The sequence below is a fragment of the Sorghum bicolor genome, chromosome 5, assembly GCF_000003195.3.
Source record: "Sorghum bicolor cultivar BTx623 chromosome 5, Sorghum_bicolor_NCBIv3, whole genome shotgun sequence".
NCBI classification, from domain to species: domain Eukaryota; kingdom Viridiplantae; phylum Streptophyta; class Magnoliopsida; order Poales; family Poaceae; genus Sorghum; species Sorghum bicolor.
The window spans coordinates 41,415,503-41,487,591 of record NC_012874.2 but is presented as its reverse complement, the minus strand read 5'-3'; the positions used below and the strand labels follow the sequence as shown (position 1 = coordinate 41,487,591).

Sequence of the window (72,089 nt, the reverse complement as noted above, 5' to 3'; positions counted from 1 at the left end):
GCAGGAAATGGCAGCGTTCCTGAGGTCAAAATGTCCATCACGTATCACTTTGAAGGCCTCTGATTCTGAGCTTTTGATTTCATAACGAGGACACATCACACAACATCTTCCTTCAGATAATAGAATTGATCTAGTTTATATGAGCTTAGATTTAAGTAACATGCTTCTTTTTTAGAATAAAATGGATCTGCCTTCAAATTTTGGCAATGGTTTGTGTTTGTCTAGTAACCAACGAGGTTACATAGGCATGGTCGATGGTTAATTATAATCAGGCCCTATTAAATCCTTACGAAATTAGAATCATGTTTCTATGTAGGCGCAACCAATGCATAGCCGTAAGTAAAATAAGAAACCGCCAGCACCTTATTAAAGCTTATGCTTTCAATAGCTAGCTGTGAATACGCTGTTCTAATTCAAACTGTTGAATGCTTCTTGATTTATATAGTTGGGCGTACTTTGGTGGGAAGCCTTGGAAATAGTTTGTTTGGAGCCGCCAACTCTTCTGTTGAGGCAGTAACAAGACCTTCTCATTGTGATGCTATCAGTCAGGTAAGCTGTTCTTTCTGTGCAGAACATTATTATGTTGACATTAAACATGCATACTTGTTGTTTTGAATAAGCTGCTGTAAGAAAAAAAAAATGTTTCAAAGCCTTATGATAGCTACACTGATATTCTCAATGTGAGTATTGAACAATTGTCTGTCTTCCATTTTCCCCATATACATCCAACATGTCATTGATCTTGCTTGTACAACTGAAATAGTTGAAAAATATGTTATTGATACCTGAGCCTTTTTAGAGTAGCCTTAATGCGTTGCTATCAGCCATGGCAATAAGACTATAACTAAACCCTATGAGAGTATACATTACAGTGTGCCTATTCTAGTACATTGCAGCTCATGCAAGTGACCTCAACCATGTTTTTTTTTGTGGTTCTAGCTACTCAAATTACTTGTTGGTATTGTAAATCATAAGATTTTGAACTCTAATTATGTTGTAAACTGCTTAATAACTGATTGCTTCTATGGATCCTTTAAAATTACCTTAAGCATATTAGTAAGTCCATGGTTTGCTTCCATGCTTGCAGGTCCTGGAGCAACTGAGTAGCCAATCACTATTGACTGCTCTATAGAGCAACTTGAGCCTTTGAATTAATTTATGTTGTGCGTTGCTGTGTTGCCGTTGTTATGAGTTGTTGTTGTCACTGTTACGCTATTATGTCGCTGCTATTGTGTCGCTACTGTTATGCAAATTAATACAATAGTTACTTGAATTGTAAGACTACTAGAGTGAAATTATTGTGATGTCTTACTGTGCTCGAGCAACAGATTCTTGATTTGTAAGACTGATGAATTGGAGATAATATTATGTGATGTATAGGCTGATTTCTGTGATGTATAGGTTGTATTGGCTGAATTCTGTGATGTATGGGTTGTGTTGTGATTTGTATGCATTGGGCTGAATTTTGTGGACTTATATAGGACAAAAAATTAAAAGGCCTGAATTTAGTGGGCTGAAAATAGATGGGCTGAAATTGTAGTGCTGAAAATTTGAATGAGCTGCAATTAATAAAATGGATATGGGCTAGGAAAAAGAAAAATAATAATAAAGGGCTCAACAATTTCAGCCCCTAAAAAGAGTTTGTGTGGCCCATGAAGTGCCTAGTTGCTATATGGGCTTCAATAGGCCAAAATTGATGTTATGACATTTATTTTTATGTGCCATGTCATCGCCATGTTAGCTTTTGAAAGGATCTAAACAATGCCTAGAGGGGGTGGTGAATAGGCGTATATAAAAATTCTACACAAAACTCAAAGTCACTTGTCAGCAACTGTCGGAAGTCCTGACAGTTTGGGTCAGAACTTCCGACGTTGTCAGAAGTTCCAACGCAAACTGTCAGCAGTTCCGACACCTACGGGAAATGAACTACAAGTGCTTAAATGAACTTTGTGAGATCCACAACTTACAACACCACTCTCTAGTGGTTAGAAGAGGATGTTGAGAACCTTCCTTGACACCAAGAGTCCCCCAAACCGTAGATCGAGACCAAACCCTAAAAGGAGGTTGAAGCACAAGCAAATACAAGTAATACAAGTAGATCTTAAGACAAACTACCACAAGAGACACAAGGATTTAACCCGAGGTTCGGCAACCCCACTTAGGAGTTCCTACGTCCTCGTTGTTGAGGTGACCACCAAGGTCGGAGTCTCTTTCACCTCCTTGCCTCCCTCAAAGTAACAACAAAGGTCACTTGAGCTTTCCACTAAGAAAAACCGGGTAATACAAACTTTCCAAGGCTCTTCCACAAGATGGAAGCTCTTGGACGATGCCTAGCCGGCTAGGGTTCCAAGAACCCAAGAGTAATAAACTCAAAACCTGCCGGCTTGACGAAGAGATCAAGTGCTCAAGCTTCTCAAGACGTTGCTCTCACTTAACCACTCTCCAATCACTCCAAATCTAAGGTGAATCGAAGTTGGGAGCAAAGAGGAGGAGGAGAGGGGAGTCTTGAATGCTTGGGAGCTGTTTAGTCTGAGGGATGGTCGCAATGAAAGAGTGGGTCACGGTTAGAAACACAGAGAGAGCTATTTATACTACTGGGAGAAAAGTCTGCTCAGATCTACGTCGGAAGTTCTGACATAGTGTCGGGACTTCCGACACTCACGGGGAAAAACTGTTCAACAGACAAACTGAGTCAGCGCAGAAACGGCAACGTCGGAAGTTCCGACAAGTGTCGGGACTTCCGACGCGTCAGCACTGCTGACGCTGGTCGGGACTGCTGACGCTCGTGCGAGGGAGCAGCCAGCCAAAGTTCTGGCGTCGGGACTTCCGACGCTTGTCGGGACTTTCGACATGTGCGCGCGCAGAACTCAACGTCGGGACTTCCGACGTTCACAGTTCTCGCGCAGCACGTCGAGAGTTCCGACCCGCGTCGGGACTTCCGACACCAGAAGTCACAGAAGTTAAACCTAAGTGCAAGAGAGGTGCTAGAGTGTCTCTAAAAAGTTTTAGTTGAAAGACTTGAGCACTCTATCTTCGTCAACCCAACAACTTTTGAATCTCTCTTGATAGTACGGCATACCTATCCCCAAAATTAAAGAAAAACAATTAAGCTCTAGATTGATTCCAACGCCTTTCTCACGAACGAAGATTGGGGGATACCATTTCATCTTAAGTCGAACCTTTGCATCTTTCATGAGACTAGTAGCTGTAGCAAATCTCAAATACAACGCATTAGTCCCTAAATTGGATGTCATCAATACACCAAAACCCACATAGGGGGCAAATGCACTTTCAATCTCCCCCTTTTTGGTGCTTGATGACAACCAAGTTTAGGCTTACAAATGAAAGTCAAAAAGCTTTTGAAGTCCAAAATTTACAGCGAGCTCCCCCTTGATGTATGCATGAATTTGAATTTCAATGGTGATTGTCATCACGTAAGAAACATACATCAAAGGACAAGCTCCCCCTAAATTTTGCACTCCGTGGGGTGCAACAAGTGTGAACAAGAGTACAGCCGTGAAAGAGTATGCAATATGACAGTTTATATTCACACAACAAAGTGGAGAGAAAAGGATGGCCAATAAACCAAGATAGACCTTGAGTGCATGGCCATCACAAAAACTCAATCAACAAACAAACAAAAGAGACAAGGACAAGTAAACAAAGTAGATAGATAAAAGATTAACAACTTGTCCTACAATCATCCAACTCACACATCATATAATAAGATGTCCATCACATAGTGCCACCACGAGACATAGATAATCCAAACTAAGAGGTTTTTAAGTCTACCAACCACGACATCTAGCTTATTACATGAAAGATCAAAGCCTAACACTCCCCCGTTGTCAACAAGTGCTAAAAGGGGTAGGCCGCGCTAGAGAAGAAACGACTACTCAATGTCAAAGTCCTCATCGTCACCGTCATCATCATCATCGTCGTCGTCATCATCATCATCTTGTTCTTCTTCATGGTACTCCTCATCCTCAGGGGCAGCCACACCTTTGCCATGAGGGCGAGAAGTGGCCTCATCCTGATAAGCTTGACAAGCCTCATCATAAAGAGCAAGAGGATCACTGGGAGGCACAAACGGAGGAGGGGGCGAAGAGACAACACCACCCTGCTGCTCAAGACGATAGAGCCTCTCCTGAATATCATGCTGCCTCTGAGCACTAGCACAACACTGTCCAAACATATAAGTCATCAGAAACTTGAACTTGCTGGGCTTCTTGCCTTTGCCAGAGGAGGTGAGAGGCTGAGAACTGGTGGAGCGGGAGACAGCAGGAGGCGAAGGAGCAGCACGCCGGGAACGAGCAGAGGAAGGACCACCACGGCGAGGAGGAGGATCTGCACCACGAGCCTTCAAAGCCCTAGCTGCTTGGATGGAGACCCGATTGGCCAATCTCAGCACCTTGTGATTAGAGCCATCAGTAGGAAAGCGAATGCCTGAGACCTGCTGAATGACATGCATGATGTAAGGAGCATATGGAAGGTTCTTGACCGGATCCTCAGAAGCATCATGGATCCTGTTCCAGATGTACCGGCTGACCGAGAACTTTTGGAACTCATCTCCAAAACGAGCTAGGACCTTTTGAGAATCATCCCTAAGAAAAGTGGAGTCTCCTTCCTTGGGGTACAAAACCTGCCTGAGAATGTTGTTGAGCACATAGTAATAGGGCTTCAGATAAACTGTTTGTCCATCAGCAGGAAAACCCTCCAAATACATAAACTGGTACTCAGACATAGCCACATCCTCATAATCAGTAATCTCCGCTGCACGGCGATCATGCCCATTGAAACCAAGCAGACGAGCAAAGGTGACAAAATCAACCTTGTAGTGACGACCCTCAGTGGTCCAGTGAATAACATCAGTGTCACTCTCGCTGTCAGTCTCATGAAAGTATGAAGCATAAAACTGCATAATCACCTCATTGTTCCAATGCCTGTGAAGCTCCATCAGCCCAGAGAGACCCATGTTGCGCAAGTCTTCCACCATTTGCCGAATCTCTTGATCTTTGAAGGTGCAGGTAAGGGAGTACTCAATGATATACTTCATTTGAATAACCGGAGGCTTCCCTTTCTTGAGAGACTTGCGGTAAAGAATGGAATCATAATAGTAGAAATGAAAGTAGTGCCAAAAGCAATACTCAAGGCGGAGATCCTTCTCATCTTCAGCATAAAGGTTGCGGCTCCGGAAGGACCTGATGTCGCGGACGTTGTGGCGGAAATCAATCGGACGAGGAGGAGCCCAACCACCCATGTTGGGAGCAATCTCGGGGCAGCGCACGACGGGGGCCGTAGAGTCGAAGGGGACAAGCGCGGAGACGGGACACTCCGGCCCATCATACGGGGAGCACACTTGAGCGGAAATAGTCCGCCCAGCACGCTCAAGCTCCTCTTCTGCAGGGTCGACCTCGGTGTCACGCCCGGTGGGATCAGGAGCCCGGTGCGAGGACTGAGGGGGCGCTGCCACCGGAGCCGATGGGCCTTGCCCAGAGGCACGGGCAGTGGCGGCGGCAATGGCACGACGAGAGCCACCAGCACCAGCCCGAGGGAGAACAGCCTTGGTGCGGGGGGCAGCGGAGCGGTCCTGGTTGGTCTTGGACCTCTTCTCAACATGGCGAGAGGGGCTTCCACGAGTCATCGCTGCGAGACAAGATACGGGCAACTAAGGCGCTAGACAACAAGAAGGAGAGAAAGAAAAAAAACACGCGATGGAGCAAAGGAGCTCAGGGTCGGAAGTCCCGGCGCGAGCCGGGAGTCCCGACAGTCGGAACTCCCGACTTCGGTCGGAACTACCGACGTAAGAAATCACAGAGACTCCAAAACGACGCACAGGAGGGAGGAAGAGGAGAAAAGAGAGCACCTAAGGAGAGGGGGAGAGAAGCGCGACGGAGAGACGATGGAACGCGCCCACCACACACGCGCGCACACTGCGACGGAGAGGACGCGCGGCGTCGGGGAAGGGGTGCACCACCGCGACGGGGAAGGGGGGGCGCACCATGGCGAACCACAACGGGGGGAAGGGCGCACCGCGACCTTGCGCACCGCGACCACGCAGACGGTGGATCTGGATCGGATCGGGGAAGGAGGAGGCGCGGGGGGGAGAGAAACTGACTGCGGGGGGCGGGGGAGAAGAAAAGACTGCGGGGGGGAAAGAAGTGACTGCGCGGTCAACGGGTAAAGGGGGGTCAAGCCAGAGTCAAAACAAGTCTGCCGCACACGCTAGATCTACGTCGGGACTTCCGGCCCACGTCGGAACTTCCGACGCTGGCCGGGACTCCTGACGCCAGCCAGAACTCCCGGCTGAGGGCTCAGCCCGCAACGACGTCGGAACTCCCGACGCATGTCGGGACTTCCGACACAGGTAGACCCAAAAACTTCAGAATTTTAACTCTCTGTGCAATGTGGGGCATAAATATGATAGACACACATGATTTCAAGGATGACTAGCTGACAAACAAACATTACATACCTATAATCATCCATGAAACCTTTATCAAATTAGATTTTGAAAGTCGCCATACAAGCTTTGCAAACACTTTTCTCCTACCTAGATCAATCAAATTATGTGCAAGACATCAAGTTAGGTTACGAGAATCAATGATATTTAGCTCACTCCTCAAAGCACAAAATCTTGACTCATCTAGGGACTTTGTGAAGATATCGGCTAGTTGTTTATCGGTGCTCACATGATGAAGTGCGATATCTCCTTTGACTTCGTGGTCTCTCAAAAAGTGATGCCGGATGTCTATGTGCTTTGTTCGAGAGTGGTTTATAGGGTTGTTTGCCAACTTAATGGCACTCTCGTCATCACACAAAAGGGGAATCTTGGTTAGCTCACAACCGAAGTCTTTGAGGGTTTGCTTCATCCAAAGTAGTTGGGCACAGCATGCACCGGCCGCCACATACTCGGCCTCAGCGGTGGACAAAGCAACGGAGTTCTGCTTCTTAGAGCTCCAAGACACCAAAGACCTACCAATAAATTGGCAAGTCCCGGTGGTACTCTTTCGACTTACTTTGCAACCGGCATAATCCGAATCGGAATAGCCAAGTAACTCGAAAGTGGAGCCCTTGGGATACCACAAGCCAAGATTAGGAGTGTGCACTAAATACCGAAAGATTCTCTTAACAGCCATTAGATGACATTCTTTTGGACTAGCTTAAAATCTTGCACACATGCACACACTAAGCATAATATCGGGCCTAGATGCACAAAGGTAAAGGAGGGATCCAATCATGGAGCGATATACCTTTTGATCGACGTCCTTTCCTCCTTGATCAAGGTCAAGATGCCCACTTGTTGGCATCGGTGTTTTGATGGGTTTGGCTTTGTCCATGTCGAACTTCTTTAGCATATCGTAGGTGTACTTTGTTTGACTTATGAACGTGCCATCTTTGAGTTGCTTGATTTGAAATCCAAGAAAGAACTTCAACTCACCCATCATAGACATCTCAAACCTGTTCTTCATAATCCTACTAAATTCCTCACAAAAATCTTCATTAGTACTACCAAATATTATGTCATCGACATATATTTGGCACACAAAAATATCATTATTGACTTTGCGAGTAAACAAGGTAGCATCGGCCTTTCCTATCTCAAACCCTTGTTTGAGTAGGAAGTCCTTTAAGCAATCATACCAAGCTCTAGGGGCTTGTTTCAGCCCATAGAGTGCTTTGTCGAGCTTGTAGACGTGATTTGGAAACATGGGATCTTCAAAGCCCGGTGGTTGCTCAACATACACCAACTCGGATAGGGGGCCATTGAGAAATGCACTCTTCACGTCCATTTGATATAGCTTGAAATCATGATGGGCGGCATAGGCTAGTAGAATACGAATGGATTCTAGCCTTGCCACAGGTGCGTAGGTCTCCCCAAAATCCAAGCCTTCTATTTGAGTAAAACCTTGAGCCACCAATCTTGCATTGTTCCTTGTCACCACGCCATGCTCATCTTGCTTGTTGCGGAAGACCCATTTGGTTCCAATCACGTTTTGATTGGGCCTTTCCACCAAGGACCAGACTTCATTCCGTGTGAAGTTGTTCAACTCTTCTTGCATGGCCATCATCCAATCTTCATCATCAAGTGCTTCTTCCACCCTACGAGGTTCCAAAGGAGAAACAAACGAGTAATATTCACAAAAACTTGCTAAACGAGAACGTGTCGTTACCCCTCGTCGAATGCTTCCCAAAATGTTATCAACGGGTTGATCCCGCTGAATTGATTGATGTACTCTAGGATGTGGAACTTGAGTTGATCTTTGAATGGGGCCATCATCTTCTTCATCATCATAGCCATGATCTATTGGAAGACCAAGACTATGATCTTGTGGATGATTGTCTTCACTTGTGTGGTCAAGATTAAGATGAGGTTGAGCTTGCACATTGTTGCCACAATCTTCATTGATTCTTGATGCGGAAGCCTCACCATGCTCATTGGATGAGCCATGATGAATGGTGGAATCATGATCAACATGCACTGCACTTTCTTCATCGTCATCTTCAATGGGCTTTATTTCACCAATTGCTAGCTTCTGAATAGCTTCTTGTGCAGCTGCTTCATTACCTACAATCTCAACATTGACTTGCTCCTTTTGAGAGCCGTCGGTTTCATCAAAGGTCACGTTTACCGCAATTTCAATCAAACCGGAGGTTTTATTGAAAACACGATATCCATGTTCGTTAGTACCATAACCAAGCATTAAACCTTCATCAACCTTTGGTGCAAACTTTGAGCTTTTGGACTTTTTGTTAAGTATGAAACACTTGGATCCAAAAACTCTAAAGTAGTGCACCTTGGGCTTTTTATGGGTTAGAAGTTCATAGGCGGTCTTTTCTCTTTTCTTGTGAAGATACAAGCGGTTTATAGCATGACACGCCGTGTGGACCGCTTCCGCCCAAAAGTTTACCGGAGTCTTGTATTCATCCAACATTGCTCTTGCGGCTTCTATGAGTGTCCGGTTCTTTCTCTCCACAACACCATTTTGTTGAGGAGTGTACGGAACCGAAAACTCATGCTTGATTCCTTCTTCATCAAGGTACTCTTCGATGTTGGTGTTCTTGAACTCCGTCCCATTGTCACTTCTAACTTTCTTGATCTTGACATCAAACTCATTTTGGGCTCTTCTTGCAAACTTCTTGAAAATCCCTTGGACTTCACTTTTATCACGCAAAAAGAAAACCCAAGTGTAACGTGAATAATCATCAACAATCACAAAACCATATTTGTTACCACCAATGCTTATATAAGCCACGGGTCCAAATATGTCCATGTGTAGCAGCTCCAAGGGCCTTTCGGTTGTCACGATGTTCTTTGCGGGATGCTTAGCACCTACTTGCTTTCCCGATTGGCATGCACTGCAAATCCTATCTTTCTCAAAAGAGACATTTGTTAGTCTAAGGATGTGTTCGCCTTTTTGAAGTTTGGCCAAGTTCCTCATCCCAACATGGGCAAGTCGGCGATGCCATAACCACCCCATGCTAGATTTTGCCATTAAACAAGTCTCGGGCTTTACTCTATTTGATGTGAAATCAACTAGATAGAGTTTCCCTTTTAGGTGACCTATAAATGCAATAGAGGAATCCTCCCTTCTATAGACTTCCACACCCTTATCCGTAAAGAGACAATTGTAACCCATTTCACAAAGTTGCGAGACGGACAACAAATTGTAACTCAACGAATTTACAAGTAAAACATTGGAAATGGAGTTATCATTTGAGATAGCAATTTTACCCAAACCAAGTACTTCTCCTTTTCCATTGTCACCAAATACAATGTTTCCACTTTGTTCACCACTAGGTTGGAATGATGTGAACATATCCTTCTCTCCGGTCATATGATTGGTGCATCCACTGTCCAACACCCAACTTGTTCCACCGGAGGAGTATTCCTACAAAGACAAATCAAACTTGTGTTTTAGGTACCCAAATAGATTTGGGTCCTAGGGGGTTAGTCACATAAAGTTTTGGCACCCAAACACTCCTCAATATTTCCTTCCTCTTGTGGGCACCAACATACTTTACCACAATCTTGCCATCTTTGCCCCAACAACACATATAGTCACTAGCATAGCACCGTGGAAGTGGTGCTTGTGGCTTGGGAGCTTCGGATGACTTTATCTTGCTTTCCTTGTTGCTTGTAGGTTGAATCAACGGAAGATAAACCTTGTTGTTTGCCTTGCAGATAAGCTCATCAAGGGCAACACCCTTGTTGAACTTTACACAAGGCACTCCGTTCACAATGTTTCTTCCATTGACCTTTCCATCATACCTATTAAAACCAAGTCCTTCCTTGATGGATGGGTGCCTAAATGCCTTGTATATAGTCCTTTTAGATTGCTCTTGGCATTTACACCCCTTCTTAATTTCCATCTTCAACCTATTGATTTCCTTGTCCTTTTTCTCTAGCTCAACAAGGTTAGTGGCATATGCATTTACATCAAATTTGTAGCATCTTTTACAACCGTTGCTAGTGGAGACATTAGAGTCTTTGGTTGCCTTAGGAGAAGTCGAAGTGCTAGCCCAAAGAGTGTTATAGTTTAACTCAAGAATTCGGTATTTTTCCTTAAAGCTTGTGAGGCTTTCTTGAGCTATACTATTCTCATTTTTAAGGCTAGCTACTTGATCATCAACCGAGGAATGTTCCTTAGTCAATTTCCCAATTGAGTCATTGGCTAAAGACAATTCAACGGTCAACTTTTCAACCTTCGTCTTTTCCTCGGCGATAGATGCTTCAAGTGCTAGGTTCTTTTCCTTCTCTTGCACAATTATATCACCTTGCATCTCTAAGCATCTATCCCTCTTCTCTAATTTCTTCATTAGACTTTTTATTTTAGTGAAGGCCTTATGACCAAATTTCTTTATCAAGGATGCCTCAAGTTGTTCTATGTTTTCATCATGACTATCATATTCATCACTAGAGGTTTCGGATGAGGTAGTTACCTTCTCCCCCTTAGCCATAAGGCAAGTTGGAGTGTAGTAGTCATCGTCGATGAGGTTGGCGAAGAGGCTTGGTTTGGAGTCCAAGTTGGGGAAGAGCTTTGGTGGTGAAGCCTTTGGGAGGTTCATGAGTGATGATGAGGATTTGTGGATGGCAATATTTGCAGCTCCTTTCTTCTTCTTCTTCTCTTCATCACTTGAGTCACTATCATTGGATATCCATTCTTCACCAAGATGAGCTTCACCCTTTTTCTTTCCTTTGTACTTCTTGTCATTATTCTTGTTGTACTTGTTCTTGTCTTTCATATTTGGGCACTCAGCTATGAAGTGACCGGTCTGTCCACATCCATAGCAAAACCTCTTCTTCTTTTGATGACCCTTCTTCTTCATAAACTTTCTGAGATTTCTAATGATAAAAGCAACTTCTTGATCAGAATCTTCGTCACCACTTGATGAATCATCCTTCACTTTCTTCTTTTCTTGACATGACTTGTGGTGTTCATGGCCTTGCTCTACCTTTAGAGCTACATTCTTGTTGTATCCCATTGCACTAGGATTTTGACTATGTGCATTGATTGCATCTTGATCAAGGCACTCATGATGGTTGAGCTTGGCTAGAACTTCTTGAGGTGTCATGCAATCATAGTCGGGCCTTTCCATAATCACTGATGCTAGCATGTTGTTCTTTGCCCTATAGGTTCTCAAGATCTTCCTAGCAACCTTGTTTTCATCCCATTCAGTGCTTCCAATAGATCTTATCCGGTTGACCAAAGACATCATCCTATCAAACATAGCCTGAGTGGATTCACCTTCTAGGAAAACAAATCTTTCCAACTCACCATGAAGTAACTCCATGTTACCCTTTCTCACACTCTTGTCACCTTCAAATGCTGTCTTCAACACTTCCCAACTATCCTTGGCAACTTCTCTTCCATTCACTTTGTTGAATTCATCTGGAGCCAAACTTGAAACTAAAATAGCTACAGCTTGTGCATTTTGACAAAAGGTGTGAGCTTCCTCCAGAGTGATCTCTCTATCTTCAGTGGGAAATGTTACACCAACATCTACCACTTCCCAAAGATTTGCGGCAATGAGATGCATCTTCATTTTGTAGGCCCAATCGGGATATCTAGTTCCATCAAAGTGAGGAGGTTTCCCTAGGTTGATAGATGGAGCATGATGTGAAGCCTTGATAAGCTGTGAATAATCAAAGTTCATGTTGGAGTAGACTCCTTTTGGGTGACCTTCTTCTTTACCTCCAACTTCACTTTCATTATCATTGTCTTTGTGTCCACTAGGTCCCTCATCAGATTTCCTACTACCTATTGCATCATCAACTTTCTTGCTCAGCTCTTCTTTTAACTTTGTCATCTCATCCTGTATTTTCTTCATTTCATCTTGAAAAAGCTTTGATTGAGCTGCCAACAGTTCTTTGGCTATTTCCTTAGCCAATTCTTGTGTCTTTTCGGTTTCCGACATTGTTTCTTCTCACACGGTAAAGTGCTAAAAGAAGACCTTGATCTGATACCAATTGAAAGGATCTAAACAATGCCTAGAGGGGGTGGTGAATAGGCGTATATAAAAATTCTACACAAAACTCAAAGTCACTTGTCAGCAACTATCGGAAGTCCCGACAGTTTGGGTCAGAACTTCCGACGTTGTCAGAAGTTCCCACGCAAACTGTCAGCAGTTTCGACACCTACGGGAAATGAACTACAAGTGCTTAAATGAACTTTGTGAGATCCACAACTTACAACACCACTCTCTAGTGGTTAGAAGAGGATGTTGAGAACCTTCCTTGACACCAAGAGTCCCCCAAACCGTAGATCGAGACCAAACCCTAAAAGGAGGTTGAAGCACAAGCAAATACAAGTAATACAAGTAGATCTTAAGACAAACAACCACAAGAGACACAAGGATTTAACCCGAGGTTCGGCAACCCCACTTAGGAGTTCCTACGTCCTCGTTGTTGAGGTGACCACCAAGGTCGGAGTCTCTTTCACCTCCTTGCCTCCCTCAAAGTAACCACAAAGGTCACTTGAGCTTTCCACTAAGAAAAACCAGGTAATACAAACTTTCCAAGGCTCTTCCACAAGATGGAAGCTCTTGGACGACGCCTAGCCGGCTAGGGTTCCAAGAACCCAAGAGTAATAAACTCAAAACCTGCCGGCTTGACGAAGAGATCAAGTGCTCAAGCTTCTCAAGATGTTGCTCTCACTTAACCACTCTCCAATCACTCCAAATCTAAGGTGAATCGAAGTTGGGAGCAAAGAGGAGGAGGAGAGGGGAGTCTTGAATGCTTGGGAGCTGTTTAGTCTGAGGGATGGTCGCAATGAAAGAGTGGGTCACGGTTAGAAACACAGAGAGAGCTATTTATACTACTGGAAGAAAAGTCTGCTCAGATCTACGTCGGAAGTTCCGACATAGTGTCGGGACTTTCGACACTCACGGGGAAAAACTGTTCAACAGACAAACTGAGTCAGCGCAGAAACGGCAACGTCGGAAGTTCCGACAAGCGTCGGGACTTCCGACGCGTCAACACTGCTGACGCTGGTCGGGACTGCTGACGCTCGTGCGAGGGAGCAGCCAGCCAAATTCCGACGCTTGTCAGGACTTCCGACATGTGCGCGCGCAGAACTCAACGTCGGGACTTCCGACGTTCACAGTTCTCGCGCAGAACGTCGGGAGTTCCGACCCGCGTCGGGACTTCCGACACCAGAAGTCACAGAAGTTAAACCTAAGTGCAAGAGAGGTGCTAGAGTGTCTCTAAAAAGTTTTAGTTGAAAGACTTGAGCACTCTATCTTCGCCAAACCAAGAACTTTTGAATCCCTCTTGATAGTACGGCATACCTATCCCCAAAATTAAAGAAAAACAATTAAGCTCTAGATTGATTCCAACGCCTTTCTCACGAACGAAGATTGGGGGATACCATTTCATCTTAAGTCGAACCTTTGCATCTTTCATGAGACTAGTAGCTGTAGCAAATCTCAAATACAGCGCATTAGTCCCTAAATTGGATGTCATCAATACACCAAAACCCACATAGGGGGCAAATGCACTTTCACTTTTCATCTTACGTGGCATTTTGCCATGTGACGAGGTCTCAGATATTATGACAAATAATCAATGTCATACCTTATGACAAAGAATATACAGATGTTACATGATCCGTTGACATATAGTTTTTGGTCAACTAATTGTCACAACTCTTATGTTGTGACATTATTTTCATATGTAATGACACAAATAGAAAGTCAAAAAATTACAGGATTCTTGTAGTGAACACTGACGTGTAGGGTAATCTATTTGAGAGGAATGACTGCTTCGATGGGTACTATCCCATAGAACGGTACCCCTATTGGAGTGATCATCTTAGAGAAATCCAACCCCATCTTCCATAGTGTGTCAGAAAAAATGATGTTTAGCCTAGCTCCTCCTTTGATTAGGACCTTGATGATAGTCATGCTGGTGATAGTAGGATTTAGTACGAGTGGATATAGTCCAGCATTGCTGACGCTTGTCCACTGATCTTCTCTTGAAAATTGTATTGGATACTATGACCAATTGAGGTATTTGGGAGTAGCCAGTTATACCGTCGTGACGGACCTAAGAGCTTGCTTGTCTTGATGTCTGCTCTTGGTTCTCTCTTCCCATCATATTTCGAGTGGTTGGATGGTTTGAACTTGTGGAGTAGTCGACTTGAGAAACAGGGGAATGTATTAGGTGTCGTTGTACTCCTACACCTAGATTCTGCTCCTCCCTCTCAACTATTATCAATTTGGCGAGAGCATGAGTAGTATCGAGGTGGTACAGGGCTCTGTAGTTTGCTCTTGTTTTCTCTTGGTGGTTCAAGTTGATTGCTCTGGCTCTGTTTTGTTTGGCTTCTTATATTGCTACTTCCCACTGGACCTAACCTCCCAAATGTAGATTTGTGTAGGTTTTGATCGTCTCTCCTTCATGAACTTGTACTAGAAGGTTGTTCGTCCTTTGCCCATTGATTAGCTGCTCAGATGGCTTTCTTTGAGGTGTTCTTGTTCTTCGTCGGGGTGAGAGACATCTTCAAGTTGTTCTAGGAATTCCTAAATCCTTGTTCTCCTAGTCACATGCCTATCCTCCTCCTCACGTTCTACTTTTTTTCATATACTCCTAGCTTAGACTTGAACTTGGCTCATTCTTCTTTACGGTGCCTTGCTCGATGTACACGTCCTTGCTTCTACTTGTTCTTCTTCTCTTTGTTCCGTCTTTGATCCTTAGCTTCGCTTTCGTGGCCCTAGATCTCTAGGGATATATTTGATTTTGATTCATTCGATGATCTAATGTCTAGTGCTTTCGAAAAAACCAAAGGCGAACGGGGTTAATGGATCATGAGTACTTCATGGGTGTGCAAGGATCTAGCTCTGATTTTCTCTAAGTTGTTTACTTGTTTTCTATGGCTTCTTCTAAATTGTATAATGGGTCCCCTTGGAAGGAATGATTATTGTCATGTCGACTAACTGAGCGTTGCTATCTTCAGAAATAGAACATGACCAGTGAATGATGTAGTCCTATGATGTCACTGTCAACACAAGTTCCTCCTGTGCTCCCGTTAGCCGCACCATTTGTACTGAATCGGCTAGAACTCGAAGCAGTGCTTGATAGGAGGTAGCTGTGTTGGGGAACCTGGAAGAGAAAGTACTCAACTTCGTATGAGGATCCTTGAAAAGTCTTGAGCTGAGTCCTTGGAATGTTGAGGCCACATTCCGGAGCCCTAGTGGAGAAGAACTCGGAATCACGAGTATCGAAAACTTCTCGGCGAGTAGATTTGTCGTGGTCGAGCCGTTGTGTGCTTCATGGGTTCCTGAATCTTCAAGGAGACAACTTTGGAGCTTGCCATTACCATTCGCTTTGTAGATTCAGGATCTGAAGATGAAGATTGAACCCACAGGGAAGATCATGTTGTCAAGGTCCATTGAGCTCTCGGTTGCAAAATTGCCAAAAGCCCCTACCTGGTGTGCTAGTTGTCAATGTTTTATCACTAATAGCCTACCACGGGGTACCCTAGACAGTTGTTCGGGCTTCGGCGTATACTGAAACTCGATAATTAATGCAAGAGACAATCGATTTATCCTGGTTCGGGCCCTCGAGTTGAATCTCGAGTAAAAGCCTTTACGTCTAGTTGGCATTAGCCTTTGTGTTATATTGATCGTATGGTGTTGTGTTACTCATCTCTCTTACAAGGGGTGCCCTTAGCCTCTTTTTAAATCAGTAGAAATGGTTGAGAAGTGATTTGTTATCCTAGATGGATTCATAGATAGAGTTTTGTTTCTAATACACAAGGTACCTTCTATAAGAATCTAGCTAGTCCAGCCTTATTCTACTCGGAGTCGGAGATACGTTTCGATTCGCTTCCTTTTGGAAATGTGGACCAGGCCAAGGCCCACCTTCTGGTAACCTACCGACGAGGGAACCCTGGGTCCCATATCGACTAAGTCATTATCTGATTTGGTCTAACTAGTGTCAATTATCAATCCACTCACTATCTATATCTATTTGGAAATTTATATGTGTTTGATAAAAAGAGATAATTATTAGTAGATAGTTTTTTAGCAAAATTAGATAACTACTATGCGCAGGGTCCAAACAAGGTCAAAATTTTGATATAGAGAGCGAGGTTACATACAACGTTTGGTATCGGCAGTGACCTAAGAGCAACTCCAACAATTTGTTAAAACTCACTTGGCAAATCTGTAGTTTTGCCAAGTGTCAAAACTAAATGCCAAGTGAAAAAAGAAGCCTTCTCCAACAGCTTGCTATTTGAACTTGGCAAAAGAACTTAGCATCCTAGGATTTTTGCCAAAATCACAAAATTGAGCCTCCAACAAATTCGTAAAACTAGTTGGCAAATTGAGATACACGTGATGCCAATCGATGGAGGACTTGGCATATTTGCCAAAGAAAGGAGAAATTTTGCCAAGCTCATGAAATTGTCAACTAGTTTTGCTAACTTGTTGGAGGCTACTTTTTATGATTTTACCAAAAATCTTAGGATGCCAAGTACTTTTAGCAAACGGTTGGAGTTACTCTAAGGGCTTGTTTGGCACAGCTCAACTTCACTAGTAAAGCTGTTTTTTAGAAAATAGCTTTATGAGTGACTTTCTAGATGAAGCTGAGCTGTTTTGAAAAAAGTGTTTGGCAAAATAGTTTCACCAACTACTTCATGCATAGTTGAGAGAGAGAAATGAGAGAGAAGCTGCAATAAGCTACTTTTTTTCCAGCTTCATCCAACTTATATCTTTGTGAGAGGAGGGAAAAAACAGCTTCACCGTGAAGCTGTTTTGGAAATAAGTATTTGGAAAAAAAAAACAGCTCACAACAGCTTCCTGCGCTAAGAAAAATCTCTAGTCTTTGATATAGAATATGTTTAGGTTTTATATTATAAAGGTCTTTTCTCTCACTCGGATTGGGAAAGATGCTCTAATTACCCTTCTCACTACACCTCCGACCAGGTCTCCGTCACCTCCATTTACAGCGAGTACCAATCACCGCCGCGGCGCCTGAGAACGCATCCCAGTCCAGCCTTCCATGTGCGGCAGGGCCCGGTGCACCCTCAGCCCGGCCCAGGTTGCCAGGGCTTTCGGCTTCCCCACCACCTCCGCCAACGCGGACGGTGGTGGAGATGGCCCCGCTGTGCCGGCGCTCCATCTTGACCGGTAGGACATACCTTTTGGGTACACGGGTTCACGTTCGTGTGCGTTCAGCTTTCGCTGCTCTTGGGTGTGTGGGGCGCAGGTTCCGGCCGTCGTACAACGTGTTGCCTGGGGCGTACCTGCCTGTGGGCGCCGTGCGGTCACGACCAGGCTGCGGCGACAGAGAACGGGGTGCGGATGGGGAGGGGCCGGTGATCCAGTGTATGAAGTGGGGGCTGGTGCCCAGTTTCACCAACAAGACCGAGAAACCCGACCATTTCAGGATGGTATGTGGATTGGCTGCTGTCTCCTGTATTTGCTGCTTCTGTTCTTGTTCTTACACCTGAGCATTACTTTATCAAAGCTTCGGCGCATAGATAGCAAACTGTAGACTATAAATTGTTTGCAGTGGGATTATGTTACCCCAACAATTCTAGCTTGGCATTCTAATGTAATTTTTTTTCTTCTTGATCTTAACATTAGTGATTTAGTGTTGTGCTGCTAGTATTTTTTTTTTGATTTTTCACCGGGGATTACTCCCAACTGAATATATTCAAAAAGGGCCCAAAAAGACAGATTTACAGAGGTTTTGAGGAGGAAAAACAACAACAACAACAGCACCGAGCGCCCTAGCGCTAGGGCGAAAAGTGGTAGAGCCACACATAAACAAGGAAACAATAGCAGGACGCGGAGACTACTAATCAGGACATGAGCTCTTCGATGATGCCTCTAGGGGGTGAATGACGCCATAACGTAATCATCGTCATGCAAGCCGGAGCTTGACAAGGATTTCTCCCGAGCCATGTGCCGATGAGAAGTAGTTGCAAGGCTCTTCAGTGACGACTTCAGGAAGGAGAATCTCGTACCTGGCTCAAAAAGTTTGAGCTGAGCTTTCGCCTAGAGCCGTTGCAAAGCCTCCAAAGACCCACCCGCGACTGAGGTGATAGCCGGCCGCCGCCACACCATGCGGAGCCTTTCGGACTCGCCCGCGATGGTGGTAGGAGCGCACTGGCAAACGTCGACCGCCTCCGCTCAACGCGGAGCCATTCCGGACTCGCCCGCGACGAGGGGAGACGCGCAAAAGCGTTCCCGCCTGAGCAGAGGGGGGTTGTCGGCCGCCGCCACACCGCGCGGAGCCGCACCCGGACTCGCCCGCGGCGGTGGGAGGCGCGCGCCAACAAAGATCCCCAAACGTACCGGTCGCCGCCACACCGCGCTGAGGCACACCAGGACTCGCCCACGACGGAGGGAGGCGCGCACCGGCAAGCAACTGTCCGGACGAGGGGAGGAGCCGGTCACCGCCACACCGCACGGAGCCATTGCCGGACTCGCCCGTGAGATGGGAGGCGCGCACCGGCACCACCAGCACGCTATCACCCATGAAGTTGCCGATGTCGATGCCGTCGCGTTGACCAAACTGCATTTTGCCTTCCCGAGGAGAAGGCGGGAAGGCGCTCACGAACACGGAGCCCCGCCGCCAGCAAGCCCGCGGTCAAACCTCGCAAACGTGCCGCAGTTGGCCCCTGCACGCAAACGCAAAGGACACACTGCCCCACTGCCGGCACGCCTGCGGCCGAACCGCGTGCCCCTCGACGCTGCAGGACCACCCAGAAGGAGTCAGAGTAGGCCATAGTCCGCCACCTCGCTGATGACCAAAGAGCAGCAGATAGATCGAGGCCATAGCCAAGGCATCGGGGAACCAGCCACTCGCGGCGGCCTTGCGGCCCGTCGGCGTCGAGGTACTTGACGGCGACGTGCAGCGGCTCGATCTCCCCGGGCCGAAGCCGCTCGTCGAGGAAGCCCTTGTAGACGGGTCCGAACCCGCCCTCGCCGATGAAGTTGCTGCTGGAGAGTCCCCGCGTGGCGGCGCTGAGCTCCGCCTGCGTGAAGGCGTGCAGGCCCGACGTGGTCAGCGCCCGCGACAGGACGTCCAGCGACAGCGACCGCAGCCGCGCTGGAGAGGGAGGGACGACAAAATCCGGGCGCGGGACAGCCGGATCCAGCCAGGTTGCGCCGCCGCCATGACCATCGTGCGCGGCGGCTGCCACACGTCATGGCCACCGAGCGCTCCCAACCTTTGCCTGCTCATGGGGACGATAGATCCGGGCGTGGGGGAGCCGGATCCGCCCACACCCACACCGGAGAAACGCCGCCGGCCAACTTCTTTGAGTCGGCGTCGGAGCACCGCAGAGGCTTCGCGAGAAGAAGGGAAGGGATGCAGAGGGCCGAGCCGCCGCCGTCCTTGCCTTCCGTCGGAAGCCCGGCGTCGAGCTCCGGCGGTGGCCTGACCGAGACCGCGTGGGGGTGGAGCCTGCGGCGGCGGCAGATGGAGCCGCCCGGTCGCCCTCGAGGGAGAGCGACGCGGGCGTCTGGGTCCGCTATTTACTAATCGCTGCTAGTAGTTGGTTGGCTAGGTTCTATAGTTTCGAAAGATCATTGCAACCTTGAATCTACTTATCCCTGTGAATTGCCATACCCCCTTTTAGTTTCCTCTGCTTTAATGAATATCTTAATCTCACTCTTTTTCCAAATGTTCACTTTCAAGACAGGCCTCTTGGCTATTGACTGCAGGCAAGTAAATGGTGGGAAACACTGTGATATGGTACTATTTGACCTACGCTGATCAGTCCCTCCACATGTGACCTCATCGCCTTTGCAGCTGCAATGTTGCAGTTGTGTAAGCAATGAAGTGATTTTAACGGTTGGAGATGGTGGTAGATTTGGGATGAAGAAGGCTAGGAAAGAGTATCCATCCAAGTTGGATTAGAAATTAGAAAGCAAAAGAGAACAATATGGCAAAAAAATAAAAATAAAAATGCGGAAGTGGCAAATAGGTTGATTTTTTTTGCAGTATGTAGACAAAAAATTTAACATGACAAACAAAATGTAGGAGCACTGATTCGTGCTGAATTACATGTCCATATTTGTAATATCTGTGTGACTGAGATGTGTTATGATGCTTTATTTATATTTCATGAATCTATTTTTTTTAATTCAGGAATTGGTCCTTTTTTTAGCATTAGTTAAGTTATGGTTTTCTTTTTCATGCAGTTCAATGCCAGATCAGAGTCCCTAAAAGAAAAGGTTTCATTCCGTCGACTAATTCAAAAGAATAGGTGCCTTGCTGCAGTAGAAGGGTATGGAATTATGGTTGATTTTGAGTTTTGCTAGTTCTATTTATGCCATGCCAGATCTTCAGTCTTCTGTGTGTAGATAAAATACTGTGTACACACTGCAAGGGAGTGAGGAAATGGAATGGGGACATTGTTGGACACAAATCACAGGATTTGGGGCTAGTTTTTCTATTTCATTAGCCTTACCACAACTATGGCAGGTTGGGGATACATATAGGGTAGCTTGCTTGGTGCTTAAGAAAGGATTACAGCATATTCTAGAGATGCTAAAGTAGATGCTATAAAGATAAGGTGCTGACACAGCAGCCACCAACTACTCTAGATAAGTATCCTAGGTAGATAAGCACTAGACTTATGCTTTCAGACATAGGCTATAGACTTTGGTGGCATAACTTCATAGTTCATACGGTACAAAGACAGTTAACTATTCTTGTTGACTCCAAAGCAGTACAGGGTCTAGAATAGCAACGGGTACTGACTTAATTTAACTCTAGCCTGGGACCTAAAAATATTATTTCAAAAGTTTGGGAATTGGGATGTAGATCTAGATTACACACCAAGACAAGTTTGAGGACCTAAAAATGAGTTTTAAGGGTTTGGGGACCTGACATCCCGGGACAAGTTCGGGGACCCCTGTGCATTTTACTCTTTCAATAGTATAACACCCATTTTGTTTTTGCATATCCCTCTTGCCTACATGGAAAATATAATTCTTGTCATACGATGTGCTATTGTTTATACATTATACTTTGAACCCTCCAATTGTAAATGGATAACAGTTTACTTTGCCCCGTGTATGATTTGTTGCAGTTTGCAATTGGATATTCAGTAACTTCCTAGAAAGAAGAAATAGTCTGTTCAGTACATTTCTTTAACTGATCAGGAGTTGGATTTTGTTATGGATTTAGGTTTTATGAGTGGAAAAAATATGGATCAAAAAAACAGCCATACTACATACATTTTCAAGATCATAGGCCTCTTGTCTTTGCAGCCTTGTATGATATGTGGACAAATTCAGAAGGTTAGGATGCTTACTGATTGCAATAGTTATATTCTTACTTTTTTACAAAACACATTTATTTACTAAATTACAAATCCAACTTTTTTGGGGGAATTTAAAGGCTGAGTGTTTTGGGTGATTTAGTCAATATGTTCTTTTATTCTGCATGTATAACACTTGTCAAGGATGGATTTGATACTAGCATTTTTGAATATCAAGTTTATTGTTTTTGACAGAGCAGATCATGCCTATACGCATCCAATTTTATTCAGTTATTGTTGTGCCGTCAATCATAGGAGCTGTGGTTCTTGAACATGAGGAATTGTGGCTCTCAATATCTTGTTATGTTCTTGATTGATACTTTGTGCTTTTTTTAACCAACTTAGGTTTGATATTTTCTTGTAGTTCTCTGATCTGTCTTTATACCTGTAACTGCTTAATCATTTACAAAGGGGCAAGCATGATTTTGTGCTGTTTCAAAAGTATTGAAGCTTTGGATAAGTATTGCATGTAAAATTGTGCCTACCTTTTCTTGAACAAAGCAGTTCACACTTACAGATTTTATGATTGAGATTAACACACTGTCCAAGACGACTCGAGCAACACAGCGATGACTGTAATGCTCAGCCCAAACCTGTCGAGGGAAGATGGCAGTGCAATGGGCCAAAAGAAGAGGGCAGTGCTAAATGGGAAAACACAATGTGTTCCGAGCACTGCACTACTGGACATATGTTGGACCAGCATACATAGATGTGATGCAGGATGGACACGCAGAGGCACCCATTTTCAAGATATATGCTACCAAGTAGAGCATCATATTCATTCTATTTCCCGTTAAGATTTAGTTTATATCTTGAAAACTGTATATCCTCTTAATGAAAAATGCGTGAAGTCGTGTTCGTGAAAACAATTCTTGAAAACTGTAATAATTTATCAGTCTCTTCACAAATTATTTCAAATGTGGTCCAGTAAGTGCTTGCAGAATATGATGCTCTACTTGGTAGCATACTGCATACACATGCCTAACTTTTTTATTTGACCATACTGTTCAAAGAAGCTTGTTCATGCCAAGTTTGAAACAATCAAATTATGTTACTCTCCCTGATACTGATAATCCAGCATTACCTAATATTTACCTCAGGAGAGATCAACCATACATTCACTATTTTGACTACACGTGCCTCAACTTCTCTAAATTGGCTTCATGGTTAGTGATCTGCTCTTATCTCCAGTGTTTCTGAACATCTTCAAAATTATTTATGACTGCTCGTGCTTTAGCCATATTCAACTTGATGCACATGTTTTCTTTTTCCTTTTCATTTTATTAAGTTATCCTCTTGTATACAGTTCTTCACTGCAGCATTTAGCGGAATAGTGGATTATAATTTGTAAATGCTTTAATCCTGCTAGTTCCATGCTCCTGTTTGAAAAATATTGTTTGGCACATGGAAAGAGACTTCAGCTTTCAGTTAAATCTCATGACAGTAGTGATGGATAAGTCTTTGTACTGTGGTCTTTGTGGGGGCTGCAGCACATGGTCCTTGTGACCTTGCTGCATGGTGGTCTTTGCTGCCCATCTAGGACAGCATCTTGGACTAGCTTTAGGACAGCATCTTAGGACAACATCTTAGGACAACAGTTAGACTAGGACAGCATCTTAGACTAGCATCTAGGACTAGCATCTTGGCATATGCTTGGCTGAATAGCAGTCTATAAATATGTACCCCCAACCCCTCAGGTTGGTATGGCATTGTGTGAGAAATAAACCAGAAAATTGTCCCAACTCCAAGTGTCATCCTCTCCCTTGATGAGAGTTAGAATTCTGCTACTACCAAGATTAAGAGTTCAGCGACTAACAAGTAGCATGTTTCATGATTAGCGATGTGGCTTCTTTATGGCTGTACAAATTGCATTATTTATGGCAAGTCAAACACTCATGCATACTCTTCAAGATAACAGGAAAATGGGTAGGTACCTTGTCAATAACAATCACGCTAAATGTAAATGCTCAAAGTATGCATTAAGAATCCTAATTTCTTTTGTTCACTAACATTTATTTATACTATATGTTAGAATTAGTATGCACCACCCTTGTTGGACTGGCTGTTGGCCTACTCTGGCCCATGTACTCTACTATATATATGTGTGTAATCCCTCTGTAATCACATAGTTCTATTAACCTAATACAGCTGGCCTGCGACCTTCATGGTATCAGACACCTAATCGTGTCCTGTGCGACCCTGTTCTCCTTCCGCTTCCGCCTCCCTCGGCTGTTGCGCGGCGCCCGACCCCTCAGGCTGCGCCCAACTCCCTCGCGCCGTGAGCCTCCGCCCACCTCTCCTCGCGACGCGTGCCTCCGCCCACCTCCTTGCAGTGCCGCGCACCTCCTCGCCGCACCGCGCGTCTCCTCGTGCCCCCCATGGCTTCCTCCTCCACTGACGCTGCTACCTCCGCAACCAAGCTGCGTGACGACGCTCTCGCTGCGGCCCAGGCCCTGGATGAGGAAGCCGCCTCCGTCCACGCTGATAATGTCGGCCGCCGCCAACAGCTTCAGGAGGAAATTGATCTCCTCAAAACCGCCGCCGCCGCCCAGGAGTGCGTCCGCGCTGCTACCGCCACGCTCGCTCAGGAGCGTGCGTTGGCCGACGCCCAGGAGCTGCAGGCTGGGGCCCTCCGCGATCGCATTCGGGCCGAGGCCCTCCGGGACGACGATGTCCACTCTGCCTACTCCGAAATAGAGGTCGTCGCTCATCTGCACCGTCAGGCTGCCGCTGTGCAGAACGTCCGCAACCTGGTGCCCATCGTCCTCGACCTCCAGTCCTCCAACTACTCCAAGTGGCGTGAATACCTCCTCCTCACCCTCGGCCGATACGCCTTGAAGGACCATGTCCTCAGCGCCACCCCTCAACTCGACGACTCAGCCTGGGTGCGCATGGATTATGTGGTCCTCTCATGACTGTTCAACAGCGTCTCTTCGGACCTCCTGGACATCATTCATGAGCATGGCGGCACCACGGCATGGGCTGCCTGGCTCGGGATCGAACAACAGTTCTTGAACAACCGTGAGTCCCAGGCTCTGCTCCTAGATGCCGAGTTTCGTACCCTCTCAAGGGGCATTCTTTGTTGATGAGTACTGCCGCAAGATGAAGAGCAAAGCTGACGCCCTTGCTGACCTTGGCGAACCTGTTAATGACCGCACCCTTGTGCTGAATGTCTTGTGGGGCCTCAATGAGCGTTTCCAATTCATGGCTCAGCTTGTCACTCGCCAGCGGCCGTTTCCTCACTTCGGCGACGTCCACACTGATCTCCGCTTGGCTGAACTCAACATGGCCTCGCCCCCGACGCCTCCTTCCGCCCTCATCGCCTCTTCGACCAGCAAGACGACCGCCCCTTCGACAACACCTGCTCCTGCCCGCCCTTCCCCAGGCCATCCCTTCCATCGGGGCACTCCTGGTGGTGGTCGTGGCCGACGCCGTCGCGGTGGGCGAGGCCAGGGTGCCCTACAGGTTCCCAGTGGCCGTCCCTCAATCCCTGGAATGGCTCCATCCAAATGTGGCCTGGTGGTCCTCGCACTCCTCTACCGCGTCCTGGTCTTCTTCAACATCACCAGCAGGCGCACATGGCCGGTCAGCATCACCAGCTGGCACTCATGACCGGTCTTCCTCCTACCATGGCGTCGCTCCCTCTACAACACAATGTCCCACCTACAACAGGCCCTGGCATGCAGGCTCCTCCTGCCTGGGCCACTTGGGATCCGCAGTCCCTCGCCAACGCCTTCAGCACGGTGACACTCCCCTCTGGGCAACTCGGATTGGGTTGTTGACTCTGGACCACCTCCCATATCGCCTCTAGTCCTGGTATGGTCACCTCCTCCTCTATTTTTCCGTCCTCCATTGTTGTTGGCAACGGTGCTACTCTTCCTGTAGTTGGCACCGGTTACTCGACCCTCCCGGGTCCCTTTCGCCTCAACAATGTTGTGATCGCTCCTGCTATTATGAAAAATCTCCTTTCGGTTCGACAATTCACTACTGACAACCATGTCTAAATTGAATTTGACCCTGTTGGTATTTCTGTGAAGGATCTTCGCACTAGGGCTACCCTCCTACGATGTAACAGCTCGGGACCTCTCTACACCCTGCAGCTTCCTTCAACACCTACTGGACCTTATGCTCTCATCGCCACCCCTTCCTCGATCGACTGGCATCGCCGTCTCGGCCACCCCAGCAAGGACACTCTACAAAGCCTCGCCCGGTCTTCTTCCATCATCTGCAGCACCCCCGGCGATGATCCTTTGTGTCATGCATGTCAACTCGGTCGACATGTCCGTTTACCTTTTTCTTCTTCTTTGTCCAGGGCTTCTAAACCCTTTGATTTAGTTCACTGTGATCTGTGGACCTCTCCTGTACCGAGTGTATCCGGCTTTAAATATTATCTAGTAATTCTTGATGATTACTCTCATTTTCTCTGGACTTTTCCCCTTCGTCTCATGTCTGAAACGTTTTCATCCCTGTCTAATTTTTCGCCTACATTCTCACTAAGTTCGGTTGCACTATTAAAGCAGTCCAATGTGATAATGGTCATGAGTTCGGTAACTCCACTTCCCGCGCTTTCTTTCTTGCCAAAGGTGTCATTCTATGGATGTCTTGCCCCTACACCTCGCAGCAAAATGGCAAGGCTGAACGCATTCTACGCACCACCAACAACGTCATTCGCACTCTTCTTTTCCAAGCATCCATGCCTCCCTGTTACTGGGCTGACGCCCTTGCCACTGCCACTCTTCTCCTCAACCGTCTCCCCACCAAGACCCTACACATGTCCACTCCTCATTTTGCTCTCTATGGCACTCTTCGCTCCTACCATGAGCTTCGGGTCTTCGGCTGCACCTGCTATCCCAACCTTACTGCTACTGCATCACACAAACTCGCCCCACGGTCCACTCTGTGCGCCTTCCTTGGCCTCTCTAGCGATCACAAAGGCTATAGGTGTCTTGATCTCACCACTAATCGTGTCATCATCCCTCGTCATGTCGTGTTTGACGAATCCTCCTTCCCCTTTTCCCACCAATGCCCATCACCCTCCTCTGATGAACTTGATTTTCTAACTAATAATGAGCCTCTTTCAGCTCCCTCTTTTCCTGCAGGTACCCCCACTCACCAGCACCTTACTCCCTGTACTGGTTCTGTAACACCAGTACGCTCTCCGCCCGGCTTCCAGGCCCTCCAGGCGCCCCTGGTGCCTCAGGAGGACTTCCAGATCGCCCCCCTGGAGATGCCCCTAGCACCCCGGGCGCGCCCTCGGATGCCCCACGTGCTGCCTCGTGTGCCCCAAGTGCCTCTGGTGTCGGTGCCCCAGGCGCCCCAAGTAATGGTGCCCCAGGTGCTGGTACCCCAAGCGCCTCATGTGCAGGAGCCTGCCATACATCCGGCTCCAGCGCCCCTGGTACCCCAGGCACTGGCGCCCTCATTTTAGAAGCAGCCGATCGTCCACGTCTACTCACGACGTGCTCCTCCACTGGCAACGCCTTCCTCACCAACCCCGACAGCACCTGCTCGACGCTCTGGCATCATTCCTTCCCCGCCACGCTTCGTGAAAGATGATCGTCCACCGATTGTCAACGACCATGGTATGATGACCCGGGGAAAATCTGGATTCCAGCAACCTCGCCTTGGCCTTCATGCCGAGGCCCTCTCCCCAATTCCACAGTCTTGTCGCGACGCCCTCACCAATCCTCATTGGCGCCAGGCCATGGAAGAAGAATATGCTGCACTCTTGGACAATCACACCTGGGACCTTGTTCCCCGGCCTAGCACAGCAAATGTGGTCACCGGAAAGTGGATTTTCAAGCATAAGTTTCACACCGACGGGTCTTTGGACAAATACAAGGCTCGATGGGTTCTGCGTGGTTTTACCCAACGTCCCGGTGTTGATTATGATCAAACATTCAGCCCTGTAGTCAAACCAGCAACCATCCGTACAGCTCTCACCTTGGCTCACTCTCGACACTCGCCGATCCATCAGCTTGATGTCAAGAACGCTTTCTTCCATGGGACTCTGTCTGAGACTGTCTATTGCTCTCAGCCCACAGGTTTTGCCAATACTACTCATCCTGATCATGTGTGCAGGCTCAACAAGTCTCTGTATGGACTCAAACAGGTGCCACGGGAATGGCACAGCCGGTTTGCCTCTCATTTGCTTTCCTTGGGGTTCACTGAAGCACGGTCCGATAAATCCTTGTTCATTTTCCACCGAGGCACTGAAACAGTCTACTTGCTTCTCTATGTCGATGACATCGTTCTGACAGCTTCCTCACAGCAGCTCCTCCACCGTGTTATTGAGGCCCTGAAAAAGGAATTTGCTATGAAAGTTCTTGGCCCTCTTTATCACTTCCTTGGCATGACTGTTGAGCAGCAAGGCGACTCCCTTTTTCTCTCTCAACGTCAGTACACTCTGGACATCATGGCCCAACATGGCATGAGCTATTGTAAGCCCTGCTCCACTTCGGTTGACACTTGTGCCAAGGTCTCTGCCTCTGATGGCCCCTCTATTGCTGATCCTGCAGCATACCGCAGTCTGGCAGGGCTCTCCAGTACTTGACCTTCACCGGGCCGGACATCGCGTATGCTGTCCAACAAGTCTGCCTCTACATGCATGACCCTCGGGAAATTCATCTTGTTGTTGCCAAAAGGATCCTCCGCTACCTCAAGGGCACATTGGAGTATGGTCTTGTCATTCCAAGATCATCCTCGTCTCAGCTCATTGTGTACACCGACGCTGACTGGGTTGGCTGCCCAGACACCCGCCGCTCCACCTCTGGCTATGCGGTTTTTCTCAGGCGGCAGCCTCGTCTCCTGGTCCTCCAAGCGGCAGCCCACCGTCTCCCGCTCTAGTGCTGAGGCCGAGTATCATGCTGTTGCCAACGGCGTTGCTGAAGCTACTTGGCTACGTCAACTTCTTCAGGAACTTCATCACCCCATTACCTCTGCCTGCCTTGTCTACTGCGACAATGTCAGCGCCGTCCACCTCTCCACCAACCCTGTACAACACCAGCGCACCGAACGCGTCGCCATTGGGGCTGTTCGTGTACTCCATGTACCCACTGCGTCCCAGTTCGCTGATGTCTTCACCAAGGGACTTCCTTCATGGCCTGCGACCTTCACTATATTATCTGTTCTACACATTTTTCATTCTTATGAACTGTGCTAATACTGTGTGTCATGAATGCATTATTCTCTTTTCTTTTTAGTGAGCATTTTTGCAGCATGGGTTGTAGTACAATAGTAGCTGTTTTGATAACTTGAATTTGTATTGAAAATACAATTGTCTATGGCTTGTCATAAGTTGGTATAATATTATATTTTTACAGGTAATGCTTTTGTGCAACTGGCTGATGCAGCAAGTCTACCTTCATGTTTATATTTGAATTGGGTAGCAAGTAACTGAGTGTGATATTTTCTGGCAGATAGAATGCCTGTTATCTTAGGCAGTAAGGACTCTGTTAATGCTTGGTTAAATGATGCTTCTGTAAAACTTGAAGAAATTACTGCACCCTATGAAGGAGCTGATCTGGTAAGTCATATGCATAGCATCATCTGATAGGCAGCAGCTCTCTGTGCCTTGTCGAACGGAGGTTGTAGCGGTGAGAGATCAGTGGGCGAGGCTTGAACGTCATGCGGCGGCGAGGCGCCGTGGTCGCGTGAGAGAGGAGACGAGGGGCGACGGCTAGGGTTTCTGGGGAAAAACTCCCGGCTCCCTAAAGGAAGCCGAGTATAATAATACTCTTGCTTAATTCTGTCCAATACGATTACAACTCATGCCAAGAAAGTCACCTTGTCGTTGTACTGCCATGCCAAGAAAGTAGTGAAGGGGGCCAAGATCTTTCATGGCGAATTCCTTCATCAGAGCATCAATAATCCGGCGAAGAAGCTGCTGGGAAGAAGCAGTGAGAACAATGTCGTCCACGTAGAGTAGCAGATAGACAGTCTCTGGACCACGGTGGTAGACGAAGAGAGAGGTGTCTGATCTAGCTTCAGTGAAACCCAGGGAGAGCAGAAATGTTGCAAAGCGGCTGTACCATGCACGTGGGGCTTGCTTCAAGCCATAAAGTGATTTGTTGAGTCTGCAAACATGCCGAGGGAAAGCAGAGTTGGTGAACCCTGTTGGCTGGGAGCAGTACACAGTTTCTGAGAGAGTCCCATGGAGAAAAGCATTCTTGACATCAAGTTGATGAATCGGCCAATCCCGGGAATGAGCTATGGTGAGGACTGTGCATACAGTGGCCGGCTTGACAACGGGGCTGAAAGTTTCATCGTAGTCGATACTGGGACGTTGAGTGAAGCCGCGAAGGACCCAACGAGCCTTTTAACAGTCCAGAGAGCCATCAGCATGAAATTTATGTTTGAAAATCCATTTTCCGGTGACCACGTTGGCCTTGGCTGGGCGAGGAACGAGGTCCTAAGTTGCATTATCCATGAGAGCAGTATATTCATCTTCCATGACGCGACGCCAGTGAGGATCAGCAAGGGCGTCGCGGCAGGACCGGAGAATTGGAGACAGAGCCTCAGTATGCAGAATTCTTGGCTGAATATATCCAGACTTCCCACGAGTCATCATGCCATGGTTGTTGTCAACCGGTGCAATGGGTACAGTACTAACCGGAGGAGCATTTTTGACAAACCGAGGGGGGGAAGGGAGGATGCTGGAGCGACGAGGAGGAGCAGCGGGCGGTGATGATGGTGGTGGAGGGGCTGCAGCTGGTGGAGGACGCCGAGTGTATACTTGGGTGATCGGTGGCTTCTGGAAAGTTGTTGCCATAGGAGCTGCAGCAGGATGAGGACGCCGAGTGTACACTTGGGTGACCGGCGGCTTCTGAGAAGCTGCTGTCATGGGCAGCACAGGGGGAGCAGTGGATGGTGGGTCAGCGTCCAGTGGCAACACGGAGGGTGCTGAGGGTGCCGGGGCTGCATCCTGAGACAGCACCGGTGCTGAAGGTGTTGCTGTAGGTGCGTGGAAGCCTGGTGGAGGGCGCCGGATCGCTGGCCCGGCTAGAATGGGGGGTCAAAGTGGAACCGGAGCGTCGTCAGGTAACTCCGGTGCAGCCTGCAGTGGAAACTGAGCAGGGGCACCGGGGGTTGACATGGGTGTACATGCAGAAGAAGAAGGAGCTAGCAGGAGCTCGTCGTTAGTTAAAAAATCAAGTTTGTGGGGGGCTGTGGTCTGGTGTCGAGAAAAGGGAAAAGTCGTCTCATCAAAGATGACATGATGAGAGATGATGACACGATTAGAGGAAAGATCGAGACACCGGTAGCCTTTATGATTGAAGGAGTACCTGAGGAAGGTACATAGAGTGGAGCGGGGAGCAAGTTTGTGAGGTGTGGTGGCAGTGAGGTTGGGATAGCAGGTGCACCCAAACACTGGAAGATTATGGTAAGAGGGTAGTTTACCATGGAGAGCAAAGAAGGGAGTAGACATGTTGATAGTTTTGGTGGGGAGTCGGTTAAGGACATAGGTAGCAATGGAGAGGGCGTCCGCCCAGTAGGAGGGGGGCATGGACGCCTGAAAGAGGAGTGTGCGTATAATATTATTGGTGGTGCGGAGAATGCGTTCAGCCTTGCCATTTTGCTGCGAGGTGTAGGGACATGACATGCGAAGAGAGACACCGTGGGTGAGGAAGAAGTTGCGAGAGACAAAATTGTCAAATTCGCGACCGTTGTCACACTGAATAGATTTTATGGGGCACCCGAACTGAGTGCGCACATAAGCAAAGAAGTTAGAAATGGTGGCAAACGTGTCAGACTTAAGACGCAGTGGAAAGGTCCATAGAAAATGAGTGAAATCATCGAGAATTACTAAGTAATATTTGAAACCGGATACACTGGGAACAGGTGATGTCCATAGATCACAATGTAATAAATCAAAAGGTTTGGAGGCCCTGGACAAGGAGCTAGAAAATGGAAGGCGCACGTGGCGACCGAGCTGACAGGCATGACATAGGTGATCATCTGTAGGTTGATGGCAGGCAATCGACGAAGAGTGAGCAAGATGCTGGAGAGTCTCCTTGCCGGGGTGGCCAAGACGTCGGTGCCAGGTGGATGATGAAGGGGTGGCAATCAGAACGCAGGGAGCAGTAGGCGTCGATGGAAGCTGCAGGGTGTAGAGTGGCCCGGAGCTGTTACATCGAAGGAGGACGTTCCTGGTACGAAGGTCCTTCACAGAGATTCCAGAAGGGTCAAACTCAATAGAAACATGATTGTCAGTAGTGAATTGGCGTACTGATAAAAGGTTTTTAATAATGCCTGGAGCAAGAAGAACATTATTAAAACGATAGGGACCGGGAATGGTCGAGTATCCGGTGCCAACAACAGGAAGTGTGGCACCGTTACCGACCACGATGGAAGAGGGAAAAGAGGAGAATGTGGGGGTAACAATACTGGGGTTGGAGGCGATGTGGGACGAGGCGCCGGAGTCGAATACCCAGTCGTTGCTGCTTGGCGGAGTGAGAGAAACGGTGCTGAAAGTTTGGGCAAGAGATCGAGGGTCCCAGGGGGCCCAAGTCGGAGGCTGCGTCGGAGCAGGGAGCAGAGCCGGGGAGTTGGAGCCCAGGGCGAGGTAGCCTGGGGAAGGCGTGGCAGCCATCATGGCGTGCTGCTGCTGATGTTGAGGAACGCCGGCACGAGTTGGGGGAGGACGAGGGCCGCCAGCCGTGGGTTGAGGCCACATGTGAATTGACCCAGACCACGGGTTGTAGAGGGACGGCCACTGCTGGCCGCCTGTGGTGCCCTGATTGCGTCCGCCGTGGCGACGCCGGCCACGGCCAGCGCCCGAGTCACTCTGGACCAGAGGATGGCGTGCTGGGCAGCTTTGGAGGGGCAGGGCTGGGTGCTGGAGCAGCAGGGGGCGACTTGCTGGACGAAGAGGCGAGGAAGGCAGTAGGAGTCCCCGAGGACTGACCCATGTTGAGGTCGGCGAGACGAAGATCAGCACGAACATCAGCAAACGAAGGGAATGGCTTTTGTCGCGTGATGAGCTGTACCATAAATTGGAACCGTTCATTGAGACCCCGCAGTACGTTGAGTACCAGGGTGCGATCGCTGACTGGTTCACCAAGGTCAGCGAGGGAATCAGCCATGCCCTTCATCTTGCGGCAGTAGTCATCAACAGAAAGATCGCCCTGGTTGAGGTTGCGAAATTCCGCATCGAGGAGCAGCGCTCGGGACTCACGGTTCCCTAGGAACTGCTGTTCAATGCCGAGCCAGGCCGCCCGAGCAGAGACGCCATCGTGAGCGTGAATGATGTCGAGGAGCTCGGTGGAGATGGTGTTGAAAATCCAGGAGACCATGACGCAGTCCATGCGGTTCTAGTCCGGGTCAGAGGAGCAGGACTCATCACTGAGGACATGATCCTTCAGGGAGTACCGTCTGAGGGCGAGGAGATGGTAGCCGCGACACTTGGAGTAGTGGAAGGACTTGAGGTCGAGGACGATGGGGATCAAGTTTTTGATGTTTTGAACCGCGCAGGCCTGGCTGTGTAGGTGGGCGACGGCGGCGGCCTCAGAGGAGATGGAATCGGCGTCGCCATCTTCAGGTTCGTCATCGCGGGCGCCTTCCAGGCGCAGTCGCTCGCGGATGGCGGCTGCCTGCACCTGCTCCTTGGACAGGGTGGCGGCGGCGGCGCGAACGCGCTCTTGGGCGTCGGCGGCGGACTGGAGGAGAGCCGCCTCTGCTTGGAGTTGTTCGACGCGGGCGTCATTGGCCGCGCGAGCAGCGGCGGCTTCCGCCTCGAGGCGCTTGGCGGCGGAGATGGCGTCGTCGCGCAGCTGGGCAGCGGTGGCGGCGGTGAGGGCAGCCTGCGCGGAAGCGCTGGCGCTGGAGTCGCCGTTGGTGGCCATAGGCGCGACTGCCGAGAGGAAAAGCAGAGGAAGCGGAAGCAGAGGAGGGGGAGAGGTCGGTCACAGGACCCGACCTAGGCATGTGATACCATGAAGGCAGAATGCCAACAGGTTTAGATTGAAATTAATTGAGTGTTTACACAGAGGATTACAATATATAGAGGCCCAAGGGGCCAGAACACATAGCCACATAGGGTGGCGCATAGCTAAGTAAAGTAGCAGTAAATGACTAGCACAATAACCAAAGAGATGCTAGCACTGGATACTAGAGTAGTCTAACAAGTATCATCATCATATTGAATAATGGGATACTGGGCTGTTTCCTAAGAGAGGATTGGGAGCTCGAACAACCCATCTTGATGACCCCTATTGATGATACATTGTAGAAGATCAGCATCTAACACAAATAGTAGTGGGGAGAGGGGATCTCCTTGTCTAACACCTCGCTTGCATTGAAAATGCTTTCCAGGTAGTCCATTGAGAAGAATAGAGGTGAAACCAGAATCTAGGATTCTTTGGGAAGAATCACACCATTTATCATCAAATCCAAGCTGCCTCGTCATTTGCATAATGGCATTATGTTCTACAGTGTCAAAAGCTTTTGTGAAGTTAGAGTGATTTCCTTTTTGGACTGTTGGCACTAATGTATATACTCATACGTCCAAGCTAGACAATACTGAATTGTCCTGGACTTGATGAACCTGTTGGAACCATCTGGGCCAAGAGCTTTATTAGCAGGCATTTGTTTGATGACTATCAATGTCGTCAATGGAGAAGGGCCTTGCCAAATTCTCCAAATTATCCCTAACTTGAACAAATTGGCTCAAGTTATAGAGCTTTATTAGTCGCTAATCATTTGTACATTCATAATCTCCTTTATAATGCTAGTTTTCTCTAAAGCATAACATCTTCTGATAAAATGCTCATTCAATAATTTGACAATTTGTTCTATTACCCTGGGAAAGCTACATTTTTAAGCATTATGTAAACTTATCTTTCTTTACATCTATTCGCGGTATATCATGCTAGTAGCACGTTTATGTTTATGTTAAAAACTCTAGTATTATAACTATTGATTCATCTTTTTGTAGGTTTGGTATCCAGTGACATTCGCAATAGGTAAAACATCATTTGATGGACCTGAGTGCATCAAAGAGGTAAAATTACTCTGCCATAATATGATAATAGGAGTTTTATGGAGGCTACTTCCGATAAGTTGGACATGATGTCAGCATGCAATAGATGAATATGGAAACACACACATGATGTCAGCCTGCCATCACTTGAATAACACCCTGCCTCTATCACAAATTTCCTTGCGTGACCCATCTCCAAACCTCATTGACCCATCTTCCCCTCGTCGCCGCCTTCGCAACCGAGGTTGACTTGGGTGCACGTCTCGTCGAGTGACAATTGTGCGCGCGGAGGTTCCACTGCGGCGTTGTCATGGGGTTGGAACCGTGGCAAGCATTATTGTTCGGATGGTGCCGTCGCACAACGAATACGGTGTCTCGGGTGAATTCAAGAACGTGAGGAACACACAGGAGACACAGAGATTTATCCTGGTTTAGGCCAAGTCAGTCCCTACGTCTTGTAGCTAACGATCCTTGTACTCAAGAACAAAGCGGCGATAAAGTCTGGGCGCCCAGGGCTTGGGGTAGCCCTAAGCCCTAGGTCGAAGGCGTGGCATGGACAGGCTCGACTGGACCTCCTATCTAGAGGCTGCGCGTGAGCGTGCCCGATGGGCATAGCCCCCGAGCCCTCAGGCTTTCTTTGCGAGATAGGCCAGGAGGTCTCCAGATGATTGGGAACCACCTTAAATTGAGAAATATGCCTAGATGTTTATGATCTTGACAGGCGTCATTGAGCGCACAAACTTGTGCCATCAACAACACCGGCTAATTGTCGCTGTCCTCACCTTGTGCATGGTGGGCTTGCTCCTTGTGCTTTGGATTCTTGCAATCTCTAGCCAGTGCCCGGTGTTGCCGCACTTGTGACACTTGCGGTTAGGATGGAGATGCAAGGCATATCACCCTTGCCATGACATGCACCACCGTTGGGCTTTTCTTGCCCGAGTTGCCTTGGCACCACCCGTGGAAGCTGCCATGACCAGCTGAAGAGGATCCTTCCCCTTGCTGCCACTCTCTCGCTTGCACTGCCCACTCCTCTGTGAGCAGAACCTTCTTGTTTGCGGTCATCAGTGCCGGTCTCCCGCCGCCTTCAACTACCCGATCATCTCCTTGATCCTGAGCGTGTCCAGATCTAGCGAAATCTTGATAAACAAGGCGATCTGCATGTACTTGGGCGGGACTACACGTACATACTTGGTGACAACCTCCTAATCTTTCATGGTATCAACGAGGGCAGTGAGTTGACTCACCAGCAGCTACAACCACAACGCGAAGTCCTCAAGTGCCTCACCATGGTGGAATGCAATGGACTCTGTACTCCTGCTGAAGCTGTTGTGCCTTCACCTTGCGCGTGTAGTCAGAGCCAACACGCATGGTCTTCAGGTTATCCCAAGCCTGCTTTGTGGTTTCCTTTGCTCTTGAGAGTCTGGGCATACTCTGGTGGCACTGACTAGAGGATAGCCTCCATTGCCGGCCGGTCGTTGACCTTGTTTGTGCTGCTGATTTCCACCACATGCCACAATCTCTGAGCTTGGAACCTGACCTTCATCAACACCACACACTCACCATAGTTGGTGCGGGTGAGCATTGGGTAGGATGTGTTTCCATGCCCCCCCACCGTCCTCTTGACCAAGAACGGTTGTCGTTCTGGTGATTGAAACGGTTGGCGTCCTCGCCGGTCCACGGAGTGGGAGCATCCTCCTGCACCTAACATTGTTATTGATCTCCCTAGCTACGGTTCTAGTAATGATGGGAAGGTTCAGGAGATGGATAAACGACTTGGGGCTTTCTGAAATTCCTCTCCATGGGCGTAAATTTACATGGACCAGCTCCTTCACTAGTGCTGCCCCTACTCTTGTTCGTCTGGACAGAGTGTTCTGTACTTTGGATTGGGAAGATCAGTTTCCTGGATGTCTCCTGCAGGGTGTTGCCTCTATGGATTCAGACCACTGTCCTCTGGTTCTTGGGCTGCAGGACATTATTGGCTGTAAGAAACGCTTTCATTTCGAAGCCTTCTGGCCCTCCCTGGATGGGTTTCTAGAAGTTGTGAAGGAGGCTTGGGATTCTGTACAACCTAGATCTTGTCCACTTTATACTCTTGATCTGAAACTCAAAGCAACTGCCAGAAGCTTACAGAGCTGGAGTCAGAGAAAATTTGGACATTTCAAATCCCAATTGCTTTTGGCAAGAGAAATCGTCCATCAGCTTGAGCTCAAGAGAGCAGACCCCTTCAGCCTAATGAGTTGTGGCTGCGTAACAATCTCAAGAAGCATTTGCTGGCTTTATCCTCTCTTTTGAGAACAATAGCAAGACTCAGGTCCAGAATTAATTGGTTGAAGGATGGGGATGCCAACTCTAGGCTTTTCCATCAACATGCTAGATACAGAAAGAAAAAGAATTTTATCCCTAAACTGATAGTTGAGGACCAGATTTTCACTAGGCATGAGGATAAGGCTGCTGCTGTACTAGAGTTCTATGACAATCTCATCGGGACCGATTGTGCTAGAGGGAGATCTATTAATCTAGACGCCCTTGACAGCCCCAGTTTTGGTCTTGATGCTTTGGATTTACCTTTTTCTGAGGAAGAAGTGTGGAACACCATAAAGGAGTTGCCACCCGATAAGGCTCCCGGTCCGGATGGATTTACTGGCAGATTCTATAAATGTTGCTGGGCAATTATTAAAAGTGATGTGATGGCTGTAGTCCATGCTCTGTGGGCTGGTAACTTCAGAAACTTCAGGAAACTTAATTCAGCTTTCATTACCCTGATTCCGAAAAAGACCAATGCTGTGCAAGTCAAGGATTTTAGGCCAATCAGCCTGGTCCACAGTGTTGCTAAACTTGTGACCAAAATTCTAGCTAACAGGCTTGCAGGTCGACTAGATGAGATGGTGTCTCCCAATCAAAGTGCTTTCATCAAGAAAAGGTTCATCCAGGATAATTTTATGATGGTTCAGCAGACTGTTCGATTCCTTCATTCTCAAAAGCAGCCCAGAATCCTATTGAAGCTTGACATTACTAAAGCCTTTGACTCAGTGTCTTGGGCCTTCCTCTTGGAGGTGCTTAGAAAATTGGGCTTTGGGTCTCACTGGTCTGAAATGATTTGTGGTCTACTTTCATCTTCTTCCATCCAAGTACTCTTAAATGGCATCCCAGGTGAAGCCATTCTGCACAGAAGGGGTTTGAGGCAGGGAGATCCGTTATCGCCTATGCTCTTTATCCTTGTTATGGATGTGTTAAACCGAATGTTCACAAGGGCTTCTGAGGTTGGGTTGCTATTGCCTTTGTCGAGTAGACCTATCCAGCATAGAATTTCCCTGTATGCGGATGATGTTGCCATCTTCCTTCGGCCTAATGCAGCTGACATTAATCTATCCCTTCAGCTTCTGGATTTATTTGGGGAAGCAGCCGGCCTCAGGACCAATGTCCAAAAAAGTAATGTGCTGTATTCGGTGTACTGAGGAGAATTTGGCGCTTATTCAAAATCTGCTACCGTGTCAGATACTAGATTTCCCCTGCAAGTATTTGGGTCTGCCCCTGACCACCAAGAAGCTGACTAAGGAGCAGGTCCAACCCATCATTGACAAAATTGCAGATCAGCTCCCTGGGTGGAAGGCTGATTTGATGACCCGGGCTGGCAGAGCTATTCAAGTACAGTATGTTCTCACAGGAATTCTGGTTTATGTGGCAATGGCTACAGAGCTCCCTCCTTGGGCTCTCAAAGCCATAGATAAGATTAGAAGGGCTTTCTTGTGGAGAGGCAGAAAGGAGACTAAGGGGGGGCACTGTCTCATTGCTTGGCCCAAAGTGTGTCGCCCCTGAGAGCTCGGTGGGCTTGGGATTGCTGATCTGAAGACCTTATGCATTGCTTTGAAAGCACGTTGGCCGTGGCTCAAGAGAAGCGAGCCCAACAAGCTGTGGGCAAACCTTCCGATCCAAGTCAGTAGAGAGGTAGCAGCCCTCCTCTCTATGGCTGTTACAACTGTGGTTGGAAATGGATCTAATACGCTCTTTTGGAAAGACAGATGGCTGGATGGCAAAAGCATCCAGGATATTGCGCCTTTGGTCTATGCACTGGTTTCTAAAAGAAGAGCAAGTAGACGTTCTGTGCTCGAAGCTTTGTCTGGAGATAAGTGGATTGAGGACTTGCAGGGAGGGGTTGGCCCAGCTGCTCTCTCTCAGTACCTAGGCCTTTGGGATATTCTGAACACTGTGGAACTAAATGAGGAAACTCCTGATAGGCACATCTGGAGGCTTTCTTCATCAGGGGCTTATTCTGCAAAGAGTGCTTATGCTACCCTTTTCCAAGGCGCTATCCTATTTGAACCTTTTGAGAGAATCTGGAAATCCTGGGCTCCCCCTAAGTGTAAATTTTTCATGTGGCTTGTTGCCCACAACAGATGCTGGACTGCGGACAGATTGGTTAAGAGGGGGCTACCTCATCCAGATCATTGTCGCCTTTGTGATCAAGAAGTGGAAGATATTCAGCACCTTCTCGTGGGATGTGTCTTCTCTAGAGACTTTTGGTTCTCCCTCTTGTCGCGCTTTGGCTTTGCTGCACTTGCTCCTCAACCTTCTGACCAATCCTTTGATAACTGGTGGAGAAAAGTTGATGGTGCGGTCAGTGGAGATTATAATTTGGGTTTGAATTCCCTAGTCATTTTGGGAGCCTGGAGTATATGGCGGCATAGAAATGATTGTGTTTTCAATGGGGCGTCTCCTAATGTTAACCTGGCTCTAGCTATGGCTAGAGAGGAGGCCCATTGGTGGAGTAGGGCAGGAGCTAAGGGTATTTCCTTGCTAACTGCAGGAGGTTCTGTCTAATGGTCTGCTGTTTGGTCGTTGGTTCAGTCCTTTGTGTAGCGTTGTGTGTGTGGGTGTCTCGGGTCTATGTATGACTCTTTTTCTTCTATTAATATAATGATACGCAGCTCTCCTGCGTGTTCGAGAAAAAAAGCTACGGTTCTAGTACCAATTGTTAGTTGGCAATCAGGTGCAGACCTGGACCCTTAGACTCTCTCTCTCTCTCACTCACTCACACACATACACTTGAGAGAGATGGCGAAGTGAACAGAATGCAAACACAGGAGATTATGAACTAGTGTGCTGCTGTTGCTGAACTGACTATTACATTTCTCGGTTGGCTCTTCGAACGGAGGAAACTGTGTAGGAAAAAAGATGCAAGGCTTGCTGGATGGACGCGACAGTGGTGATGCCTCTGGCTTAGCGGTATGTTGCTCCAACCCACAAAAACAAGGCAACATATGGGCTACCGCATTAGCTCACGTACGACTTGCGGCTCGAGTGGACATGGGGTGGGCTGCCCACTGCCGCCCCATTTGCATCCTTATCCCCTAGTCCTCACAAGCACTTCCTTGGCTAGTCTTGCTACTCTTGATGCTGATAACTTTGTTAACACTGATGAGCCATGTGCTCTTTCTGATGAGTCACGGGGTGGTCCGAGATATAATCTATGAGATCGTGCTACTATTGGGCCTCCTAATAAGTATGGTTTTCTCCATGTCACAGCTGTTGTGGAAGAGCCATCCACTTATCAAGAGGCCTCTAGCATTCTAGAATGGCAACTAGCTATGTGTCAGGAACTTGCTGCCCTTGATCGTACAGGCACTTGGGATATTGTTCCTGTAGAGAAACACCGCACACCGTAATCAGGGGGGTGACCTTCATTATATAGCCTAATTGGCTAGGGTTACAGTGTACAAGGCCAGTGGGCCGTACGCCCAATGTGGGCTGTTACAATATATTCTAACACCCTCCCTCAGTCTAAGCGGGAGTGTCACGAACACAAAGACTGGACCTAAAGTCAGTGAACAACTGTACAGGTAACCCTTTGGTCATAATGTCCGCGAACAGATGAGAAGATGGAACATGGAGCACCCGAACCTGTCCCAAAGCAACCTTCTCACGGACAAAGTGAATATCTATCTCAATATGCTTCGTGCGACGATGATGAACTGGATTGGCGGTCATGTAGACAGCACTGACATTGTCGCAGTAGACAATCGTCGCCGAAGAGATGGGTGCGTGGAGCTCCTGGAGTAATTGACGAAGCCAACAGGTCTCAGCCACAACGTGCGCAACAGCACGATACTCAGCCTCTGCACTCGAACGAGAAACCGTAGTTTGTCGTTTGGAGGACCAAGAGACCAAGTTGTCACTGAGGAAGACACAGTAGCCTAAAGTGGAGTGCCGAGAGTCGGGACATACAACCCAATCAACATCGGAGTAGGCAGTCAAGCTGGTGATGCTGCCTGTGCCGATGTGAAGCCCAGTGGAGAGGGTGCCCTTGACATACCGCAGGACACGTTTGAGCATCGCAAGATGAGGCTCGCGCGGGTCGTGCATGAAGAGACACACCTGCTGAACTGCATAAGCGAGGTCCGGACGAGTCAGCGTGAGATACTGTAGCGCACCGGCGAGGCTGCGGTACTGAGTGGCTTCCGCCACCGGTGCACTGTCTGTAGCAGAGAGCTTGGCATGAGTGTCCACAGGAGTCGCCGTGGAATGACACTCAGCCATGCCGGCGCGCTGGAGCAGATCCACAGCATACTGGCGCTGTGACAGGAAGAGACCGTCAACAGAATGCGTGACAGAGATCCCGAAGAAGTGATGAAGATCCCCGAGATCATGGCGAACTCGGAGTGAAGGAGCTCGGTGATGCGACGAAGAAGCGGAGTCGACGGGGCTGTCAGAATGATGTCGTCGACGTAGAGCTGCAAGTAGGCGATGTCGGCACCCGCTTTGTAAACAAAGAGGGATGTGTCGGAGGTCAAAGCAGTGAAGCCGGACCGCTGAATGAAGCCGGAGAACCGCTGGTGCCACGCCCTGGGCGCCTACTTGAGTCCGTACAAGGACTTTTTGCAGGAGATAGACGTGGTCGGGGGCCGCCAAGTCGACGAAGTCGGGCGGCTGCTGGCAGTAGATGGTCTCGTTCAGATGGCCGTGAAGAAAGACGTTCTTCACGTCCAGCTGATGTATCGGCCAGGAGCGAGAGGCGGCGATGCTGAGGACAACCCGGATGGTGGCCGGTTTGACAACCGCGCTGAACGTCTCGTCGTAGTCGATGCCGTACCACTACGAGAAGCCACGAACAACCCATATGGCTTTATGACGAGCCAAAGAGCCATCAGCATTATACTTGTGCTTGAAGACCCACTTCCCGGTGATGACGTTGGCACGGTGGTAGAAGAACAAGACGCCAGGTGCCATTGTCCACAAGCGCCTTGTATTCTTCGGTCATCGCCGCGCGCCAATTGGCATCGGCGAGCGCGGCACGAGTGTTGCCTGGCAGCGGAGAAGCCAGGTTGGAGGACGAGGCGGTGAAACCATACCGCTGCATGGGCGGCGGCAGGGAACCCGTTTGGGAACGAGTCTCCAGCACAGGAGGCTCTGGAGCCTGGGGCGCCACTGCCTGCGGCGCTGGAGCTAAGGGCTCCACCGGCTGCTGTAGGGCTGTCGGCGCCTTCGCCTGCGGCTGAGGGGCCAGTGGCGGGCGCGGACGACGAGCGTAGTGGATGCCGAACCGCTGCCGATCAGCTGCAGCGGCGGGGGCACTTGCCATCGTAGAACCCGAGGGGCTAGGCGTGTCCTGCCGGGGCGCCTGGGGCAGCCTATAGGCAGCACCATGCCACAGGATGGCAGGATCCAGCCCAACGGGGTCGTCGGCATCGTCTGCTGCAGACGAGGCAGGCGCAACCGAGGTCCGCGAATGTCGAACGTCTGAGGTAGACGGGGCAGGCGCGGGAAGTTCCTGTATCAAAAAATCAAGAGAATCCGGTCGGGGCTTGGAAGCCGCAAACGAAAAGTGAGTCATAAAAAACAACGTGGCGAGAGATGATGATCTTTCGAGTAGAGAGATCAAGACACCGGTAGCTCTTCTGGGAAGGAGGGTAACCGAGGAAGACACACGCTGCTGAGCCAGGAGAGAATTTATGGGGAGTCGTGGCACTAAGGTTCGGATAGCACAGGCAACTGAAAACTCGGAGGATGGAGTAGTCTGGCATTTTGCGGTGAAGGAGATGATAGGGAATACCATTATGTATGGAGGATGACGGTCGCCGGTTGATCAGAAACACAGCGGTGGAAAGGGCTTTGACCCAATAGGACGGAGGCATGGCAGCATGAAACAGAAGCGTTCGAACAACATTGTTCAGTGTGCGAAGCATCCGCTCAGCTTTGCCGTTCTGGGCGGATGTGTAGGGGCACGAGGTGCGAAGCAGGATGCCGCGGCTGACTAGGGAGGTAGCGGTGGCATTGTTGAGGAACTCGGTGCCATTATCTGCCTGAAAACAGCGCACAGGAAAACTGAACTGTGTGTGAGCGTAAGCAACAAACCGTACAATATGTTCATGAACTTCTGATTTATGGCGAAGAGGAAACATTCAACAATAATGTGTATAATCATCAACCATGACAATATAAAATTTATAGCCAGAAATACTCAAAACTGGAGAGGTCCAGACATCACAGTGAACAAGTTCAAAGGGAGCTGATGTACTAGAAACCGAACTAGCGAATGGCAGCCTAGCGTGCTTGCCAAGTTGGCAGGCATGACAAATGTGGCGAGCTGCTTTATTACACTGGATAGCTGATAGCTTATTGAGAGTGGTGACGACGGCGGGTGCAGGATGACCAAGGCGGGAGTGCCATAACTCCGGGGAGACGACGGCGACATGGCAGCGAGGTGGCATGTGGTGTGGAATGGTGTAGAGATCCCCATAGCTATTGCACCGAAGGAGGACCGTCTTGGTCTGCAGATCCTTAATAGAAAAACCAGAGGCGTCAAACTCAATCGAACAGTTATTGTCGTGAGTAAGCTGTCGAACAGATAACAGATTACGAGTGAGTTGGAGTGCGACAAGAACATTATCAAGATGAAAAGGACGATCAGCTATTTGTATAACAGAAGTGCCACGACTATGAATAGGAATGGATTGATCGTTGCCGACCGTAATGGAGGATGGTGGCGACGGGAGATGGGAAAGTAAAATACCGTCATTGGAGGACATGTGAGATGTCGCTCCGCTGTCCATGACCCAAGGTGCAGACCCGCCCTGGATCGCCATCTGGTTGAGGGCGGCAATCAGTCCTGCCGAGTCCCAGCTGCCCGAAGGCCCGTACGCCGGGGGACCGCCGGCAGTGGAGAACTACGGAGGCGCGAAGGCGGTGTGTGCCTGTGGAGGAGGCGCAGGTGGCGCACCCCACTGCTGCTGCTGGGGAGGTCACGGAGCAGCCCAAGGGCTGTAGCACACCTAGGGGCCGGCCTGCTGACGCCCGCCGAAATTGCCATCTTGCTGCTGGTGGTGCCCACCGCCGCCGTTGCCATTGCCGTCGCCACCACGGCTGCCCTTGCCCTTGCCACCCTTGCCCTTGCCACCGCCCCCACGATTGGTGGACGCAGAAGGGGTGGACTGGCAGGACGGCGACATGCAGGTGCAGGTGGTGGAGGCAGCCAGAGCTGAGGCCGAGGCCGCATTGCCCTCAGTGCCAAGGCGGATTTCCTTGACAGGAAGCATGTTGGTGGCAGCCTTGAAGTCGGGAAGCGGCGACGTGTTGGAGATGTCAGCGGTGTTGGCGAAGCGGGGGTTAAGGCCGCGTAGAAGGTTGAGCATGAGCTGCGCAGGAGAGACGGTGTGACCGATCTCCCGGAGGGCATCGGCGGTGCGCTTCATCTGCTGGGCGTAGGCGTCGATGGAGAGGTCGCCCTGGAGCAGGTTGTGGAACTTCTGCTCGAGGACGACGGCACGGGACTGCTTGTTCGCCTGGAACAAGGCCTTGATAGAGACCCACAGAGCGCGCGCATCCTGTTCGGGTTCCATGGCGAGGTCGAGGACGGCGTCGTCGATGGAGCCGTACAGCCGCGGATGCAGACGTCAGGCTGAGACCACAGGGGTTCAGCCGGGCACGCGGCCACCGTGCTGTCGATGTGGTCAAGCAGGCCGCACTTGCCGCAGAGGGCGGTGAAGAAGGCCTTCCACTTGGAGTAGTTTGGGCGCTCGAGGCTGAGCGCGATGGGGACGTGCTGCTTGACGTTGACGGAGGCGTAGGCGGCGAAGAGGGGGGGCGGCAAAAGAGTCCCCCATAGCGCCAGACGACTGGGCTCCGGTTATGGAGGAGGAACTCGACGACGACGTCATGGGCGCAGCTGGAAGACAACCGCACGCAGGCTGGCACGTAGAGAAGACTCGCGACTGCACAGCGAGCCGCGCGCCAGATGCTGCGAGGCAGAGGCCGCGTGACGGAGTCCGGAGGTAGAGCCGCGCGAGGCCGTGAATCCGCTAGCCGCGCGTGACGAAGAGGCTGTGATCGATCCGCGATCGATCCGCAGGCAGAGGCCGCGACGATCCGCGAGCCACGCACCGCGCGAAGGCGGGCCTGGGCGTGCGGCCTGGAAGGCGGCGGCGCGAAGGTGCGCACGCAGCCTGGGAAGGCGGCGACGCGAATCGCGCGCGGCAGGTGTAGGCGGCGACGCGAATCGCGCGTGGCCTGGGAAGGCGGCAGCGCGAAGGTGCGCATGCGGCCGATGGTGTGGTGGCGCGCGTTCTCAGAGAGAACGCACGGGCGGAGGAGAAGCAAAGCAGAAGATTAGGATCGTAATTAGGGCTGATACCATGTAGAGAAACACCGCACACCCTAATCAGGGGGGGTGACCTTCATTATATAGCCTAATAGGCTAGGGTTACAGGGTACAAGGCCAATGGGCCGTACACGCAATGTGGGCTGTTACAATATATTCTAACATTTCCATTACCATCACACATTGTGCCTGTTACATCCAAGTGGGTTTCCAAAATTAAAACCAAGTCAGATGGTTCTATTGAAAGATATAAGGCCCATCTAGTTGCTAGAGGCTTTCAGCAAACTCTGGGCCTAGATTATGATGAGACATTTGCACCTGTTGCTCATATGACTATTGATCGTACTTTAATTGCAGTGGTTGCTTTTTCTTCTTGGACAATCTCTCAGATGGATGTTAAGAATGCCTTTCTTCATGGTGATTTAAATGAAGAAGTTTATATGCAACCACCCTCGGGTGTTAATGCCCCTCCAGGTTATGTTTGTCGTCTTCGCCGGGCTTTATATGGTCTTCAACAGGCCCTCGTGCTTTGTTTGAGCGCTTTGTCTCTGATGATGCAAACAACATTTCTTGTGTCAAACAGCAGCTTGGTGCACAATTTCAAATGTCCGACTTAGGTCCTCTCAGTTATTTCTTAGGCATTTAGGTTAAATAGTCTGCAAAGGGCTGCTACCTTTCTCAGTCCAAGTACATACAAGACCTTATTGCTCGTTTTGGTATCACTGACCATCGGACAGCTGCAACACCTATAGATCTTCATTTTCAGCTTTGTCCCACTCATGGTACTCCTCTTGAGGATCCCTCTAGATATCGACACATTATGGGCAGCCTTGTTTATCTCACTATTACTCGACCTGATATTGCTCATGCCGTCCATATTTTGAGTCAATTTGTCAGTGCTCCTACATCCGTTCATTTTGGCCATTTACTTCGTGTCTTGCGATACTTGAGGGGGACATCATCTCACAGCCTATTCTATGCTCGTGACAGTCTGCTTCAGCTTCATGCTTACTCGGACTCCACTTGGGCGAGTGACCCAATAGATTGTCAATCCATCACAGGGTATTCTTCTTGGGTCTTCTCCTATTGCATGGAAGTACAAGAAACAAACCACCGTATCTTGTTCTAGTGCAGAGGCAGAACTTCAAGCACTTGCCACCACTACTGCAGAAATCGTATGGCTTCGATGGTTATAGTAGAGAAACATCACACCCTAACTAGGGGGGTGACCTTCACTATATAGTCAGGAAGTTTGCAGTACATCTACAAGTTACAATGTGGTACTAATACAAGTCAGGCTAGGAGTACAAGGCCAATGGGCCGTAAGCCCAATATGGGCTGTTATAATTATATTCTAACACCCTCCCTCAGTCTAAGCGGGAGTGCCACGAACGGGAGTGTCACGAACACAAAGACTGGACCTAAAGTCAGTGAATAACTGTACAGGTACCCCTTTGGTCATAATGTCCGCGAACTGATGTGACGATGGAACATAGAGCATCCGAACCTGTCCCAAAGCAACCTTCTTTTTTTTCTCGAACAGCGTAAGAGAAAAAAGATACATGGGTCAAGAGACCCAACTCACCCACCCAAAACTCACACACCCCACACACTAGCCACTAGGTTACAAAATCGCCACACAAGAACAGGGAACGACCCAAAAGCCTCCTTGCCTTAAACCCCAACAGGCAGCAGCCTAATAACCAATTCCTGGAGCTTGGAGTTCCCTGCTGAGCACCAGAGACCTCCCTCTGAGCTAATAGCCCAAAGGACTTCATGAATACTTGGCCTTTTATTATCGAAGACACAAGTATTGTGGTGCTTCCAAATCTCCCAAGCCACCAAAATAATCAAGGAGTTGAGTCCTTTACGCGCCTCCTTGGGGACATTAGCAGTTGTTTTCTTTCACAATCCTGAGAATCGAGTTGCAGTAGGCTGTGGAGCCAATTGCAGCAGCCCTAACTGTTGCAAAACCATAGCCCAAACTTGTCGAGCAAATAAGCAGCCCACTAGAAAATGATTTATTGATTCATCCTCCTGATCACAAAGTGGACATGCCTCGGGATGGGGTAGATTCCTCCTTGCTAAACGATCAGCTGTCCAAACCCTGTTGTGAAAGACCAGCCAAATGAAGAACTTGCATCGCGGAGGAGCCCAAGTTTTCCAAATTCTTCTCCATGAGCCAAACTTGATGGATCCTTCAAAAAAGGCTGCATAGGCCGATTTACTGGTGTAAGAACCATCCTGCGAAAATTTCCATCTAAATTGGTCTGGAGTTTCAGGATGCAAAATGAAGCCATCCACCATATCCCAAATCTGAAAGTACTCAATCATGACGTCAACTGTTGATACGGCGCTGCCGCCTTGGGGAACGCAGAGGAGAGTGGAGAAGAAGACTTGACTGCGAGTTGGAACGGAGGGGATAGCGAGGCAATGCTGCGGTGGGGGAATCGCCAGCAGCAGCGGCAGAAGCGCTCGCAGCCACCGTCGAAGAGGAACCCCACCCACACGGGAGGTTCTATTCTTCTTCGATAAACCTGATTACATTCCTAAGTGCATCCTTTATAGTCCAGGTGCATTCCTTTCCTAACAAACAATAGCCAGATCCTAAAAATCCTCCCTGATTATTCTCTTTCTAAATAAGGCCATCTCAGCCACTACTTGGATGTTTGGTCCTACGCCTGTACGACCGGCCCACAAAGGAGTCCACAACATTTCCCTCCTCCCCAACAAACAGCTCGTCCGCGAGCTGAAACGCCGGGTAGCGTTCCTTGAAGGCGGCAATGGGCTCCCATGTAGCTTCAGCCGCAGAGCGGCCCTCCCAATTGACCAGCAGCTCCCAGGAGCCTCGGTTCAACCGAGCGCGTGCCACCTGAGATGGAGTAGGAACGACGCGGCCTTGAAGAATGGGTGGCAGAGGCGTGATCACCGTTGGTGGCGGTCCTGCAAACTTCTTCAGTAGGGCGACGTGGAAGACATCATGAATCCTGGCCCGGGGAGGAAGCTTCAGGCGATATGCAACCGCGCCGATGCGTTCCAGAACCTTGTAGGGCCCGTGGTAGCGAGGACCGAGCTTGGAGGGTGCTGCGGCAGTGATGCCCACAGCCGCACGCTGATGTAGACGGAGCAGCACCCGGTCACCAATGGAGAACTCAACATGACGGCGCTTCTGGTTCTGAGTCTCCCGCATAGTGTCCTGTGCAAGCAGAAGGCGTTCCCGGATCTCCGCCAGAAAGACGTCACGGTCCTGCAGCTGACGATCCACTGCAGCCACCCTTGCAGCACCAGCCGAGTATGACATCAAGGTTGGGGGAGGGCGCCCATAGACAACCTCAAATGGTGTAGCCCGTAGAGCTGTCTGATAGGACGTATTGAAGCAGAACTCAGCCCATGGCAGCCACTGCAGCCAGGAGCGAGGGCGATCACCTGCAAGGCACCGGAGATACATGACAATAATGCGGTTCGTGACCTCCGACTGACCGTCCGTCTGTGGATGAAACGCTGAACTTCGCAGCAGTTTGACGCCGGCCAGTTTGAAGAGCTCCTCCCAAAAGTGGCTGGTGAAGACCGTGTCACGATCACTGACGATCGAACACGGAAACCCATGGAGGCGTACAATGTTGTCGAAGAACGCCCGGGCCACCGACTGAGCTGAATACGGGTGGCCGAGAGCAATAAAGTGGCCCATCTTGGAGAAGCAATCCACGACGGTCAAGACGACGGACTTGCCGCCAACCCATGGAAATCCTTCGACGAAGTCCATGGCGATGTCGCTCCAGACGTTACTCGGTACGGGCAGGGGCTGAAGCAGGCCAGCCGGATGGAGGTGCTCAGTCTTGTTGCGCTGACAAACAGCGCAGCCCCGCACAAAATCCCGGACAAGGCGCTGGGCGGCGCTGCTGTAGAAGGACGCCCGCAGCCTGTGAAGTGTTTTCTGCACCCCTTCATGGCCGGCCTCATGTGCAGCACGCAGGAGCTGAGGCCACAAGCTCGAATCCTCCGGAACGAAGACCTTGCCGTTGTAGAGAAGACCATCAACCAGTTGCCACCCTGCCGGTGCTGTTCTAGCAGCCAAGCGGGTGCACAGATCCTGGGCAGTGGCGTCCAACTGCAGCTCCTCGCGTAGGACCCCATAGTCGGTGAAGAGGGGCCCTGAGAGGACCAGCGCAGCGACGTCCTCATCCCTGCGAGACAAGGCATCGGCGATGGTGTTGAACTTACCGGCCCGGTATTCGACCGTGAGGTCGTAACCGAACAACTTGGAGACCCAGGTGTGTTGTGGAATGGTGGTGAGGCGTTGGTCGAGGAGGAATTTGAGACTCCAATGGTCGGTGCGGATGGTGAACGCCCGGCCCCATAGGTACAGTCGCCAATGACGAACAACCTTGACAAGGCCAATCAGCTCGCGCTCATAGGCGGGCAGCTTGGCGTGGTGGGGAGCAACCGGCCTGCTGAAGAACGCAATGGCGCCGTCGCCTTGGTGCAGGACTGCGCCAAATCCCGCGCCAGAGGCATCGCAGTCCACCACAAAGCGCTTGGTGAAGTCCGGAAGCTGCAGAAGAGGTGCGGTGACGAGGACTGACTTGAGGGCGCCGAAGGCAGCTTCTGCCTCCTCTGACCAGCTGAACGCCTCCCGCTTGAGGAGGGCGGTGAGGGGCGCTGCAACGCCACCATAACCGGCGATGAATTTCCGGTAGTAGCCGGTGAGGCCCAGGAAGCCCCGAAGAGCTTTGGCTGTGCATGGTCGTGGCCAAGCCTCCACAGCCGCCACCTTGTCCGCATCCATAGCGACGCCCGCAGCTGAGATAATGTGGCCCAAATAGGCCACTGATGGTTCTCCGAAGTAGCACTTGGAACGCTTGGCGAAGAGACGATGATCGCGCATAAGCTGCAGCACAGCCTTGACATGCTGTAAGTGCTCAGCCCACGTGGGGCTGTAAATTAAAATATCATCAAAAAAAACCAAGACGAAGCGACGAATGAACGACTTGAGCACGTCGTTCATGAGGGCTTGGAAGGTCGCCGGCGCGTTGGTGAGGCCGAAGGGCATCACCAGGAACTCGAAGTGTCCGCGGTGCGTCCGGAAGGCTGTTTTGGCGACGTCGTCCGGGTGCATCCGCACTTGGTGGTACCCGCTGCGTAGATCAATCTTGGTGAAGAAGCGGGCACCCTTCAACTCATCGAGGAGCTCATCGACGACTGGAATGGGAAATTTGTCCTTGATCGTCGCGTTGTTGAGGGTGCGGTAGTCGACGCAGAAGCGCCAGCTGTCGTCGTGCTTGCGGACGAGGAGCACCAGGGAGGAAAATGGTGAGGTCGACTCCCGGATAATCCCCTGCGCCAGCATGTCGTCGCATTGCCGCTCGATCTCGTCCTTGAGGAGCTGCGGGTACCGATACGGCCGCACCGTGACCTGAGGTGCGTTCGGCAGCAGGTGGATCCGATGGTTGTGGCGGCGTGCCGGTGGCAACCCGCGGGGCTCCTCAAAGATGTCCTGGTAGGACAGCAGCAGCTCGTCCAGGACCGTCCTGGAGTCAGTGATGGCGCGTGCAGCGACGCCCTGGCCCGGCACGCCAGTCTAGTGATGGGACCGGCCATTGTACCAGAAGGACATCGCCAGGGCGCCGAAGTCCCACACGATGGGCCCCAGCGTGCGCAGCCACTGCACGCCGAGCACCAAGTCGAAGCCGCCCAAGTCGAGGGCGAAGCAGTCGATGGAGAACGTCTCGGTGTCGATGGTGACTAGGATAGCAAGGCAGACGCCCGGGCTGCGCACTTTGTCGCCATTGGCCACCATGACATTGAGGCCGGCTCGTGGGGTGACGGCAAGGCCCAAGCATTGCACGAGGGCTGAGTGGACGAAGGTGTGAGTGGAGCCCGTGTCCACCAGCGCCCTCAAATGTGCACCACCAATAGACACCTGCAACATCATGGAATCTGCAGAATTGAGGCCAGTCAGTGCGGCAAGGGAAATCTCCAAGTCATGAACCTCACCAAGGGGATCTGGCTCGCCCTCCGCCAACTCCATGAGGAAGACATTTTTGGCAGCACACTGGTGGTCCTTGCTGTAGGGTTCAGGGCAAAAATAGCATTGCCCATTCTTCCTTTTTTCCTGCATTTCCACCGGAGTCAGACGACGGAAGCGCGGTCGCGGCCCGTCTGTGCCACTCGTGCCCGGAGGTACAGTGCTGGCCGAGACGCTGACACGACGCGCAGAAGGCTTGGGTGCGGCGGAGCTGTTGGCGGTGGAGGCCTCCGTGTGGCGTTGTTCGAATGCACGCGCGAGGCTGATGGCCTTCTGCAGATTGGCGGGGTACTGCATCTCGATGTCATGTGCCAGCGGCTGTCCCAAACCGCCCGTGTAGAGATATATCACCGTGCACGGGGCGAGGTTGGCGCAGCGCGCGAGCAGGGTCTGGAAGCGCCACGAGTAATCCTCCACCGTGCCCTTGCGAACCAGGGCCTTGATCTCCGCGATCGAGTTGGTGCGAACTGGTGGCCTGAAGCGGAGGTTGACGAAGTCGACGAAACGTGGCCACGGGACCAAGCCGAAGTCACGTTCCATTTGAAAGTACCAGTCCGCTGCGGTGCCGTCGAGGTATAGGGATGCCATCTACACCTTCTCATCTGCCGGGACACGATGGCCGCGAAAGAAGTTTTCGCACTTGTTCAGCCAAGTCAGTGGATCAGATTCGCCGTCGTAGGTTGGAAACGGAATCTTCGGCGGTCTGTGTGGCTCGTGATGTCGATCAAAGGACCGGCCGCCACCGTCATCGTAGTCGCGGCCGTTGTCGCGGAAGCCGCGCCCGAAATCACGGCCTGTGCGGGAGAACCCGTGGTCGGCGCGGTCATCGTAGCCGCGTTCGTAGATGTCGCGCCCGCGCCAGTCGACGTAGCCGCGCCCGCGGTCGTCATAGTCGCGCCCGCCGCGGCTGTCAAATTCGCGTCCGCGCCAGTCGAAGGGGTCCCGATCCGTGCCGCGACGCTCGAATTCGTCATTCACCTCGTCTTCGGCGCCAATACTGTCTTCTCTGCCAGCGCCCTTGCCGGCGTCGGGTTTGTCGGTCTCCACCCGAGCGAGGCGGGAGGCGTGGGAGTTCAGGCGGTTGTTCATGATGGTGAGTTGACCCAAAATCCTATCAAGCATGGCGTCCATGGCCCAGGATCGGGCACGGTGCCGGACATGGCTGTCGATGCACCGGAAGGGGTCTTTGATAGCAAATTGATACGGCGCTGCCGCCGTGGGGAACGCAGAGGAGAGTGGAGAAGAAGACTTGACTGCGAGTTGGAACGGAGGGGATAGCGAGGCAATGCTGCAGTGGGGGAATCGCCGGCAGCAGCGGCAGAAGCGCTCGCAGCCACCATCGAAGAGGAACCCCACCCACACGGGAGGTTCTATTCTTCTTCGATAAACCTGATTACATTCCTAAGTGCATCCTTTATAATCCAGGTGCATTCCTTTCCTAACAAACAATAGCCAGATCCTAAAAATCCTCCCTGATTATTCTCTTTCTAAATAAGGCCATCTCAGCCACTACTTGGACGTTTGGTCCTACACCTGTACGACCGGCCCACAAAGGAGTCCACAACAACTGTACGGGCTCCCTTAATGTCTTGGGTCCAACTACTATTATGCAGGGCCTGGGCCACAGTCCTTCTTTTGGCTGTTCGCTTAGGAACCGCCTTGTGCAAATTAGGCGCTAGCTCAGCCATTATATGCCCATCCAACCATCTGTCTGACCAGAATAATATTTTCTCACCATTTCCGACTATGGCATCAACAGCAACATGGAATAGAGCCCGGGCCTTATGGGGAACCGAAAAAGGAAGGCCAGCCCAAGGCCTGTCATCATCTGTCTTTTGTGCCCACAGCCACCGAATCTTAAGAGCGCAACCAATAAGATCAAGATTATGAATCCCGAGCCCACCATATTTAAGAGGCCTCTGAACCTTTTCCCAATCTACCAGGCAATTGCCACCATTGGCCTACTGGTGGCCCTTCCACAGGAAACCTTTCCGCTTTTTATCAATGGCTTTTATCACCCATTTAGGGAGGTCCAAGGCAAGTAGATGATATATTGGGACAGCAGTCAACACAGCCTTAACCAAGACTAACCCCCCAGCCCTGTTCATAAGAGAGGCCTTCCATCCAGGGAGATAATCAGCCACCTTATCCACTAGAGGTAGCAGCACCTCTCTAGTTGGTTTTCCAGATGAGAGTGGGAGGCCAAGATATGTGCAAGGGAATGCCTTTATGGAGCAGGAGAGAATGCTTGCCGTGCGAGCTAGCTCCTCATCAGTACAGTGAATAGGGGAAACTGAGCTTTTGGCCAGATTAGTTCTCAGACCTGAAGCATGGCCAAACAGGTCTAGGAGGTGCTTAATAGTGAGCAAATCCAAAATATGGGGTCTTAAAAATACCACCGCATCATCAGTATAAAAGGATACCCGATGTCGTGCTTGCTGAACAGCAAGAGGCTGCAATAAACCCATCAAAGTGGCTGAATTGATCAAAGAATTCAGGACATCCATGACTCGAATAAACAATATTGGAGAAAGTGGGTCTCCCTGTCTAAGACCACGGTGGTGATAAATAGTGTCCCCTGGTTCTCCATTGAGTAAGATCTGTGTCGAAGATGTGGACAGGATTAAACAAATGAGATCCTGTCACCGCTGACCAAACCCCACCTTGCGCAAGACCTCCAAGAGGAATGACCAAGAAACTGAATCAAACGCTTTGGAGATGTCCAACTTAAGAAGGATATGCGCCTCTTTCTTTTAGTGCAAGGATTTTACCATTTGTTGAACCAGCATAAAATTGTCATGTATTCTCCATGTATTCTCCTTCCCCTCACAAATGCGCTCTGGTTCACAGAAACCAAGGAAGGCAGTTGAGGAGCTAGCCGGTTAGCCATGAGCTGAGTTACCAATTTGGCAAAGCTGTGAATAAGACTTATAGGCCGAAAATCCTTGACTTCCACCGCATCCACTTTCTTAGGCAGTAGAGTAATGAAAGCCGAGTTCCGGAGCCAGAATTTGAAGACATGGCCTTGCTGGATGGTGTCCAACGCCATCAGCACATCCCCCTTAATAATGCTCCAGCAGGACTTATAAAACCTCCCAGTAAATCCTTCCGGCCCTGGGGCCTTGTCTAACGGCATATCCTTAACCGTAGCCCATACTTCATCCTCAGAGAATGGAACATCCAGCTCCATTAAATCGTGTTGTTGAATAGCCAAAGCATCTAAATCAAGGGTGTACGCCCTTTCATCAGCCCTGCCCAGAATGTTCTCATAGAAATCATCCACTGCCCTCTGCTTTTGCTCATGTGAGACAACCACCTGATTGTCAACTTGTAGTTTTGCTATGAAATTTTTCTTTTTTCTATATCTAGCCTGTTGGTGGAAGAAAGCGGTATTAGCATCACCTTCCTGGATATAAAGGATCCTAGAACGCAACCGAGCAATGGTTCGTTCCACAGAAGCCAAGCCAAGACAATGAAGTTTGAGTTTCTTTCTCAGCCAATCCTCATGGTCTAAGAGCACCCTTAGATCTCTCTCTATCTCCAAACGAGAAGGATTTCCTTGGCCAACTCTAGCTGGGCCTTAATGTTTCCTACTTTCCTTTGTCCCCATTTTTGCAATCCCTTGCCAAGGCGCTGCAGCTTAATGAAAAGACGCTCCACAGCACAATTAGATTGCACCGGAGCCTCCCAACTCTGTTTCACAGCATCGAGAAAACCCGGCAGTTTGGTCCAGAAGCTTTCAAAATGAAACCGACGCCTGCCGGTAGTGCTCACCTTTAGACCCAGAATGAGAGGGCAGTGATCAGAGACTCCAGCTGTTGTACTTTGCAGGACAGCATCAGGAAAGATATTATCCCAATCACCACAACAGAAAGCCCGATCTAATCTTACCAAGGTAGGCGATCTCCTTTCATTGGACCAAGTATATTTACGACCCAAGAGCGGAATCTCTTTGAGATCATTGTTATCCAGAAAACGCCTGAACCTTCCCATCATTGCTCTGTCCAAATTTGCATTGTTCTTATCAGCAGCCTGATAAATCAAATTGAAATCTCCACCCAGCAGCCAAGGACCATTGCACAGAGCCCTGATATTCCTTAGTTCTTGCAAAAACAGCACCTTCTCCTCATCTCCTTGTGGCCCATACACGCCAGTGAACCACCAATTACGACCCTCTAGCTCCGCAAACAAAACTGAAGCTGAATAATTGTCTAACCTTGTCGCAACTGCCCGGCAAGAGCATCCCTTCCAAGCAATCAGAATTCCTCCTCTAGTCCCATTGGCTGGGAGCGCAATAAAGTTATCATAGGCAGTGCCAAAGACCGAAAGGAAGAGATGCTGGGACATGTTTGCGACCTTCGTTTCTTGCAAACAAACAATGTCCGCGTTACTGGACATGATGACCTCTCTGACAGAATTCGGATGATCTCTTCGATTGAGACCCCGGACGTTCCAAATTAGAATGGAGGAAGGATTCATTTGACCCAAGAATAAGGACGACCTCAAGAAGGAACCAGATCTTACAACATTGTAAGGACATCTCCAGCTCTCACCTCCTCACCGTCTCCCACCTCCCAGCCAAAAATAGCAGCTAAAGCACAGACATGGGAAACAGAGAGCGATGGCGAGAAGAGCTTACTATACTTGTCTTGAGCGTCTGGCTGGATGACCTCCCTTTCTTCGAAGCCCAGCTGCCGCATCACCCTCTTCTGGGCCACTGAGAGCGCCGGTCCCGGAGAGCAGGGAGCAGCCCCAGCAACCTGTCTGCTGCGCCGCGGTAGATACCTAGGGGGAGGGGCCTTCTTTCTCCGTTTGTGGAACACGGGCAGCGGGAGGAGCCTGTCCACCGGCTTGCGCACATCGTCAAGCTTCTGCAGCCGGGACCTCGCCCCCGGGCTCAGGGAAGAACCATTCTCGACAGATGGCGCAGCGGTCCCAGCCCGGAGCCGCCGCCTTGAATAAACCCGAAGTGGAGGGGTGGCAGCAGCTCCACTCCGCACGAAGACAGGCCCCCTGCCCCCCGATTCGAGCAGAGAGCATGGCGGGGCAGAGCTTGATGGCGCCAAATCAGCCTCAATCTTCAGCGAAGCAGCCCCCAGCCCCAGCCCCCCATTAAGAATTGGTTGGGCGGCCAGCGGTGGAGCAGCCCCAGGCAGAGCCCCCCCTCCAGCGGTGAGGGGAGCCCTGTTCGGGTGAGGGGAGCCCTGTTCGAGTAGCAGGCGGGGAGGGGTCCGGCGTTAGAAGGCCAGAAACGGGGATGGAGTGTGGAGGCACGCGTGGCGAGGCAAGAAATGGAGCTCCTTCCGTCGCCAGGCCGACTGGGCGGCTCGAAGAGCACGGCTCGATCGGCTGGCCGGTGGAGCAAATTACTGTAGCCTCACCAAGGCTCCTGTCAACGAACTGAGAGTTACATCCCAGCCCAGGGGGGACTCCTATCTTCAGATGAGGGCCCAATTCCAGCAGTAGCCACGTCCGCCCTAGAGAGAATCAGGAGCCCGTCATGAACTTGTGGGACAACATCGGCATCTGAAACGACCGCAATTGCCGCCGCCTCCTCCTCGGGCATGGGGCCGTCCTCGGGACCGTGCGAAGCCACAAACAGGACCGGGTTACCGTCGCCTGGAAGGACCTGCTGCTATCTGCTGCCAGATGACCCGCTGCTTCCGCTGCCGCTCCTAGGGCCACCGTTCCAATGTGTGTCCTAGGGCGAGAGCTCTCCGTCATCCTGCTCCTGCTCGTGCCTTGGTGTGGCGGCAGGTTTCTCTGGCCAACGAAGCTTCGTGCGCGACCGCCCCGCAACGGTCTCCTCCGGCGGGTGTGGCTGGCGGTGTGTCTCGACGTGCTCCTGTTCTTGTCTCCGTGTGGCGACGGATTTCTCCGGCCACCGGTGCTTCTAGCGCTGCCCCCCGCGACGGCCTTCTCTGGCTGGTGCGGCTGGCGGCGTGTCTCGACGTGCTCCTGGTCATGTTTCCGTGTGGCGACGGGTTTCTCCGGCCATCGGTGCTACAAGCGCTGCCCCTCGCGACGGCTTTCTCCAGCGGGTGTTTCTGGTGACGCTGGCACTTCGCAGGGCCCTATGGAGGTGCATGGTCAGGGTCATGGCGCGGCGGCCGGGCTGCCTCGTCGCCGTCGGCGCCCGCCTCGGGCGCAGCGGCGTCCAGTGCAGGATACTGGCTCTGCCATGGCTGCTGGGCCGTTTCCAGGCACGACCTCATCGGAGACATCCTGTGATGACCTGTTGAGGCCTCCTCCGTGCATCGTTGATTGGTCCAATCACGTGTCTAGGGCTGTGGAGGACCTGGCTTATGCAGTGGTGGTGTCTGTGATCGGTGACGGTCCTCTGGCCGCGGTGGAGGAGGTAGCAGCGGTGATCGCATCGAGAATTGAGGTTGTTGCCAGCTCCTTAGTGCTCCGACACGCTTCTTCCTCTAGTTACCTGCTGGTTCTTCCTGAATTGGCCATGGTTGAGCGTCTGGTTGGGTTGCAACAACCCATCAGCTCACCTGGGGTGAACTTCAGGCTGCTGTGCAAACGATGGAGCCGTCTATCCGGAGGTCATGGCCGTGTTCTCCCGTTTCTGTTGGATATTGAGTTGCGCGGTATTCCAAATCATGTGTGGGGAGCTTCTATTGTGGATCGTCTCCTGTGCCCCCTTGCTTGGGTTCAGCAGGTGCATCCTGATACTCTTGGACTCGTGGATCTCTCCTGCTTCCGGTGTTTGGCCTGGAGTACAGACCCATCTGTGCTACCTTCGACAAGAGAATTATGGGTCGTTGAGCCACCGACGGCTCCCGTTGAGGATCCTCCAGTCAAGAGGGTTCTGGCTTACCCTGCATTCGGTATTCTGTGGCTCTCCATCCCAGGGTGCCAAGCCCTCCTTCTCATGGGGGGGATGTTGCTGATGACTCAACAAGACGGCGACGTCGTGTCCGTTCCCCATCTCCGCCTCCCAGCTCTGTTCCGGCGGAGGATGTGGCTCTCTGCCACGGCGGCGGTTCTAGTCCGGTGGATGGTGTTGCTCTGGGCCACAGCGGCGGTGGGAAGTCTCACGTAGTCCACTCTCAGGCTGCGTGTGTTCAGCCATTGGCCGTGACCTCGGGGTCCAAAGCAACCTTCTCACGGACGGAGTGAATATCTATCTCAATATGCTTCGTGCGACAATGATGAATTGGATTCTGGGCCATGTAGGTAGCGCTGACATTATCACTGTAAACGATCGTCGCCGATGAGATGGGTGCATGGAGCTCCTGAAGTAACTGACGAATCCCGTCAAACAAGTTTCAGCCACAGCGTGTGCAACAGAATGATATTGAGCCTCCGCACTCGAACGAGAGACCGTAGTCTGTCGTTTTGAGGACCAAGAGACTAAGTTGTCGCCGAGGAAGACACAATAGCCTGAATTAGAGCGCCGAGAGTCTGGACAATTAGCCCAATCAGCATCGGAGTAGGCGGTCAAGATGGTGATGCTGCCTGTGCCGATGTGAAGCCCGGTGGACAGGGTGCCCTTGACATACCGCAGGACACGCTTGAGCATCGCAAGGTGAGGCTCTCGCGGGTCGTGCATGAAGAGGCAAACCTGCTGAAGCTAGTCAGGCACCCAAACAGACAAAAGATGCATTATCTAAGTCTGAACAAGGAGTAAGCGACCCTACCAAACACTCCCTAGGTGACCAGCATGACCACAGTTGTAGCACATCACTGGTACTGAATTGTCAATGTTCTCCACTAAATTTTATAAACTATTTGGTTTATCAGCTTCCTTCTCTGTATCCTTCCCTTTTCCTTGGACAGTCATTCTGTACGGGCTCCTAGGGCATGTTCTGCTGTAATCTGGGTCTGTCTGTTCCCCTGATGCTGTTGAGCAATGCTCCCTTCCAAACTGAAATTGCCAAAACTCCTGGTCGTATTTTGCAACTATGTTTAACACCTGAAAATACAGTTAAAAAAAATAGAAAAACACCTGAAAATACAACTGTTGGTTTTCCTATGTTTAATGTTTAAGTTGAGATTATGTTGTTCTATATAAGTTTTTCTGTGTCCTGCTATAATTGCTACAGTGTACATTTCCTCTCGGTTGTTAGGCTTTGGGAACAGTGCTTGAATTTTATAAATAAGTGGTACATGCTATTACCTGCTTTTCACATCCTATCAATTTTTCAGGTACACATCGGACCTACTGATAAGCCTATTTCAAAATTCTTTGCCAAGAAATCGATTGCCTACGGCCAATCTGGGAAGCATGAGACGATGTCACGGGAGCTTGCAGGAACACTTGCTTACGGAGCAGCAAAAGCCGAATGTGATGAATCAGTACAAAATCAACCAGAGGACGTCAACCAACAACAGTCCCGAGAGAAGCAAACTACTAATAGTACTGTAAAAGATGAACCTGTCACCTTGGAACCACAAGTTTTCGAGAAACCGTGGAGCATCAAGCATGAAGATACTATGACTCTGACTGATGCTACTATGAAAAAACAAGGTGATTTGGGATTCAAGAGAACGATCAAGGATATTGAAGTTGAAGCTGACATGAAGCCCTGTCAGCCTACCAAGAAGGAAAAAGCGGTAAAAGCCGCTTGTCAGGCATCGTTGCTTTCATATTTTGCAAGGAAGTAAAGTCGCACGATAAATAGTTTGCTGTAGCTAACTTTACCAGTACCTAGTTGTCAAAAAAAAAACTTTACCAGTACATGTCCTCCATATTCGGGATGAACTTTATCGTTTCGTTTTTAATTATGTTTTGGCTAATGCAGAAAGAGTGAGCTGTAACGTGTGCTTGCTCGGAAGCTTGTGTCACATTTAGTTTCTCCTAAGCCAAGCGTTTGTATCCTTGATCATTGATTTTAAAAAATTTATATAGTTTCATGTCATGAGATTTATATTTTTAGATTTATTATAAAAAATACTATCATAATGTATAATTCATATATTGTCAAACTATAAGGATTTTTAAAAATGGCTGGTCAAAGGTTGTAATTTTGACTTAGGACAAACTAAATATGACACATAGAAAAAGGGAGTATCAGCATCTTAGTGTTATTATGTGCGGTGAGTACTTTCGAGACGACACTCAGTTCTTTTTTTTTTTTGACAAGTGTCGGTGTTTTGACTCGGGATTACATCAACGAGTGAATTTGTATACGTGATGTTTATTCCTATTCGGACAAAAGAAGACCTACGTCCAGTGGGGGGGGAGTGTGTATTATCTTGCACCTAAGTGCTTGTACAAGGACGAATACAAGTAGATCCAACTGAGGGTTCTAAGTCCTAGTTGGTTGTGGCAGTGTATGAGTGGTGTTCTACGTATCTTGTTCGCTTCTATCGTCCCCAGCGTCCTCTTTATAGTTCCAAGGGGAGGCCTAGGTTACAGGGTGTAGATGTTTGAGTAGGTCTCGATAGGGGTATGGTGCTGACCTACTCGAGGCCTCTGTATCGGCGTGGTCTCGAGCCGTCTTGTTACAGTGTACTTTGGTGATGATGACGCGTGTATCTCCTAAGCTTATCCCTGTACATCGTTTGGTATTGGCTCTGGCATACGCACACCTGTACATCGCGACAGTTGTCATGTCTAGGTGGTTGGGGCGCTGACTTCTGTCGTCCAATCCTTCCTCGGAAAGGAGCTTGCTTGCTCGAGGGTCTGGCAGCACGAGCGGATTCGTTATACAGGAGCGCTGACTTTGTTGTCTCAAGGGCTGTCTTGATGGGATATTACGCCTGTTGTACCATACCGGTTTGTACCTTTCACCGATTTTGAGGATAAAGCTCGGAAAGAGGTGATTTGATGGGTGCATACTCTCCTATTACGCTTCCCGTGACTGGGTTAGGTGGGAGCATGTAAGTCGCATTAAATGCCCTGGCTTCCGTACCCGCGACAAGCGGCGGGGGGACGCTTTTGCGGTCGAGGCCTACCGATTTGCTCGACGCCAGTTTCCGTAATCGACGGTCGCCGACTATCGAGCACTAGGCCATTCGCTCGACCATATTTCCGTATTCGAGGCTGTGGGTCGAGCGCCAGCGTCCACGAGCTTACGTCTGTACTTACTGGATCGTCGAGCCTGACCCTCGAATTGTCATTGGATTTTTTTCATTGTGAACGTTTGCTGCGTACCGCATATTGACATCCTCGACAACAAGAAATTACATCACCGCTAAAACACCACAATAAGACTAATTGTTTACATTGTTCAGTGCCACCACAAGAGTGCACTGGTGATCAGATCTTGTATAAGAGCAAACAGGCTGGAAATGGGTGCAGTGAAACTAGGGCCTTGTTTAGATCTTTCGTTTGTTTGTGGCAAATATTATCCAATTATGGACTAACTAGGATCAAAAGATTTGTCTCGTGATTTACAGATAAACTGTGTAATTAGTTTTTATTTTCATCTATATTTAATAATTCATGTATATATCGAAAGATCTTGAAAACTTTTTGCATTCTCGGCCGGCTCCAGGAGCTGTTTTGCGACTCTATCTGCTATACGCCCTCTGGCTGCTTGGCTTCGTTGACGAATCCCTGCAAATCACGCTGAGAGGGACGAGGAGAGAGAAGAGGAGCAATACTAGCTTCGACCGGCTCCTCGATCCGTGGGTCTGCCGAGCAAGAGGTGCCGGATTTGCCCCAGCGAGGCAAGGCCGGCGCAGCGCAGCAGCGAAACACGGCACAATGGCGATGTGGGCTGGGAAGAGGAGCACCGGCCGCCACCTGGGGGCGCACCTGCTTGCAGATCTCGTGACTGATCTTCTTGGCCTCCGGGTGCGGGGCTCCTCCATGGCATCAGCTTCGGCGCAGCCATCGGTGGCCGCGTGCTGGTGCGGTGGTGGTCGGAAGCGTGGGAGAGGCCGAGAGGATATCTTTCATGCGTGCGGTGATGGGCAGGTGGTGTGGGCCACGGGTGAGGGAATAAAATATAGAGAGAAAATATAGAAGGAAAGAGAAAGAAAAAAAGGGCATAACACATAATTCACGCTTTTCAACACTCAGTGTTTTACCAAACGTTTAACTCCACCCGAGAATCTACTCTAGCATAAGAGCTAGAGATGAAGCTGATTTTTAATTTCAAAAACAATGGAATATAAATACATCTGCAAGCATATAACAAATATGATGAGCTATTCAGTGAGGGGCATCTTCGACATTGTCCCTATATTAACAATTCATAACAGATATAAGGAGCCGTTCAGCCAAACAGTTTTCCAAAATAGCTCTAGCTTCACCAGAAAATCTGCTCCAGTATAAGAGCCAGAGTCAGAGCTGTTTTTTAAGGAGCTAGAGAGTCCTACCAAATGGGGCCTAAATGTTGCAAAGCCTGTCTAGCTAGACAATGTGTTGTAGAGTTCATAGACTTATGAATTTTGTAACTCGACGCTGAGCTGTGCCTGCTGTTGATGCAAAACTGATCTGCAAACACAAAGGGCTAATACCCGATTCAAACGTTAAGGCGTGCCAGCCGATTTGACCTTGCTATCGACAAAGGTGATAACTCGAATACTTTAGTCCTGACAACAGCGATGCGCCCGGATGTCACGGCTAAGAGGTACTCACGCGGAACTTGAGAACACGCCGAGCTTAAGTCGACGAATTCCTAAGAACTCGTAACAAAAGGAAAAAGTATGACGAAGTCGTCGAAAAGTAAATGCTGGAATATGAGTAAAAAACGTGTGTTTGATTCCTTGATTGATTTTCTATTACAAGGCCCTAGGGTCTATATTTATACCCTGCTCAAAGAGCTACAACCAGACACGATTAGAATTCGAATTCCAAATTACACGGAATCCGTATACAAAACGATGCAAATAATTAAAGAAATAACAAAACTATCCCTCGTGACAAACCGAAACTCCTCCACATAACGACCGGCAGCTTCCGGACTCCCTCTTTGCATCATCGGCAGACCCTTTGCCATAGTCATCGGCAGACTTTCTTATCTAGCCATCGGCACCATATTACTGCCTGTGGACTTAGTCACGTTCAACTTCTCCCTCATCGGCAACCATCCTCATCGGCAACCCACTTTGTAAACATCGTACTGCCACCTTATCCTGCCATCCTAGACACGTGCCCAAAAACGGTGTCAACACATGCCCCCCAGTTTCGAAGTATAAAACTATTAATGCTCCGAAATTCTCTGCAGTAATGATGCCTTTTCCCGCAATTAATGCTCCTAATCTGGTAACCGACAACCTCAATCTGAACAACTCTGATCCTATTCCTCCGCAGATTCCTCGAAATCCCCAACCTCCTAAACGGGCATTTTTCTCAGTCGTACATCGGCAACAATACCGTTACAAAGATCTGCCGATGTTCTGACCAGGATATTCGCACAAACGGTTACTTCCCCTCTATCCGCCCATCGGCAATATGACCGTTATAGAATATTGCCGATGGACCGACCAGGAGATCTCGCACAGTAAAATATCTTCAGATAATGACCGCTTCCCGTCAAATCACCTGCACAATCCCTGGATTACCGTGCGAACAGTTACCATATCCACCTGAGTACCCTCGGATTTCTCGGATGCGGCAAGGAGATAAGTCGGATTTGCCCTTGCCCATTTTGTCCTATAAATAGTTCCTTCTTGGGTACTCCTTCCCCATCACACCATTCTACTACCCAACTTTACTTTTCCAGCGGCGGCGCCACCAAAAACTCCTAAGGTCTCCGACAAGTACCCCTCTTCACCAACTCCGGCGCCTTCACACGCTTCCTTCGCAGCAAGATGGCCGTCGGGTTCGTCGTCCCTGAGGTCAAATCTCCACCCCGTCTTCTGTATTTTTCTTCATATCCCTGTTCACTCGCAATTCATTTTACTAAACATCTTCCTTTTCTTTCCTCTTTGTATTTCTTTTTACGCCCAAAATCACTAGGAATTGTCCAACAAAATTGTCATCCCCACCGATCAACCACACCTTCAATGCCTCGGCCCTCTAGGGGACCCAGATCCAACTGACCTTATCAACGCAGAAACCAACAGGATCCCCTTCAGAGCCGAAAATTTTTCCTTAGATCTGTGGAAGGACACCTTCCGCTCTTGGCCCAGCCCAACTGTAGGGTGGAAAGACTGGTTCTTGAGGGTCAGCAACTCTAATGAAGTTCAGTGGGGTGAAAGGAATCTAGCCCAATGCATTAGATTGTCCATTGCCGATATGCATAGGAACGAGTCACTGCTGATAGCTGCATCCTACTTTTGGTCAGACACCCTCAATGCTTTTGCCTTTGGCCACGGCCCTGCTTCTCCTACTCTTGCCGATGTAGCCATGCTTACTGGTCTAGATATATCTTCTGCCGATAGCACCCACCTTTTTGATACTGCCCCTAGTGCCAAAGTGGAGACTCGCGCTATCGGCGGTTGGTCGGGGTACATTCAGAAGTACCGTGGGAAAGGATCTGTCACCATAAAGGAACAAACCACCTTTCTAAACATGTGGCTGGACAAGTTTGTATTCTGTGGTCGATCGGCAGGACCGACTTCTGTCTACCTATCGGCAGCAGAAAGACTGGCTAACGGTGGCCGATTCCCTCTTGGCCGATACTTGCTTGGCGCTGCTTACCACCTTCTCCATCAAGTAGCCCAGAAACTTCTGCTCGGCCAATCCACTGGCAACTTGGGAGGCCCCTGGTGGTTTGTCAACATGTGGCTCAATCTGCATCTGCACAAGCGTCTCAACTTCAACCTGTTCACACAGCGTTTCCCAAGAGATATAGCTGAAATCCATGTATTGGGTGAAGAGGAATCGGCAACACGCGCCCCCTTGAACTTTGGAGAAGCTGTCATAGTTCTGCCTGGTTCAGGGGGTAATCCAGATCAGATCGGCCGATTCTTCCAGACTCTGTATGAGGGTTTGACCAGAGACGAACGACCATGGTTGGCTTATGATGACCCAGATAGCATGCTCCCTCTGACCTTCAATCCATTTGATGAAGCTCTCGACAGGGACAATGAGGTGATGATGGCAATTGTGACTCCCAGAATCATTCCAGTGAATTCCTTTGGTAGCACAAAAACCTCCCCTCAAACTTACGAATTTTACAATCCATCGGCATTAGCTCGCCAGTTAGCTTTCGGCCAGTTGCCGATTGCACTTCCTTATGCCGATGTGATAAAACCCAGAGAAACTATCAACAACCTTCTTGAGTGGACTCGAGCAGCCCAACTACCACCAAACGCCGATATAGATGTAGATCTGTCAGAATGGGTTCCGGCTGCTTTTATCACTCAGGCATACAAGTTATGGTGGGCAGAATGGAAAGAGCATCTATTCTGCAGATCGGCACTTTCATACCGCGGCATGATTTACTCCGAATACGAAGTTCCCGATGACACTGTGAGTAACTCAAACCAACGTTTCATTTTCTCAATATTACCTCCATCGGCAGCTTACCCTTGTATTCCTTTTGCAGGTTGATAATATTCCTCCATTGGTTAGCAGGAGTGGTAGGCCGATCGACTTGTTTCCATCAGGCCCGATTTCCTCAATCGGCCACAATGCTCCCGCTCTAGCTTCCATCGTGCATCGGGGTGTACGCCTCAGGAAAGTCACCACCAGAAGAACCCAGACATCACCAACGGTTGCTGCTCCCACTCTTGCGCGGGCTTTCAAGGCAATTTGTCAAATCTTTTCCTTTATGTTGACTATCTTTATATCGGCTATATTTATGCTTATAAACTCTTGTTCATTATTGCAGCAAACCGGCGCATCGGCGAAAGCCAGGTGTGAGAGTACCGATGCCCCCCAGTCTAGCCAACCCAAGAGAAAGGGCACCACGGGTGCTAAGACTAGAACAAAGCGCCAGAAGGTAGCAACTCCCCCTCCTCCTCCGGTATCTCCAATTCCGGTGGAGTCTTCTCCTTCTTCTCCAGAAGCCCAGCCACAGCAAGCACCATCTTCCCCACCTATGCAGGAAGCACCACAGATAGAAGAACCCCAACAGGAAGGATCTCAAACAGAAGATACATCAGCTGACATGGGTGAACAATCAACTGGCCCAGTGGGTCCGGTTATACCATCGGCAGTTCTCCCGATTCAGACAACCGTTGTCCCTCCTCCAGGTAACATACTTTAACAATATCGCTACCGATGAACTTATTCTTATTTAGCCTCATAACTCCCTTTGTCTTCTTTCAGTTGATATCGTTCCATCGGCAATCTCAGCCGATCAACCTGTAGCTCCATCGGCGTCTTTGGCCGATCAGCCTGCAGCTCCGTCAGCAATTCTCAGTCAAAGACAAGAGATCGCCTTGAAGCAAGTAAGTCACCGTTTACCGTTAGCACTATTTGTCGATTCTCTGAGTATGAGCTAATTTTGCTTTCCCTCCCAGGAACAAGATTCTCCCGATAGCCTGTTCTCCTTCGCCATCGATCTCTCTGAAGAAGAAGGTGAAGAAGCAAGCTCTTCTCAGACGGTCGTCATCACATCGGCAGAGATCAGGGTCAGGCTGGAAGAATTGTCAGCTCTCCTTCACCAGGACACAGTGCAATTGGTTGATGATTCCGACCCTACCAAGACCCTGTTCAGAACTCTCAGAGGCCAAATCCCAGCCGATGTTGAAGAAATCCTGTTCCAAGCCGCTCATTTGGAGAGTCGTCAGCTGCAGTACCAAAGAGCTTCTCGGCGGCTTGCCGATAGAGCCGCTCAGACTCAACTCTTCGATGAAATGAGGAAAGAGAAGCTCTTGACCGATGAGAAGCACAAGAACATCGGTATCCTGAGATCTTCTGGAGACGCGCTGAAGCAGAAGATATCCGATCTATCGGCAAGAAAAGAATCCCTGTTGGCGGAGCTCAAGAAAGTAGAGAACGCTCTGTCCCAAGCCCAACAGGAAGAGAGCCAATTACCAGAGACCATCAGGCTTCTTGAGCACGAGCGAAATGCTCATGGTCGCAAGGCACTTCAACTGAAGAAGAAGCTGAAGCCGATAGAAGGTTGTGCCGATGATGACATCATGGAGATAGAAGCAGCCAACCAAATTCGGCTACGCGCTATATCGGCAATCCAGACGCTGCTTAACACATAGAGTTTCCATCAGCATTGTATCTGCGCTTTCCTGCTTCCTCAGCTTTTAGTCTAGCCGATAGGACTGTTATCGGCACCTAAACTTTTGAAACACCAAGTCTTGTCCCCAAGCATTTGGATCCAGCCGATAGGAGTGTTATCGGCACCTAAACTTCTATGCATCGACCCATATACTGGGGTAGTACTTCTTTAAATATTTGCCGTTTAATGCTCTGGGAAATTCAATTCCTTCGAGGGTTTCTAGAATGTAGGCATTACCAGGAGCCGATCGACTTATCCGATAAGGACCCTCCCAATTAGGAGACCACTTTCCAAACTTCGAACTTTTGGTCCCAATTGGTAAAATTAATTTCCATACCAAATCCCCATCGGCAAACTCTTTAGCCTTCACTTTCTTATCATACCATCTAGCAACTCTCTTCTTATTTCCTTCTATACTCATTAAAGCTTTTAACCGATGCCCTGCTAGATCGTCTAATTCATCGGTCATCAAAGTGGCATAACCATCAGAAGTTAATTGATCTTGAAAAGATAATCGCCTAGATCCAGCCTTAATTTCCCAAGGCAACACTGCATCATGTCCATACACCAATTGATAGGGTGATACTTTGGTCGATCCATGACAAGCCATCCGATAAGACCACAATGCTTCATTTAATAATGTATGCCACCGCTTAGGATTTTCTTCAATCTTTCATTTAATAAGCTTGATAATTCCTTTGTTAGACGCTTCGGCCTGCCCATTGGCTTGAGCATAATAAGGAGAAGAATTCAACACTTTAATTCCCATACCGATTGCGAATTCATCAAACTCCCCCGATGTGAACATGGTGCCCTGATCGGTAGTAATCGTTTGGGGAATCCCAAATCGGTAAATAATATGCTCCTTCACAAAATCAATCATATTGGCCGATGTGACTTTCTTCAAAGGAATAGCTTCAACCCACTTAGTGAAATAGTCAGTGGCAACTAGAATGAACTTATGCCCTTTGCTGGATGGTGGATAAATCTGGCCGATCAGATCGATGGCCCATCCCCGGAACGGCCAGGGCTTTATTATAGGATTCATAGCCGATGCGGGTGCTCTCTGGATATTACCAAACTTTTGACAACCTTGACATCCCTTGAAATATTTAAAACAATCTTCAAGTATGGTTGGCCAAAAATATCCATTCCTTCGAATCATCCACTTCATCTTAAAAGCTGACTGATGCGCTCCACACACTCCTTCATGGATTTCCCCCATCAAACTTCTAGCTTCATCATCACCCAAGCATCGGAGAAGAATTCCGTCGATAGTTCGATAATACAATTCATTTTCAACTCAGGATCTAATTTAGCACTAATAAAAGTAGGCCTAGGCTTATCACCACTACCTATATCTACTTCTACCAAATCATCGGCCGATGTGAATCCCTGGCCTAATTTTCCATCATCGGCGAATCTATCCATTAAAAACCGTCGTCAGAACCGACTGCTTGGATCGGTGGAATCTCATAATCGGCAACTTTGAGAAAATCTTTCTCCCAAACTTCTCCTGAAATGCACCTGGTCCTTTCGTAAGTATCCGCTTCTGCCGATGCGATAACATAAGAAGAATCACCTGGGACAATCTCAATCTTGTCACCTACCCACTGAACCAAGCATTGATGCATTGTAGATGGGATACAACAATTGGCATGAATCCAATCTCTTCCCAATAATAAGTTGTAAGCACCTTTTCCGCTGATCACGAAAAAAGTTGTCGGCAAGGTTTTGCTGCCGATGGTCAACTCCGCACATATCGCCCCCTTGACTGGAGACACGTTTCCTTCAAAGTCTTTGAGCATCATATCGGTCTTGGTCAAATCTTGATCCCCTTTCCCAAGCTTCCGATATACTGCATACGGCATAATATTAATAGCAGCTCCACCATCAACTAGGATCTTGGTCATTGGCTGCCCATCAACCCTTCCTTTGAGGAACAGAGCTTTAAGATGCTGCCTCTCGTCATCGGCAGGTTTCTCAAAGATAGCCGTCATCGGATCCAGAGCCAACTGAGCTATCTGATCAGAAAATTCCAACTCATCATCACTGGCTGGTGCAAGAAACTCCATCGGCAACATGAAGACCATGTTGACGCCTGCCGATGGACCTTCCCTCTTAGTGTCTGACGGCTGCCGACTTCCAGAGTTCTCTCCCTTGTTTAGCTCTTCTTGCCTTTCACGTTGCAATCTCCTTTTCTGTGTCTTGGTTAATCCTCCAGGGCACCATGGAGGAAGTGGCCTTTGCCTTGCCGTCGGGCGTCGGTTCTCCCTTGACTCCATACGATGCGTGTTAGCATCCCTGGAAAATATGAATTCATCGGGAACCCGCGCATCAGCCATTTCCTCGAGCTCTTCTTGGTTCCTGGGAAAATATTGGACACGGTCACTAAGTCTGTCGTGCCCACTAAATCTGCCCCCCAGCCGGTCATGAACTGACACCCTTCCTCTGATCGGCCCATTAAATCGCCGTTCATCATCATGATAATGCCGATCGATCCTATCGTACCGATCATAACCGTTGCACTCAGGGCAGTCTCTGACAGTAGGAAGCTTGATATTTTCCTCCCAACAATGGATGAAGAATGGACAATTCCAATGGTCCCTGTGCCGATTCCACTCCTGTCGGCGTCTTTCTTCTTCCCGTCGATAATCTTCCTGCTGGCGCCGATACCGATCTTCCTGTTGTTGCCATTTTTCTCGAGGCCTTCTATGAGTTATGACGATACCAGATCGAGGAGGCCTTCCTGAGCTAGTTCCTTCCTGGACCAAGCCCTTACTTCTTGCATCGGTAGTAGTAACTTGATGCTGAGGATCTACCGATGCACTCTTCTCAGCTGTCTCCGATGTTAAGACCTTAGCCTTCCCCTTAGCATCCAACATGTTTGTCGGGAAAGGATGTTGGTCTATCTTCATCGGCTTCTGGGCTTTGGAACTGTCAAACTTGATTCTCCCTGACTCTATAGCCGATTGCAGCTGCTGTCTGAATACTTTGCACTCGTTGGTGTCATGGGAAGTTGCATTATGCCACTTGCAATATCTCATCCTCTTCAACTCTTCTGCCGATGGGATCACATGGTTAGGTGATAGGTTGATCTGACCTTCCTGAAGTAGAAAGTCAAATATCCTATCAGCCTTAGCGGTGTCAAAAGCAAACTTCTCTGGTTCCTTCTGCCCAAAAGGACAAGACATCGGCTTCTTGTTTTTTACCCATTCTGCCAAGCCGATTACTGGTTCTTCATCAGAATCTGAGCTTGTTGCTTCATCGACAAATGACACTTTCCTATTCCATGCTCTTTTAGGCTCGAAAGGCTTGATGTCTTGATCAGAAATCCTCTGCACCAAATGACTTAAACTTTCGAACTCCTGAGAGGCATACTTATCCCTGATATGTGGCAACAAACCCTGGAAAGCCAAATCGGCTAGCTGCCGATCATCCAGAACGAAGCTATAGCATTTATTCTTGACCTCTCGTATCCTCTGCACAAAACCCTCCACCGACTCATCATTACGTTGCCTCAACTTGACCAAGTCGGTGATCTTCTTCTCATGAACCCCCGAGAAGAAGTATTTGTAGAATTGCTTCTCTAGATCGGCCCAAGTAATTACTGAGTTGGGAGGTAATGATATGAACCAAGTAAAGGCCGATCCAGACAATGATGATGAAAATAGACGAACCCTCAATTCGTCCCTGTTACCAGCCTCTCCACATTGAATGATGAACCTGTTGACATGCTCCATGGTTGACGTGTCGTCCTGTCCGGAAAACTTTGTAAAATCCGGTACCTTGTACCGATGTGGAAGCGGGATCAAATCATACGCGGGAGGATACGGTGTCCGATAAGAATAAGTGTTGACTTTGGGTTTTATCCCAAATTGTTCCCTCATTACTTCAGCAATCTTATCGGCCCAATATGCATCGGCATCTTGCCGATGAGGCGGCTGCGGATCTGGCACTTGGTGGCGAACCTCCACGTGTCTGTTCGGGACGTGATCTGCACGGAACATTGTATTGATCACCTGTCCTCCAATCTGCGGACCACCAAACTGCTGTCCACCGACTGGCTGTCCTCCGAGTTGCTGTTCAAAATTCATTGGCTGGTTGGGAATCCCCTGACCTTGGAACCCGGGATAGACCTGCCCTTGCTGGAACCCTGTAGTCTGGTAACTCTGCTGGGGCGATTGTGGAAAGGCTTGCTGTCCAAGCCATCCATTATTAGCGTTCATCGGCATAGGTGCTGCCGATGATTGGTAATTGGGTACCGTCGTTGAATTGACATACCCCGACTGGGCCATAGACCTCTGTTGCATCAGCATTGACTCTGCCGATGCGTTGGGCATCTGGAACATTGAATCTTGAGGATTTCCAGTGTGAGGCCTTGCAGTAGTAGTTGTGGTATACCGAGGACTCTGGTTCACCGGCGCATTGGGAGGTGCCGATGTCATAGGAGTTTTGCCCCTCATGTCAGTTATTTGTGATGTTCCCGGTGTCAACTCTGGAGGCATACCGTAACCCCACCAATTGGGAGGAAGAGTCAGCCCTGACATTGCCGATGCCAACATATCTGTTCTCAGTTTATGCTGCCCAACTGAAATTTGTGGGTTGGTTGTCATCGGCATAGATAGTGCACCAGTAGTCCCCGATGTACTTGGAGGGACGGCAGATTGTGCAC

General features: G+C 49.5%; 1 protein-coding gene across 1 annotated transcript; it reads left to right on the top strand.

Annotated features, from left to right (window-relative positions):
* LOC110436044 (embryonic stem cell-specific 5-hydroxymethylcytosine-binding protein) lies at positions 17,380-60,259 on the top strand. Its single transcript, XM_021462213.1, has 8 exons — positions 17,380-17,631; positions 17,711-17,894; positions 20,659-20,744; positions 21,650-21,762; positions 22,883-22,948; positions 29,201-29,307; positions 34,717-34,782; positions 59,538-60,259. The coding sequence occupies exons 1-8, from the start codon at positions 17,504-17,506 to the stop codon at positions 59,994-59,996; spliced, it is 1,209 nt and encodes a 402-aa protein (XP_021317888.1). The 5' UTR covers positions 17,380-17,503; the 3' UTR covers positions 59,997-60,259.

Bases quoted from the DNA above. Each gene is read 5' to 3' on its own strand.
- LOC110436044 (XM_021462213.1), top strand. From the start codon at position 17,504: ATGTGCGGCAGGGCCCGGTGCACCCTCAGCCCGGCCCAGGTTGCCAGG. The intron at 21,763-22,882 runs GTTAGGATGCTT...TATTTACCTCAG, and splicing joins TATGTGGACAAATTCAGAAG to GAGAGATCAACCATACATTC. The intron at 29,308-34,716 runs GTAAGTCATATG...ATCTTTTTGTAG, and splicing joins CCTATGAAGGAGCTGATCTG to GTTTGGTATCCAGTGACATT.